At 42.7% G+C, this 72,089-nt stretch overlaps 1 protein-coding gene and 1 long non-coding RNA gene across 6 annotated transcripts; one reads left to right on the top strand and one right to left on the bottom strand.

The window, feature by feature from the left end:
• Positions 1–33,235: 33,235 nt before the first annotated feature.
• Positions 33,236–51,448, bottom strand: LOC124014069 (transcription factor GATA-3-like). Of its 5 annotated transcripts, none has more exons than XM_046328759.1 (6): positions 51,313–51,448; positions 45,034–45,389; positions 43,037–43,570; positions 40,328–40,473; positions 38,206–38,331; positions 33,236–34,762 (listed from the first exon to the last, which is right to left on the bottom strand). In XM_046328759.1, the coding sequence occupies exons 2-6, from the start codon at positions 45,269–45,271 to the stop codon at positions 34,481–34,483; spliced, it is 1,326 nt and encodes a 441-aa protein (XP_046184715.1). In that variant the 5' UTR covers positions 45,272–45,389; positions 51,313–51,448; the 3' UTR covers positions 33,236–34,480. The 5 variants fall into 5 exon arrangements, with proteins under 5 accessions (XP_046184715.1, XP_046184714.1, XP_046184718.1 ...); XM_046328758.1 differs by lacking the exon at positions 51,313–51,448 and adding an exon at positions 45,541–45,935; XM_046328762.1 differs by lacking the exons at positions 40,328–40,473; positions 51,313–51,448 and adding an exon at positions 40,228–40,268 and having other exon boundaries at positions 43,094–43,570; positions 45,034–45,937.
• LOC124014070 lies at positions 48,295–50,077 on the top strand. Its single transcript, XR_006834958.1, has 2 exons — positions 48,295–48,546; positions 49,185–50,077. It is a non-coding gene; the product is annotated as an uncharacterized LOC124014070 (long non-coding RNA).
• Positions 51,449–72,089: the final 20,641 nt, after the last annotated feature.

Genomic DNA, 72,089 nt, shown 5'->3' on the forward strand with positions numbered 1-72,089 from the left:
CACTATGAGGAGAAAGATGACATAACACACTATGAGGAGAAAGATGACATAACACACAATGAGGAGAAAGATGACTTAACACACAATGGGAAAACCTGCAGACACACAATGAGGAGAAAGATGACTTAACACACAATGGGAAACCTGCAGACACACACTATGAGGAGAAAGATGGCATAACACACTATGAGGAGAAATATGGCATAACACACTATGAGGAGAAAGATGACACAACACACAATGAGGAGAAAGATGACTTAACACACAATGGGAAACCTGCAGACACACACTATGAGGAGAAAGATGACATAACACACTATGAGGAGAAAGATGACTTAACACACAATGGGAAACCTGCAGACACACACTATGAGGAGAAAGATGACACAACACACAATGAGGAGAAAGATGACTTAACACACAATGGGAAACCTACAGACACACACTATGAGAGAAAGATGACACAACACACAATGAGGAGAAAGATGACATAACACACAGACACACTATGAGGAGAAAGATGACATAACACACAATGGGAAACCTGCAGACACACACTATGAGGAGAAAGATGACATAACACACAATGAGAGAAAGATGACACACAATGGGAAACCTACAGACACACTATGAGGAGAAAGATGACATAACACACTATGAGGAGAAAGATGACATAACACACAATGGGAAACCTACAGACACACACTGTGAGGAGAAAGATGACATAACACACTATGGGAAACCTACAGACACACTATGAGGAGAAAGATGACATAACACACTATGAGGAGAAAGATGACATAACACACTATGGGAAACCTACAGACACACACTATGAGGAGAAAGATGACTAACACACAATGGGAAACCTACAGACACACACTATGAAGGAGAAAAGATGACATAACACACTATGAGGAGAAAGATGACATAACACACAATGAGGAGAAAGATGACATAACACACTATGAGGAGAAAGATGACATAACACACTATGGGAAACCTACAGACACACACTATGAGGAGAAAGATGACACAACACACAATGAGGAGAATGACATAACACACAATGATGACTTAACACACAATGGGAAACCTGCAGACACACTATGAGGAGAAAGATGACATAACACACTATGAGGAGAAAGATGACATAACACACTATGAGGAAAAGATGACATAACACACTATGAGGAAACACACACACACTATGAGGAGAAAGATGACTTAACACACAATGGGAAACCTACAGACACACACTATGAAGAGGAGAAAGATGACATAACACACTATGAGGAGAAAGATGGCAGGGAGAAAGATGACATAACACACTATGAGGAGAAAGATGACATAACACACTATGGGAAACCTAACAGACACACACACACTATGAGGAGAAAGATGACACAACACACAATGAGTAGAAATATGACTTAACACACAATGGGAAACCTGCAGTCACACACTATGAGGAGAAAGATGACATAACACACTATGAGGAGAAAGATGACATAACACACTATGAGGAGAAAGATGACATAACACACTATGGGAAACCTACAGACACACACTGTGAGGAGAAAGATGACATAACCTACAATGGGAAACCTACAGACACACTATGAGGAGAAAGATGACATAACACACTATGAGGAGAAAGATGATAACACACTATGGGAAACCTACAGACACACACTATGAGGAGAAAGATGACTTAACACACAATGGGAAACCTGCAGACACACACTATGAGGAGAAAGATGGCATAACACACTATGAGGAGAAATGGGAAACCTAACACACTATGAGGAGAAAGATGACAAACACACAATGAGGAGAAAGATGACTTAACACACAATGGGAAACCTGCAGACACACACTATGAGGAGAAAGATTACATAACACACTATGAGGAGAAAGATGACATAACACACAATGGGAAACCTGCAGACACACACTATGAGGAGAAAGATGACACAACACACAATGAGGAGAAAGATGACTTAACACACAATGGGAAACCTGCAGACACACACTATGAGGAGAAAGATGACATAACACACTATGAGGAGAAATATGACATAACACACAATGGGAAACCTACAGACACACTATGAGGAGAAAGATGACATAACACACTATGAGGAGAAATATGACATAACACACAATGGGAAACCTACAGACACACTATGAGGAGAAAGATGACATAACACACTGTGAGGAGAAAGATGACTTAACACACAATGGGAAACCTACAGACACACACTATGAGGAGAAAGATGACCTGACAGACACACACTATGAGGAGAAAGATGACACAACACACAATGAGGAGAAAGATGACTTAACACACAATGGGAAACCTGCAGACACACACTATGAGGAGAAAGATGACATAACACACTATGAGGAGAAATATGACATAACACACTATGAGGAGAAAGATGACATAACACACAATGAGGAGAAAGATGACAACACACAATGGGAAACCTAAGACACACACTATGAGGAGAAAGATGACATAACACACAATGGGAAACCTACAGACACACTATGAGGAGAAAGATGACATAACACACTATGAGGAGAAAGATGACATAACACACAATGAGGAGAAAGATGACTTAACACACAATGGGAAACCTGCAGACACACACAATGAGGAGAAAGATGACTTAACACACAATGGGAAACCTGCAGACACACACTATGAGGAGAAAGATGACATAACACACTATGAGGAGAAATATGGCATAACACACTATGAGGAGAAAGATGACATAACACACAAAACCTGAGGAGAAAAGATGACTAACACACAATGGGAAACCTGCAGACACACACTATGAGGAGAAAGATGACATAACACACTATGAGGAGAAAGATGACATTAACACACAATGGGAAACCTGCAGACACACACTGTGAGGAGAAAGATGACATAACACACAAGGAGAAAAGATGACAAACACACAATGGGAAACCTACAGACACACACTATGAGGAGAAAGATGACATAACACACTATGGGAAACCTACAGACACACACTATGAGGAGAAAGATGACATAACACACAATGAGGAGAAATATGACATACACACTATGGGAAACCTACAGACACACACTATGAGGAGAAAGATGACACACACTATGAGGAGAAAGATGACATAACACACACCTAGACACACACTGAGGAGAAAGATGACTTAACACACAATGGGAAACCTGCAGACACACACTATGAGGAGAAAGATGACATAACACACTATGAGGAAAAGATGGCATAACACACTATGAGGAGAAAGATGACATAACACACTATGAGGAGAAAGATGACATAACACACTATGGGAAACCTACAGACACACACTATGAGGAGAAATATGACACAACACACAATGAGGAGAAAGATGACTTAACACACAATGGGAAACCTGCAGACACACACTATGAGGAGAAAGATGACATAACACACTATGAGGAGAAAGATGACATAACACACTATGAGGAGAAAGATGACATAACACACTATGGGAAACCTACAGACACACACTGTGAGGAGAAAGATGACATAACACACTATGGGAAACCTACAGACACACTATGAGGAGAAAGATGACATAACACACTATGAGGAGAAAGATGGGGGAAACCTACAGACACACACTATGAGGAGAAAGATGACTTAACACACAATGGGAAACCTGCAGACACACACTATGACACACACTATGAGGAGAAAGAGGAGAAAGATGACACAACACACAATGAGAGAAAGATGACTTAACACACAATGGGAAACCTGCAGACACACACTATGAGGAGAAAGATGACATAACACACTATGAGGAGAAAGATGACATAACACACAATGGGAAACCTGCAGAACACACTATGAGAGAAAGATGACACAACACACAATGAGGAGAAAGATGACTTAACACACAATGGGAAACCTGCAGACACACACTATGAGGAGAAAGATGACATAACACACTATGAGAGAAAGATGACATACACACTATGAGGAGAAAGATGACATAACACACTATGAGGAGAAATATGACATAACACAATGGGAAACCTACAGACAGAGGAGAAAGATGACACAACACACAATGAGGAGAAAGATGACTTAACACACAATGGGAAACCTGCAGACACACACTATGAGGAGAAAGATGACAGAACACACTATGAGGAGAAAGATGACATAACACACTATGAGGAGAAAGATGACATAACACACAATGGGAAACCTACAGAAACACTATGAGGAGAAAGATGACATAACACACAATGGGAAACCTGACAGACACACACAATGAGGAGAAAGATGACATAACACACTATGAGGAGAAAGATGACATTAACACACAATGGGAAACCTACAGACACACACTATGAGGAGAAAGATGACATAACACACAATGGGAAACCTGACAAACACACACTATGAGGAGAAAGATGACATAACACACTATGAGGAGAAAATGACATAACACACTATGAGGAGAAAGATGACTTAACACACAATGGGAAACCTGACACACTATGAGGAAACCTGACAGAACACACAATGGGATGAGGAGAAAGATGACTTAACACACAATGGGAAACCTGCAGACACACACTATGAGGAGAAAGATGACAGAACACACTATGAGGAGAAAGATGACTTAACACACAATGGGAAACCTGACAGACACACACTATGAGGAGAAAGATGACATAACACACAATGAGGAGAAAGATGACATAACACACAATGGGAAACCTGCAGACACACACTATGAGGAGAAAGATGACATAACACACTATGAGGAGAAATATGACATAACACACTATGGGAAACCTACAGAACACACTATGAGGAGAAAGATGACACAACACACAATGAGGAGAAAGATGACTTAACACACAATGGGAAACCTGAGACACACACTACAGAAAGATGACAAACACACTATGAGGAAAAGATGACATAACACACTATGAGGAGAAAGATGACATAACACACTATGAGGAGAAATATGACACAACACACTATGGGAAACCTACAGACACACACTATGAGGAGAAAGATGACACAACACACAATGAGGAGAAAGATGACTTAACACACTATGGGAAACCTACAGACACACACTGTGAGGAGAAAGATGACATAACACACTATGGGAAACCTGCAGACACACTATGAGGAGAAAGATGACACAACACACAATGAGGAGAAAGATTACTTAAGACACAATGGGAAACCTGAGACACACACTATGAGGAGAAAGATGACATAACACACTATGGGAAACCTGACAGAACACACTATGAGGAGAAAGATGACATAACACACTATGAGACACACACTGAGAAAGATGACTTAACACACAATGGGAAACCTACAGACACACACTATGAGGAGAAAGATGACATAACACACTATGAGGACACAATGGGAAACCTGCACACACACTATGAGGAGATGACATAACACACTATGATGACAAACACACTATGAGGAAACCTGCAGACACACTATGAAAGATGAGCCTAACAGACACACACTATGAGGAGAAAGATGACATAACACACAATGAGGAGAAACCTGCATGACAACACACTATGAGGAGAAAGATGGCATAACACACAATGGGAAACCTGGAGGAAAAGATGACTTAACACACAATGGGAAACCTACAGACACACACTATGAGGAGAAAGATGACACAACACACAATGAGGAGAAAGATGACATAACACACTATGAGGAGAAAGATGACATAACACACTATGAGGAGAAATATGACATAACACACTATGGGAAACCTACAGACACACACTATGAGGAGAAAGATGACACAACACACAATGAGGAGAAAGATGACATAACACACTATGAGGAGAAAGATGACATAACACACTATGGGAAACCTACAGACACACACTGTGAGGAGAAAGATGACTTAACACACAATGGGAAACCTACAGACACACTATGAGGGAGGAGAAAGATGGCATAACACACTATGAGGAGAAATATGACTTAACACACAATGAAGAGAACGATGACTTAACACACAATGGGAAACCTGCAGACACACACTGAAGAGAAAGATGACACAACACACAATGAGGAGAAAGATGACTTAAGACACAATGGGAAACCTGCAGACACACACTATGAGGAGAAAGATGACATAACACACTATGAGGAGAAATATGACATAACACACTATGGGAAACCTACAGACACACACTATGAGGGAGGAGAAAGATGGCATAACACACTATGAGGAGAAAGATGGCATAACACACTATGAGGACAAAGATGACATAACACACTATGAGGAGAAAGATGACATGACACACTATGGGAAACCTACAGACACACACTATGAGGAGAAAGATGACATAACACACTATGAGGAGAAAACTTACTTAAAACACTATGATGAGACAGCCTACAGGGAGGAGGTCAGTGACCTGGCAGTGTGGTGCCAGGACAACAGCCTCACCATCAACATCTGCAAGACCAAGGAGCTGATTGTGGACTGCAGGAAACGGGGGGGGGGGGGGGGTCTGTAGTGGAGCGGGCCGAGAGCTTTAAGTTCCTCTGTGTCCAAATCACTAAGGACTTAAAATGGTCCACTCAGACGCAAATAGTCGTTGAAAAGACTTGGCGTGTGTCCTCAGATCCTCAAAAAGTTCTACAGCTGCACCACTGAGAGCATCTTGACTGGCTGCATCACTGCTTGGTTTGGCAATAGCACCGCTCTCGATCGCATGGCGCTGCAGAGAGTGGTGCGGACAACCCAGTACATCACTGGGGCTGAGCTCACCGCCATCCAGGACCTATATATCAGGCGGTGTGAAAGGACGTTCCGGAAAATCGTCTAAAGACTCCAGCAACCCAAGTCATAGACAGACTGTTCTCTCTGCTTCCACACAGCAAGCGGTACCGGTGCAAGTCTGACACCAACAGGCTCCTGAATAGCTTCTATCCCCAAGCTATAAGACTAATAAATAGCTAACAGAATAGCTACACGGACTATCTGAGTTGACACTTGCATTTTTTTATTTTTTATTGTCACTGTCTCTATGCACACAGAGGACTCTACACACTCACGCACACTGACACTCAGACACACACATAACATGCACACAAATGTATACGGACTCTACACACAGGCACACACTCACATACAGTGCGATCATAATTTACGCTGCTGCTACTCTGTTTATCATATCTCCTGATGCCTAGTCTCCTTACCACTATACATATCTACCTCTATCCATTCAGCATCCCTGCACATTGTAAATATGGTATTGGAACTGACCCTGGAACTGACCCTGGAACTGACCCTGGAACTGACCCTGGAACTGACCCTGTACAAAGCTTTTTACTTTCTCGTGTTCTTCTTCTTTCTTGTTCTTTTTTATTCCTTGTGTTTTTGTTCTACCTTATGTTCTTTCTTGGGTTACATTGGTATTGATTGGGTATGGAGCTAGCAAGAGAGGCATTTCACTGTACTTGTGCACGTGACATTAAACCTTGAAACACATGCAGAGCAATACACACACACACACACACACAACACAGTCAGGCCCTCCCACACACACATTCAACACACAGACAGATAACACACACACACACCGAGCTATGACCTGGCCCTGCGGGTCTGACAAGTGTTGGAAACGAACAGAGTAACCTGTCGATGCAGGCAGAGGTGCATTCCACTTGGCCACACAGCCACACACACACACGGCCACACACACACACAGCCACACAGCCACACACACACACAACTACACGGCCACACACACACTCACACACACAGCCACACAGCCACACACACACACAATCACACGGCCACACACACAGCCACAAACACACACAGCTCCACGGCCACACACAGCACACAGCCACACAGCCACACACACACAGCCACACGACCACACACACTGAAATGTGTTTTTTTACACAAGCAGACAAATAATGTTAAGGGCTTCAAGATCTGATTACAGTGCACTGCAAATGCACTTGATTAATTCATCAAAATATAAAGGGTTTTGACCAGAACACCAAACATTTCTATGAAGCCTGTTTCCCCTGCGTCTCTCCTACCACTTTGCAGAGCTGTCACAGAACAAAAAATGGCGAAGCAACCAGCCACTCCACCAGCTAGTGCTGCCTGCCTTCAGACATGAACCCGTAATCGGAAATCTAATGTTAGTCTTGTTTGGAGATGAAATCTCCCTCATATTTATCAAACAGAGAACCATGTCTTGGCTTTTTTCTGTTCCCCAGGGCTATGGGGGCGTATCATCAGAAATGACTGGCACATCGGTAGATCTATCTACCGCCGTCACACACACATCTGGCCAACCAAGCCACAGGATACTCCTGCTCCGCCCTGAGAAGGACAAACCGCGCTCAGGTACATTATTGCTTCTGACACATTACGCTGGCTGATAAGATCCCTGGAGCTGATAGCATCACCTTGCCACAGAAGAGGTCAGCTAAACAAGAGGGAAGACTAGCAAAGACTGCCGCTAAGCAACATTTCTAAAACACACTAACGTGACATTCTGGAAGGAGGAGCATTGACTGATTGACTGGTTATATATATATATATATATATATATATATATATATATATATATATATATATATATATATATATATATATATATATATATATTATTATTTTTTTTTTTTTGAAAAACTAAAATAACGTTGTGCTCAGAGGAGGATGATGGGAAATAGATTCTGAGACAGCAATGCTATGGAGTGTATAAAGTGTGTTTTGGCAGGAATCTCATCTCCACAAGCCCCCTTTGTGTGAAAATCAGTGGCACTGACGTGAAAGCCACTATGGCGACGAGCTACAGAACAAACAAAATATATATGATGTAGTATAACAAGTAATTATAAACTGGGTGGTTCGAGGACTGAATGCTGATTGGCTGAAAGCCGTGGTATATCAGACCGTATACCACAGCTACAACAAAACTTATTTATTATATTATTATTATTTTTACTGCTCTAATTACGTTGGTAACCAGTTTATAATAACAATAAGACACCTCAGGGATTTGTGATATATGGCCAATATACCATGGCTAAGGGCTGTGTCCGGACACTCTGCGTTGCATCGTGCATAAGAACAGCCCTTAGCCGTGGTATATTGGCCATATACCACACCCCCTCAGGCCTTATTGCTTAATTATTATTGCTTAATTATACATAAACGTGTACAATCATTTGTCATTACTATTTAACAAGCTCTATTCAGTCACGATAAAATAAAGAATCTCAGCCCCAACACCCACTCCTTCCTGTCAGCGGTGTTGAGTCAGCGGAGTCAGCGGTGTTGAGTCAGCGGTGTTGAGTCAGCGGAGTCAGCGGTGTTGAGTCAGCGGAGTCAGCGGAGTCAGCAGAGTCAGTGGTGCTGAGTCAGCGGAGTCAGCGGTGTTGAGTCAGCGGTGTTGAGTCAGCAGAGTCAGCGGTGTTGAGTCAGCGGTGTTGAGTCAGCGGAGTCAGCAGAGTCAGCGGTGTTGAGTCAGCGGTGTTGAGTCAGCGGAGTCAGCGGTGTTGAGTCAGCGGAGTCAGCGGAGTCAGCAGAGTCAGCGGTGTTGAGTCAGCGGTGTTGAGTCAGCAGAGTCAGCGGTGTTGAGTCAGCGGAGTCAGCGGAGTCAGCAGAGTCAGCGGTGTTGAGTCAGCGGTGTTGAGTCAGCGGTGATGAGTCAGCGGTGTTGAGTCAGTGGAGTCAGCGGTGTTGAGTCAGCGGTGTTGAGTCAGCAGAGTCAGCGGTGTTGAGTCAGCGGTGATGAGTCAGCGGTGTTGAGTCAGCGGAGTCAGCAGTGTTGAGTCAGCGGTGTTGAGTAAGCGGAGTCAGCGGTGTTGAGTCAGCGGAGTCAGCGGTGTTGAGTCAGCGGTGTTGAGTCAGCGGAGTCAGCGGTGTTGAGTCAGCGGTGTTGAGTCAGCGGAGTCAGCAGTGTTGAGTCAGCGGTGTTGAGTAAGCGGAGTCAGCGGTGTTGAGTCAGCGGAGTCAGCGGTGTTGAGTCAGCGGAGTCAGCGGTGTTGAGTCAGCGGAGTCAGCGGTGTTGAGTCAGCGGAGTCAGCGGAGTCAGCAGAGTCAGCGGTGCTGAGTCAGCGGAGTCAGCGGTGTTGAGTGAGCGGTGTTGAGTCAGCAGAGTCAGCAGTGTTGAGTCAGCGGTGATGAGTCAGCGGTGTTGAGTCAGCGGAGTCAGCAGTGTTGAGTCAGCGGTGTTGAGTAAGCGGAGTCAGCGGTGTTGAGTCAGCGGAGTCAGCGGTGTTGAGTCAGCGGTGTTGAGTCAGCGGAGTCAGCGGTGTTGAGTCAGCGGAGTCAGCGGAGTCAGCGGAGTCAGCAGAGTCAGCGGTGCTGAGTCAGCGGAGTCAGCGGTGTTGAGTCAGCGGTGTTGAGTCAGCAGAGTCAGCAGTGTTGAGTCAGCGGTGTTGAGTCAGCGGTGTTGAGTAAGCGGAGTCAGCGGTGTTGAGTCAGCGGAGTCAGCGGTGTTGAGTCAGCGGTGTTGAGTCAGCGGAGTCAGCGGTGTTGAGTCAGCGGTGTTGAGTCAGCGGAGTCAGCAGTGTTGAGTCAGCGGTGTTGAGTAAGCGGAGTCAGCGGTGTTGAGTCAGCGGAGTCAGCGGTGTTGAGTCAGCGGAGTCAGCGGTGTTGAGTCAGCGGAGTCAGCGGTGTTGAGTCAGCGGAGTCAGCGGTGTTGAGTCAGCGGAGTCAGCAGTGTTGTGCTCTACAGCACCAGTTCCAGATACTGTAATTGGTATGTCTCTGTCTCACCTCTCCAATCACACCTGACTGACTCGTCTCAGTGAAGAGACAAGTGAAGAGGTGATGAGTTAAAGTGGCCCGGCTCGCTGCTGTTGTTCATGTCAAATCTTGCCTCATCGGTTACACCACTTATGGAATGTTTCTCGCTGAGTGTAGTGTGTGTGTGTGTGTGTGTGTGTGTGTGTGTGTGTGTGTGTGTGTGTGTGTGTGTGTGTGTGTGTGTGTGTGTGTGTGTGTGTGTGTGTGTGTGTGTGTGTGTGTGTGTGTGTGTGTGTGTGTGTGTGTGTGTGTGTGTGTGTGTGTGTGTGCGCGTGCGTGCGTGCAGATGTTATCGCAGAAATGCTTGTGTTTCTAGATCTAACTGAGCAGTGATATCTAGCAATACAATAACAAAACACACATAATCCGAAAAAGTAAAAAGAGAAAGGAATTAATAAATATCAGAACGAGCCAATGTCAGAATCTGAGGAGCTGGAAGATAGAGTACATTACTTACTAAAGACATTCTAGAGAGTTTGTAGAGAAATGGGTATTGTTGCTTTAAAGCAGGGGTGTCAAACTAATTCCATGAGGGCCTAGTGTCTGCTGGTTTTGGGATTTTCCTTTCAATTAAGACCTAGACAACCAGGTGAGGGGACTTCTTTACTAATCAGTGACCTTTATTCATCAACGACGTCCAAGAGAGGAGCGAAAAACGCAGACACTCGACACTTCATGGAATGAGTTTGACACGTGCTTTGAAGTAAAGAGAACACATTCTATTTTTTTCCCTTCTGATTACAGTTTTTAACAATTGCAGTTGCATTCATATCTTTAAAGAAACCTTGCACTTGCAGAATCATTCGGTCAAATAACTAATCTATCATGAAATACCATAGGAACATTCATTTAGATCACCCACACACAAGATACCGATAGTTTCACTGTGTAGTTGTTCATACAATCACTAAATATTGTCGTACAAAATATGTGATACATGTTTCATTATGCTACGACACGTAAATACATCACTGTAAAAGGACTAGTAGAGAGAATACTACAGACACAGTGGAATCATTGAACAAAATATGAAATATTTTGATGAAATACAACAAAATCACAAAATAGGTTTCTTTGAATCAAAGCAAAAATAATTGGCTACAAAAACAGAAGAAAATAGTTAAAGGTCAACTGCAGTGTTCCTCACCTGGCTTACTGTAAAACATCACTGCAGTGTTCCTCACCTGGCTTACTGTAAAACATCACTGCAGTGCTCCTCACCTGGCTTACTGTAAAACATCACTGCAGTGTTCCTCACCTGGCTTACTGTAAAACATCACTGCAGTGTTCCTCACCTGGCTTACTGTAAAACATCACTGCAGTGTTCATCACCTGGCTTACTGTAAAACATCACTGCAGTGTTCCTCACCTGGCTTACTGTAAAACATCACTGCAGTGTTCCTCACCTGGCTTACTGTAAAACATCACTGCAGTGTTCATCACCTGGCTTACTGTAAAACATCACTGCAGTGTTCCTCGCCTGGCTTACTGTAAAACATCACTGCAGTGTTCCTCACCTGGCTTACTGTAAAACATCACTGCAGTGTTCCTCACCTGGCTTACTGTAAAACATCACTGCAGTGTTCCTCACCTGGCTTACTGTAAAATATCACTGCAGTGTTCCTCACCTGGCTTACTGTAAAACATCACTGCAGTGTTCATCACCTGGCTTACTGTAAAACATCACTGCAGTGTTCCTCACCTGGCTTACTGTAAAACATCACTGCAGTGTTCCTCACCTGGCTTACTGTAAAACATCACTGCAGTGTTCATCACCTGGGATACTGTAAAACATCACTGCAGTGTTCCTCACCTGGCTTACTGTAAAACATCACTGCAGTGTTCCTCGCCTGGCTTACTGTAAAACATCACTGCAGTGTTCCTCACCTGGCTTACTGTAAAAAGCCAAAAAATTGATGAATTCCTATTTCTATATTTCCATCAACCCTGTCTTGTGGATTTGTCCACAGGTTCTCATCCACATCACAATGGATGTTTTCATTAGCCAAACATCTTGGGAAGAATCTTCTGGCGAATCCAGGCCTGACACTGGTCTGCCGTGATGTCATTGCATGCGTCATCCATGGCCTAGAGAAGGGTGGCTTGTTCGTGAGGGCGCCTATCACATACCTCCCACCTCCATGTGGAGAAAAATTCCTCAATCGGGTTAAGGAAAGGAGAGTATGGGGGTAAGCACAGAGTGGTAAATTGTGGATGGGCCTGAAACCATGCTTGCACCATTTGAGCATGGTGGAACCTGACATTATCCCACACAGTGACATAGGTTATGTCATCAGCTCTACAAACCTGATATAGCTAATCAAAAACAGTTACATTCGAACAGCGAATCATGTGGCTGCCTGCAACTCAACATATTGTGTATATAGAGTAGAGAGTTTTAGATGATGTTCGACCAAACATTAGAACGGACAAGATGCGTAATCTAAGCAACTTTGACCCTGGTATGATTGTTGATGCCACACGTGGTGATTCCAGCATCTCAGAAACAGCTGCCTTCCTGGGATTTTTATGCACTACAGTCTCTAGAGTTTACAGAGAATGGAGCGATAAACAAAACACATTCAGTGAGCGGCAGTTCTGTGGGCAAAAACACCTTGTTAATGAGAGAGGTCAGAGGAGAATGTCCAGACTCACTCAAGCTAACAGAAAGGCCACAAACGTTCAAATAACAGCTGTTTAAAACAGTGGTGTGCAGAAGGGCATCTCTTAACGTACAACACCGTGAATAATTCAGGCTGTTGTGGAGGCAAAAGTACTAGATAGGTGTACCTAATAAAGTGGCTGGTGAGTGTACAGTAATGTCAAATCTGAAAACATGGTCTGAAAAAGTGGTATATGGGACCATAGAAACAGTGTCTGATAAAGAATGATGATGAAATATTACATCCATAGATAATGTAGTCCAATTGGTTCATGTTCCATGGTAAATTGGTGTCAATGGATCTCGTTATCCTGAAACTTTCATGATCTAAACAGGGAATATCGTTTGTCAGTTTCCATAAAACTATGCATTAAGAGTAACGCAATAGTTACTTATCATTTTGAGCAGTTGTATCGATTGATAGTTAGATCATTGTAATGAAATGAATAGACAGGCATCTCAGATGTAATGTGTGAATTGCATTTTGAATTGGTAATAATTTGATGTCAAGTTGTGTCATTTTGAACAGGTGATTTTAGTTCAATGAACAAATGATCTCAGCTTTATGTGTATTGTGTCCAAGCAATTGGAAAAAGTGTTAGAGTTTTGAAAAATGTGCATTTTGATCATTGGTTGTGAGTTTTGTGTCTAGAGTTGTGAAAAATGACATCAAGGTTCCGAAATGAGTGTCAAAGTGATTGTAAAAAACTGTAATGGTAATTATAGATGTGATTCAAATCCTCTTGGCGGATGTATTAGCGCTCTACAGACATGGTCCCTATAGAAACTAGGCTGTCTACCGTCATCTGTATGAAAATGATCCAAATATACACGGGCCAAAAATCTGTCCCCATACACTGCACAGTGTGTGTGTGTGTGTGTGTGTGTGTGTGTGTGTGTGTGTGTGTGTGTGTGTGTGTGTGTGTGTGTGTGTGTGTGTGTGTGTGTGTGTGTGTGTGTGTGTGTGTGTGTGTGTGTGTGTGTGTGTGTGTGTGTGTGTGTGTGTGTGTGTGTGCGCGCGCCAGAGGACCTATAGAATGTGTATGTGAATGGATTGTCTGTGTGTGTGAGCGTGCATGTGCCTAAAACTGGAAGGGAATAGGTCATGCTAATGGTGCATTTACCCTCCAGCTAATGGGAAGCACATCAACCAATGACTCCTATTTTAGCATTCCAGTACGTACCAGTAGCTTACTCTGCTCTCAGAGTCCCTTTTCCCTCCAGCACACCTGTCTTCTCCTCGCCAGGTGTTTTGTGTGTGTGTGTGTGTGTGTGTGTGTGTGTGTGTGTGTGTGTGTGTGTGTGTGTGTGTGTGTGTGTGTGTGTGTGTGTGTGTGTGTGTGTGTGTGTGTGTGTGTGTGTGTGTGTGTGTGTGTGTGTGTGTGTGTGTGTGTGCGCGCGTGCGTGCGTGCGTGCGTGCGTGCGTGCGTGCGTGTGTGTGTGTGTGTGTGTGTGTGTGTGTGTGTGTGTGTGTGTGTGTGTGTGTGTGTGTGTGTGTGTGTGTGTGTGTGTGTGTGTGTGTGTGTGTCTATTCTTCCCTTTATCTTGCAAGTCACAAAGGGCCCGTATTCCTCCTTTTCTTTATGTTCCCTTATTCCCAACGCAGCAATGCAGATTGAATCAGGTTTGGTTTGCTTTGCTAAATATGAACAAGCGTCCCTCTATAGTGTCACTTCCCCTGCTGGTAACCTAAATCTGAGTCACAGACCACCAAACCCACTACCACCAACCACCACCTGCACTCCTCTCACCTGACCCTTGACCCCTCCCCTTTTACACCTGTCTCCACATCGACAGCGAACAGGTAGCAGGTTGAGTGATTGTGGTCATCATTGTGGTAGAGATTTAACTACCGGCTGGTGTTCAGTGCCCGGCGACCCCCCATGATCCCAAAGCCTCAGTCCCCAGCTCCAACCTGCACTGTGAATGGGGCCTTAAATGGAACCATTATCCAGTTGCACAACCTCCAACTACAGGGTCCCAGAGGGGCTCCCCTAAGGGCTAGAGGGGGTGTCCATTATGGGTCCTCAGCCAGTGTGGAGGGTTGAGGGGGAGGCGTCCATTACGGCTCTGGGGGACCTAATGCCAGATGCTACAGGACCTGTCCCTCCTATCACATCAATTCCACCTTTCATCCCTGGTCCCGCTAACCCTCACTAGCTCAAACCTCTTCGGTCACTCTTACACAGAACCGGTCAAGCAGAGAGAGATCAGTTGAAGAGGAGCGGGAGCGGGGAGGAGGGACCCCCCAATGCTACTGGCCAGTCAGCTGTCCAGGCTGGGCCTCTAACTCACCTGTCCAGGTAGATACTCCATCTCTCACAGGTACCCTTACAATGGCTGAAATGACATTCCGAGATACGATGCTGAGTTCAACCAGAGAGGCATATCAGGCCACAGGAATGTAAGACTAGATCACTGGGATGTCCCTGAGACAATTAATGAATCACTCTGTCATCCCATCTAACTGTGCCTTCTGCCTACCTATGTGATTTCTGACTGACAGAGCTTTAGAATAAGCTAGAATGTCCCTTGTTGATTTTACATCCTCAATACGATCATGACTCTCTTCCTGGAAGCAACAGGAATTACCCCAAGTCAAGGAGGTGTGGAAAATTCCACTATGTTTTTAGCTGTTGGTGTGTAGTTAACGTGTGTGCACGTAGACGCACACAGGCCCTGTTGCAAGGCTCAGACAGGCTGTTCACTCATACAACCATCCATGCGCACACACACGCACATACACAAACACAAACACATACTCATCCCACCCACACACACATACACACACATCCCACCCCTGCACACACAGGCCTATTGTGAAGCCACAGAACAGAGACAACAAGCTGCTCAAAAACACCCAGGGGACACACAATTTACTAGTCAATCAATTTTACTCCCTGCAAAGAGACTGAGACCTGCCACACACACTCACTTCAACAGACATTATTCACACACATAGAAACACAAGCATTTCTGCGATAACATCTGCACGCACACACACACACACACACACACACACACACACACACACACACACACACACACACACACACACACACACACACACACACACACACACACACACACACACACACGCACGCACACACACACACACACACACACACACACACACACACACACACACACACACACACACACACACACACACACACACACACACACACACACACACACACACACACACACACACACACACACACACAGGCATATAAACACAGATGCAAAAACACACTTTAAACACACAAAGACACACTTTTAAAAAACACACATGCATGGTAAACACACAAACACACAAGCCACACACGTACACATTAACGTATGGAGCTGTGAGTAGCATGGCCCCCAGGGGACAGGCCAGCCAGCGTAGATATAGGATTACTAGGATTGACGTTTCAGTCTTTCCATGGTGGATGTTAAAATCCAATGAGGGGCCCCTAAGTGGATGCACTCACATGGAGAACCTGCTCTGGGGCCACTAATTAAATCCAAACAGCCTCTGACATTGATTTGAGAGACCATTACAGTCCCCACATGGCCATAAGACTCCCATAACGTTCCACTGCCACTTTGACATAGTAGAGTAGAGTAGGATACTACTATTTCAATGGAGGAGACACAACACCTTGAAAAAAAACTTTCAGCCAACAACATCAAGGAATGGGTGAGGGGAATGAAGAACACGTTTATGACATGTTTTATTTTATTTTATTTAAAGTCTGACACAGATGCCCTAACCCCACAACCCTAGTCAAATCTAGGCCTATAGGCACGGCAGCTGTATTTCCATTGGAAAGGGTAGTGGGTTCAATCCCCGGGACCACCCATACGTAGAATGTATGCACACATGACTGTAAGTCGCTTTGGATAAAAGCGTCTGCTAAATGGCATATATTATTATATTATTATTATTATATTATATATTATATTATATTATAAAGGCATGATAGACAAGCAATAACAGGAGAGTCAATGGTGAGCAATGAGGCCCAGTCACAGAGGTCCACCCATTATCATGAAGCATGCTAACCATCCATTAGAGCACATCTCCACCTGTATTTAAAGAGGAGGGCGGAGACTAAATAGACAGTCTTCCTAGAAGTGGAGTCACAGAGGTTCACAAGGTGGGGACTGCGGATTGAGTATCGTTTCACGGGGAAAAAACTGTAACTACCTGGGTATATCCGGGATCAGGAGGGGTGGGCGTGAGATGGCGCAAGATACGTGTTAACACTAGAGATAGTTGGTGGATTCCATAGAATTACCATGAGTGAGAGAGAGAGAGAGAGAGAGAGAGAGAGAGAGAGAGAGAGAGAGAGAGAGAGAGAGAGAGAGAGAGAGAGAGAGAGAGAGAGAGAGAAGAGAGAGAGAGAGAGAGAGAGAGAGAGAGAGAGAGAGAGAGAGAGAGAGAGAGAGAGAGAGAGAGAGAGAGAAAGAGAGAGAGAAAGAGAGAGAGAGAGAGAGAGAGAGAGAGAGAGAGAGAGAGAGAGAGAGAGAGAGAGAGAGAGAGAGAGAGAGATGGACAAAGTATCAGACTCTATAGTCTCCATAGCTTTCTCATCACTCAGAAGTAAATCAAAAGTAAGTGACTCCGGGGTTCCCGAGAGGCGCAGCGGTCTAAGGCACTGCATCTCAGTGCAAGAGACGTCACTGTATTCCCTGGTTCAAATCCAGGCAGCATCACATCTGGCCCTGATTGGTAGTGCCATAGGGCGGCGCACGATTGGCCCAGGTTTGGCTGGGATAGGCCATCATTGTAAAAAGAATTTGTTCTTAACTGACTTGCCTAGTTAAATAAAGGATCAATAAAAGCCCATTTCCTGTTGCATGGATGATCTTAAAAATGAGAAATCATCTGCCATTTGATCAGAATTGTGGCAAAATGACACTAATGCTAAGATGTTTTTTACCTCGCTTGGCCACAGCAGGCATTTCATTACCAGATTCAATTCCAGGGCATTACAACAACAGTGGGAATGAGGGACAAAGGGAGGGAAGAGGGAGAGAGGGAGAAACGGTAGCACTGGAGGAAAAGCACCTTCCATAGTTTCCGTCTGAGGGCTATAATTACCTGTGTACTGACAGCCCCCTGTTAAACAATGTCACAGGAATGATTGCTCTTTAAACCACTGTTCCCCGAAAAAGAAAAAAAAGCCCTTATGGGTTCTGGTCAAAGTAGTGCACTATATAGGGAATGTGATGCCATTTGGGAAGCATCCTGAGTATAGAGAGAGGGAAATCTAGGTACTCTACCTGTCCTGTAGAACATTTGCTAATAAGCCATAAATATCCCCCCACCCCACCCCCTTTCAGCAGAGCATCGCTGCCTGCAAGGCATCTTGGTCCGGGTGATGGAGAGTTCAGTTTCCCTGCCTGTCTGCCAGTGAGCTGAACCTTCGCTGTGCTGTTGAAGCATATAGCCTACAAGACCAACAGCATGGAATACCTGTGTGAAAGAGAAAATAGGAAACTGGGAAGCCAGTAGCTAGTTTGCTGGGAGCGTTTGAGAAAGTACTAATGCAAACGTTGTGTTACTGTTGGGTGTTGACTCACAGACTCCTATTGTCCATCTCATTGGAAATTCACCTTCAGGTGTGATGTCATGAGCAAATATCAAAGCACTCATGGAACTGGTCTTTATGCAAATCTGCGTCAAGGAAACTGTAAAATGAAACGCTCGACCCATTCTCTCCCAGCCTCCAAGTTAAAGAAAACAAACATGTTTCAAACAATCCCCTTCCTCCCCGCAGCTAATAAACTGACTCTTGCCAAACATGTAGCCCAACTATAACGGGCTGTTTCACACGAACAATTATGAAGCTCTCTGTTTCAGAAAAACATGGTAGTCATACCTTTCAATAGATGGCAACATTTCAAACGAAATACCTTACTACACAGAATGCCTTTTGTCTTAGTAAGTGGACACAAGGCCTAAAGACACGCAGAAAAAGGAGTTGAGAATCTTTAGCCGTTCAGATAAAGGAAGGAAAGGGGATACCTAGTCAGTCGTACAACTGAAATGTGTCTTTTGCATCTCTGATGCAGAGAGGTGCGGGGGGCTGCCTTAATCAACATCCACGTCACCGGCGCCCAGGGAGCAGTTGTGGATGCTTAACTGCCTTGCTCAAGGGCAAAACGGTTACTGGCCCAACGCTCTTAACCGCTAGGCTACCTGCCGCCATCATCACACAGTGTATCCAAACAATGGGACAACGGGGCATCCCCTACGTTTGAGGACAGGTCTGTTTGGGTTGGACTGGGAGTGCTGTGTCTGCATTCTCCCCCTCCGTAACACCACTCAACTCTAACAGCTGCTTAATCCCCATGTGCACAAAATACTGACAATAGCAAACGGCCTGCCGTCACCGCCAGACGAAGCCAGTGAGCGGAGAGAGCTGCAAAAACCTCTGGGCTGTCCGACTATATTTACCCAGCGGTTTTTTGGTATGTGGGACTTTTTCAGTTTTGCTTCTCAAGGCCAAAAATTACAGGAACAATTTCATCAGTATGGAATTTTTTAAAAGTGAAAGAGAAAGAAAGAGAGAGAAAGAACGAGAGAGAGAGAGAGAGAGAGAGAGAGAGAGAGAGAGAGAGAGAGAGAGAGAGAGAGAGAGAGAGAGAGAGAGAGAGATTTAGAAAGAGAGAGGGAGGGAGGGAGGGAGGGAGGGAGGGAGGGAGGGAGGGAGGGAGGGAGGGAGGGAGGGGGAGGGAGGGAGGGAGGGAGGGAGGGAGGGAGGGAGGGAGGGAGGGAGGGAGGGAGGGAGGGAGGGAGGGAGGGAGGGAGGGAGGGAGGGAGGTGACGGTTTAAAGAGGAGGAGAAGTAAACGATAGAGAGCGATGGAGAAGGAGACAAAGGGTGCGAGATAAGAAAAGGCCAAAGACATCTCTGGGAAATTCTGTGGGAGCATTTTCTAGCTTTTTCCTCATCCACCTTTCTCTCTCTCTCTCTCTCTCTTTCCCTCATCCACCTTTCTCTCTCTCTCTCTTTCCCTCATCCACCTTTCTCTCTCTATCTCTCTTTCCCTCATCCACCTTTCTCTCTCTCTCTCTCTCTTTCCCTCAGGCTGTTCTAAGCAGCTCTCCCCTGCATGTCCGGACAGGCTCGAGTCAATCCCAAGTGAAACTTGTCACCTGAAACCGCCCCCCACCCCCCTCACTCTGCCTGTTCCACTTCAGCTTTCCTGCCCCCAGGCACACCTCAGCCTCCACCTGGCTCGTAGAGTAAGAGCTAAGAGTGGGAGAAACCACCGAAGTGTTCCGCCACATTGTACAACTGAACATAAACAAGAAACATTTCAGGTTTTAATAAGGTCAGTTATTAGCTTCCTAAGCTTAAGGCGATAGGTTACGTCATCTCCCATGGTTTGAGGGTGGTGCTGTCCCAGGACGAGCTAGAAATAATGAATTGAGATCCCTTCAAGAGTGGGAAGAGGGAAAAGTTATTTGGTTTTATGGCGGAGCTCAGGGAAGAATGATTGAGGATATTTGGGGATAAAGCCGTGACAGATCATCCTTAATGGCTTGGCCACAGGAGCGTTAATGTAAAGGCAATGTGATTGCCTTTCAGACATTGAACAACAAAAACAAAAAAGAAAGAGAGGGAGAACCAAAGAGGAGGAATGGAAGAAAGGGAACAATAGAAGGAAAAAGCTCATTTATCCTGTTATGGCGGGATGTGTACGGGACAGAGTGCCAGGGCAGTGGAGAGCAACAGAGCCACAAGGGAGACTTGAGCCCAAACTGCACCCAACAAAGGGCCCCTCTCTCCCCCTCTCCTCCTCCCCTGACTGTTCCCCTATCCACCCTCAGGCCTGCCAACACCAGCAGCGCCCATCCTTCTCAAAGCAGCCAAAATATAACAACAACCAACACCAGCAACGAAAACAACAAACGACTTACACATTTGACAGTAAACTAGTCAGGGAGGCCTAATTCCTCTTCCAAAGGGTGATTGTTTTGGTGAAAATAAGCTTTCCCCCTATCCCTCTCCCCTTACCCTCCATCCTCACCCTATCCCAACCTGTTTATCCACTGTGAACTGTACTGTTTCTGACTGCCATTAGACCGAGGCACCTGCTGCTTCCTGGTTCACTGCTAGCGATTGGGAGTCTTTTAAATAAACAAAAGCTCTCTCGATTGGCTCGGGTGTTGACAGGAGTGCATTCCCGCTTTTCAACCGCTCCTCTCTTACACAACCCAGGGTGCAAATCTAAATCTGGAGAAATACTACAGTTAAGTGGTCTTCTAGTGTCCATGTCTAGTTTCCTTGAGTAGACCTATGAGAGCGCAGTCAGGGGTCAAGAAGCTAAAGATAGAGGGTACAGCCTTGTGCTGTGATGTAGATTATAGGTCAAAGTCTGGTATAGGTCGCTCCTTGACGTTTAGGGAAGCACTTTAGCAAATTAGAGCCTAAAGTCTTTCCTCTCTGAGTTCAACCCCCAAATTGCCACTAACTTCCTATGGAGAGGGTCACTGCAGTGTCCCAGCCAAGCACTTTGGATAGTTCATTTACCTCCACTCTGTCAAATCACTCACTACGTTGATAAATACCCAACCCACCTGATCTCTGGTACTTCACCGCCTATAACAAGGTACTGAGGCCAAATTGCATTGGACCATGTACCCTGTTTTTTATGGCGGATGATTGTTTGTTTATAGTACCCTTTCCTTAGTATTAGTTGTAGGATTATGTCCCACCCTTCATTACTGTCCATATCTCCATAGCAACAGTCACTCCCCTCTCTCCCCCTAGTACATCACTGTACTGTTGCCCACTGCCCACCTGAGCTCAGCAGGTAAGTCAAGAGATGTGGCTCCTTTAACAACTGGTCCAGGATCAGAGGTTACTGAATACCTCTAATGGAACGTTACAATTCAAGTAAAGGAGATCTGATCTGAGGACAGCCTTAACCCATCGCAAGGGAGCTGCTGCAGGCAGCTGTAGCAGGCAGCGGTCAACCCAGGCCACCATTACCTCAGGAAAGAGCTTTTTCTATGAAAGCACGAGCAGTCTCTGGGAGGGGGGGGGCTTTTTGGGCAGGACACATTCAGACAGCAAGTCCACTAAGCAACCCCGACAAAACTGTTCTAGAACAAACACAGAGACTCACAAAGCTCAATATGTACACAAACACACACTTCCTTGGCTAATATTGAAGAAACACAATGTACAGTATCAATATATCTATACGTGTGTGTGTGTGTGTGTGTGTGTGTGTGTGTGTGTGTGTGTGTGTGTGTGTGTGTGTGTGTGTGTGTGTGTGTGTGTGTGTGTGTGTGTGTGTGTGTGTGTGTGTGTGTGTGTGTGTGTGTGTGTGTGTGTGTGTGTGTGGGTGGGTGGGGGTAGGGAAGGAGGGAGGTATGAGGGTTGCACTAATGTGTTTAGTCACTTCCCTGATCACTCCTGTGACTTCCTCAGGTGCTGTAGTGTAGATAACTACTCAAGACCCCAGCATGGTAGTAAACCAAGGTCCACAGCAGGATTACCATATTTATTTAATAAGGCTTGTCTGATTGGCTGCTGGGAGTCAATGACATGTGGCATCTCAGACTGAGTTGGAACTATCGCAGAGTTCTATGTAAACAGCCGCAGGCTCTGGACAGTCAATGAACACACACAGAGGTTACCCTGTTAGTTACAATTTCTGTTGGGAGTATATACACACATGCACACAGATAGCAAGAAAGTCTGGATTTAATGTCTGCTCTGAAAGGCCAGTTTATTGAAAAACACACTGATTACCTCATCATATATTAACATAAGACCAAACTATATGATCAACTTAAAATAGCTAAGATATAATACATTGACTACACACAAGTTAATACACATCCACCTGTGCACACAAAAATCCAGTCTAATTTATCTAGCCTTCGTTCACTCACAGAGTACGTGGTAATTAATGCATACCTAAATGTTGATAAAGAGAGGCGTTGCCAGACACTCCACACACATCAAACACCCCCTCCCAGGTTGGCCGTCCCATGCCAAGATCCTATCCCTATCAAACACAACTTAATGGGTGTCCCTGAACAACACTGCCAACCAACACACAACCAATTAAGAAAACATCAACATCAATGTCTGTTTGCTCTGTCTGCCTGTGAGGTTGTGACTGGCTTGAAGGTGTCATGTGACTGGCTTGAAGGTGTCATGTGACTGGCTTGAAGGTGTCATGTGACTGGCTTGAAGGTGTCATGTGACTGGCTTGAAGTTGTCATACGGGTGAACGTTGAATACACCACAATATGAAGGACCTGGTTTATGTTGGGAAATTCTGGAGGCGGGCCCATGCAAGTGATGTTTGTGGTTTTTACAGGTGAGGATGTGTTTGAGGAAGGCTCTGAGAGACGGGTGTCCTTTGGGGTATATTATGCCGGTACTGTGAGGAATAGCTAGATGGGCTATGCTATCCTACAAAGGCATTGTCAACATGGAGGGAGTTGAGCTGGAAGGATGAGTTCATAAATGGCACTTTAGGTGCCAATGCTAATAGGAAGATTCATCAGGATTTGTGATGTATGTCATGGGATTAAATGGATCTAACGTGTGTGGGGGGAAGGGGCTATTGTTGTCAGGGGTTTGCTAGTGTGTGTGGTTTTACAGCTGTTGTGTATTCCTGTTTGAGATGTTCTCAGGGACAATGGAACTCATGTTCCTCTTTTCTGGCCTGTTTGGAGCCGTAGGCAATCCTCTCCACCTGACAGAGATGAGATGGACAGAGAGAAAGAGAGAGAGAGAGAGAGAGAGAGAGAGAGAGAGAGAGAGAGAGAGAGAGAGAGAGAGAGAGAGAGAGAGAGAGAGAGAGAGAGAGAGAGCACTGGAGGAAGTTAGACACATCTCACCTCAACCCACATTCTGTTTTTCCTCCCCTCACCTCTCCAGTCGTCACTCACTCCCCCTAGCACACCTGTCAAAGACCAGGGTGCATTCCTCTTAGGTGCTCACCAGGTGAACTTGTGAACTTTAACACGATGCCACCTCCAGTGTTCCACAAGACGCCGTTCCCCTCAAGCTACGCTCTCTCTCTCTCTCTCTCTCTCTCTCTCTCTCTCTCTCTCTCTCTCTCTCTCTCTCTCTCTCTCTCTCTCTCTCTCTGTCTGTCACTCACATGTGGGGCTGCTGCTCCTCCATCTTCAACCCTAGTCTACAGCCAGGTCTCAACTTCAACAGCCTGGGCTAGCTTCTGTCCTCCTCTGGTTACATTGACCTCAATACAAAACCTAGGAGGTTTGTAGGCCTCACCCCCTTTCATAGACATACATGGTAATTATGACAACTTCTAGAGGACGTCCTCCAACCAATCAAAGCTTTTGCAGTATGAACTGACATGTGGTCCATCCAATCATAGAATTAGGATCAGAGAATGAACCTAGTGTGTTGTATTGGGATTGTGTCACAGAACACTGTGGGGGTTCTATGTGTTGAGAAGCTTGCTGACATTTTTGGATAGAGATTAAGAGTGATAGTTGAGCATATATATTTTTCAATTCAAATTAGTTTTTTCAAATTACAGGAGTCGGAAAAGACATATTATCAATTGTTTTCTTGGTTTTAGAACTTTATTTTTGTGTCCAGTTAGTGCAATTTATTAAAAAATGTTAACAGTTAGCCCTGCTAACTTCAGTAGTAAGCTAGCTACCAGCGTGAGTGTGCAGTTTTCTCCACCAGAATGGTAGAATGGCCAACGCTGCCGGAAATGTTGTTGATTTTTGTTGAAGAACCCCTTTCATCCTCTGGGGTACACGGAAAAGGTACGAATTTAAACAGAGGGTCGACCTCTGCCTGAGATCAGTTTCATGAAGAAGGATGAAAAGGTGAGGGTATTCAATGCCAATTGGTATCAAAAGTATAGCTGGTTCACAGGGAGCCTTTCATCAAGCTGCCTGTATTTGGGGCAAAAGGTAGCCTAGTGTTTAGAGAATTGGGCCAGTAAACGAAAGGTTGCTGGATTGAATCCCTGACCCAACAAGGTAAGAATCTGTCATTCTGCCCCTGAACAAGGCAGTTAACCCACTGTTCCCCAGGAAGGCTGTTATTGGAAATAAGAATTTGATCTTAACTAACATGCCTGGTTAAATAAAATCAAATATTGCTGGCCTTGCCCGTTTTTTGGAAAGCCTGAGCCTTGGTCGAAAGGTGGGTACAGTGACCTGAAAAACATTGATCGTTCAGCTAAACAGCAAAACAAAAGCAGGGAGCATATAAATACCCACATATCGAACTTTCAACTGTCTTTTCCGAATGATTTGATAGATTCCATCGTATCATCCATTCAAATTTAGATTAAAGAGAGAGGTTGACGCAGCGCATTTTTTTTTTGCGTGCGCTCAAGGAGGCTTTCCACTTTCCTCCGGTATTTATTTAGCAAAGATGACAACACACAATCACTCCGGACAGACCCAAGCAAAAACACACCTAAACAATAGAAATCTGACATGCTGTATGGGATGAAAATGAGACTATTTTTTCAATCTGATCAACTGTAGGCTACTAATAATAACAGCCTCATAAGGTTACATCCTGTGCGCCCTGTCCATCTACTCAGGGTAAACTAATTGTTATTGTCATGTATTTATAGTCCATGTATGTATCAGCAGAAAATGTGAATGTGATCAAATTTAGTCTATATTCAAAATGGGGCTGGCTACACGTTTTTAATCCAAAATGATTCACCGGAATTAATCAGTCAACATAATAGTGATGACAGATGTGAGTAAATGTTTTGTAAGGCCTACAGTTGCATAGGCCTGCATGACGCAAACATGCATAAAGCAAGCTCAGCTCTGTGAGTTCTGTTGTCTATGTTTCTGGGTAGAGGAAATCCCTCTCCTAATCCAGTCTAAATATAATTTATATGAATAAATATAAGTTAGCTGCAGGTTGACAGGGGTTTCATCATACCTTATAGGGTCCAGAGTTTTCCTAGTTAGGTTAACATATAAGGAAAAACTCCAGGTCCTAAGGTGCCGACATTCTGCTTGCAGTTGTCAGTTATCGTCAGGTATGTAGATCATCAGGGCTTTCTTCAGGAACGTTTCTTGGGCTACCTTGATGTGTCAAGTGGGCGAGACACTCCGTCTGTGTTTGACTTCATAGAGAAACTCGTTGCTCAAACCTACGGTGGCGCAGCTGTGATGGAATGTATCTGCTATTTGTATTCACAGCTAGGGTCCTCCTGTTCCCAGATTAAGAGGTGATGACCACTCCCCTCCACTACCATTGTCAACTCTCTCATGACATGAACCGAAGCCATGTCTCGTGTGTCCGCTCATCCACTGGCACATTGAATGTTTCCTCTCCAAGCACTGAGTTCCCCTGTCCATTTTCTCTCATTACTGTATGTAAAGTCAATCACATACACAAACACACATCAATAATTGTACTCCTTGCTTGGACTAACTCATTGTTAGCTCTTTTGTTTAACTGTGTGGTGTGTTGTGTTATTGTTTTTTTGTCTTCCCAGTCAAATCCTGTCCTGCACTGGTCAAGCCTCTGAACACCTCAACTCATGCCTCATACCCTCATTCAATCCCTGCTGTGATCTCTTTCCAACACGGTGGAAGTAGCCCTCTCCTTCCCATTCCCCATAATATTGTACTATAAATGTCTTTATTAAACGCTTTAGGTTGAAATAATATTTGAAACACGCTTTGTTGTCTCCGTGCGTTCCGCGGTTGTACCGTGGGTCTGCCATCTTCCTCTGTTTTTTTACGTCACCAGCCTCCACTGCCTTGCACACACACCCACACGTACACACATAGCCTCACACACACACCCACACACACACACACACCCTTACACACACCAACATCTAGAGCTTTTTACTTAGGTAGGTTGGCGTTTCTCTCATCGAGCAGGCAAGCTGACTCACTGCAGTCATCAGTTGTGTGTGGGATGATGAGGGTTTGGGCATGTTGTCTGCTAGGCCGGCCAAGGGAGCCTGAAGGCACCTCACAAAAGGAGATAATTATCTTTTATATGCAATGTTGTGACGGGAGATTATGGTTCAAATTTACGATTGTTAAGAAGACAATGAAGCACATGGCAGCCCTTTACAAAGCAGTGAGGGGGACTTGAACAAAGCTTGTAGGAGTGAGAGAACTCCCACAGTAAGACATGCAGTCATCACATGTCTTGGCTAGAGTGAAAACAATCGTTTTGGAGGGGCTACCTCGAACAATCTTTACAAGACATGTGAACTCACTGCCACCTGCATTATCAGTTTGTTACAAACAAGTATCCTCACGCATGTTTTCTTCGCTATTCATAAATCACATTCCGTTGGAGTGATCGGGAGGTGACATGGTTGAACTGATGCCAGTGTGATGGGGTGAAGAAACATTTTTAAACCAAAGCCTTTAGGTTTTCCCTGAGGTCATGCCTTGGTGATGTGGGCAACACAACGGTATGATGTGAGGAACCATCAAAAACAGTACCTGACTCAATGTAGCCTATTGAATAACTTGGTTCCCATAGGAATTTCAGGGTTGGCAGTGGCACTTGATATTACAGAACAGAATAGGTCTACATAGCAGTAACACAATTCCAATATCTGCATATCTACCATCTACTGCTGGCATCAACAAAAAACGTGTTATTGTATGGCTTTCATAGGCCTACAGCTAGCCTTTAGGCCTACATCCATGTTCATGGGCATGGCCTAAACTAGATTGATGTATAGGAAAACTATTTGTTTACTTTCATCTGGTAGTAGATAATTCAGCAACTATACAACATCTACGCTGTTATACTATAATTTCTTAACTCTGTATTTGAATTAATTCAATTGACCTCAAATGTGCTGAAATATGCAGTTCAATCGCAGGAAAAGCCAGCCAGCTGAGGCCTTTTGTGCCTTTTACACCGGCCGTGCACGTGCATGGAACCAGCTCCCGAAAACTCAAGGTGCCATTCTGTCTTCTCCCTACAGTTCTCGGTCAATAACTTCGCCCACGACTGCATCATGTGAACTACAATCCCTGTGCTGTGTTTTAAAGGTTTCGAAACTTCAATAACCTTCGCTTGCGATATGGCTTTCGAAAACGTTATCTTCAATCCTTCAAATAAAAAAAGAAACACCGACTGTAGCGGTTTTGCACAGATCCATACAGCTATGGGTGCAGCTAATAGTTTATTACTCACTTTAGGAATGTTAATTGCCAGCTCGTTCAAAAATTGAGCTTGTTTAAGTAGTGAGGCTGAAACAACCGACTGCTGACGAAGGTCGAGGAGTGATGTCGGGGGAGGTGCATCTGCTGCCGCTGAAAGTTGCACATTCATGTGGTTTTCCAACAGCAAGGCTCAGTGTAACATGGCAGTGTTGTGTTGTTTATAACAGTAATAAACGTATCTCCAACCCCCATATCACACACTCACACCCTGTAAGTATATGTGTGTACACTGTACTATAAATTGGGGAGCCTCAAATATCACATTAATTTGTACATATCCATGGTATATTCGACAATGCAGGCAATGGCTGCAAGTTGCACCTGGTGAGGAGCAACTGCAGAAAAGTTGACTGCAGTAGAAACTTCATGACCTTTGATCACGTGGTCGTTGTAAAGTTCATGCAGTTGACATGTAGGCACAAGTCAGACACTTGTCATCCCCATAATGCAACACACTTTGAAAGACGGTGGGAAATGATGGTGCGCTTCCTGGTGCTAGGGGGAGGGGAGGGGGCGAGCCTTGATTGGTTGCCAATCCATACCTCATTTATAGGGCGCCAATGTTGGCACAGTTTCTCCCTCTCTTGAAAAAAAGAGTTGCTACGACCCAGTCCAGGTATGACCCGGGGGGCTACTCGGGAGGAGCTTACAAAGACTGGGTACCCAGATCTGTCTAATGAGAGTAGAAGACTACCAACTGGTAGTATGTTTCAGACCTTCAGAACTACAGGAATGGGGTAGACTGCTACTTACCTGCCTGTCTGTCAGCCATTAGTACACAAGATTGTTGTTGTGAGGCATTCTTAAGAGCAGCTGGAGCTGTATTGCACTACACTGTGAAGTGTTTGCTAGGTAGTTTATACTAGCTTTTCTGTCGGCTGCTGAACTCTGAGCACCTTGTATTAAGTAAAACACCGAACATCAGCTGAAAGAATATCCAGTGCCTTCCTACCGTGAGACAAGTTACATTCTCTCACCATTGTTTTTTTTTAAATCTAGCCAATTCAGGAAAAGTTTGACTGAGAATTCAAAAGTACACATGAATAGTATTGCACATGGATAAATGCAGTGTGTAACAGGTTGACACACCCATAGGTTCAGGTAAACAGCATGCATCGAGCAATAATAGGTTAAAAACGAAATATCAAGCCTATAATGGAGCACTGGAGGCTGCTGAGGGGAGGATGGCTCATGATAATGGCCGTAACGGAGCGAATGGAATGGCATCAGACACCTGGGAACCATGTGTCTGATGTATTTGATACCATTTCACTTGTTCGGCTCCGGCCATTACCACGAGCTCGTCCTCCCCAAATAAGGTGCCACCAAAGTCCTGTGATTATGGAGTCAAATTAAGAATGATGCAAAAGGTTTGCCCTGGTGGAAAAACAGCTGAAACACCAATAGCATAACTGCAAGACCACATGCCATTTGGCTAAACAAAAAGCCGGTAGGCTATAAAAGACAAAACATGCCAACTGTATGATTTGAAACTGCTAAAGAAAACCCCTATACTGAAAACAGGTTATACCACAATATACACAGTACAAAAATATGAGAGAGAGGTTTAGAACCACTAACACCAACTAGTGTAAATATAATGTCACTCAATACCCACACACACAAACACACACACACTAACTCACTCAGTCATTCACTCAGTACACACACACACCTCACCCAGAGCTTCCTCTGACTTCCAGTGGACCCCGGTTCACCCTCTGCGTACCCCATAGATGGTCACACCTGGATGGAGAGCACTGGAGCATGGCAAGGGGCACAACATATGTCAGATTCATCCCTAAGAGGAGCTCATTAGTGAACATCAACACCTGCCACGACACATCTGCCTCTGTACCTAATCTACCGGAAAGTCATCCCTAACTGCACAGAGAGAGAGGGAGAGAGAAAGAGGGAGAGAGAGAGAGAGAGAGAGAGAGAGAGAGAGAGAGAGAGAGAGAGAGAGAGAGAGAGAGAGAGAGAGAGAGAGAGAGAGAGAGAGAGGGGGGGGGAGAGGGAGGGAGGGCGAGAGAGAGAGAGAGAGAGAGAGAGAGAGAGAGAGAGAGAGAGAGAGAGAGAGAGAGAGAGAGGGGGGGGGCGAGAGAGAGAGAGAGAGAGAGAGAGAGAGAGAGAGAGAGAGAGAGAGAGAGAGAGAGAGAGAGAGAGAGAGAGAGAGAAAGAAAGAGAGAGAGAGAGAGAGAGAGAGAGAGAGAGAGAGAGAGAGAGAGAGAGAGAGAGAGAGAGAGAGAGAGAGAGAGAGAGAGAGAGAGAGAGAGAGAGAGAGAGAGAGAGAGAGAGAGAGAGAGAGAGAGAGAGATGAGTAGGAAAGATGAAGAGAGATAAAGGGAGTAATAAGAGAGTGCTAGAGGAGGAAAATAAATGAGGGAGGAAAAGGAGAGTTGTGGCCTATAAGACAGAAGAACCATCATGTGATAGAGTGGAGGATAGGAAAGAGAGGGGTGGGAGTAAATCTGTTTATATTACTACCCTGTGTCTGTCAGTGGACTTTCAGTCACCCTTGGCAGACACTCATAGCACGGCGCCAAGGTGAAAGGTTGGCCAGGGTACATGGGGTCCCGCCACAGGCCAAGGGTTCACCTCAATCCCCTTATTAATACACACATACACACACAGAAACACACACACACAATTCCCATCCTCATCCTACATTCCCTCCTTCAATTTCGCTGTTAAAACACAGGAGCAAATCTCCTGATTGGACACAGTGGCTCAGAAACAAATTGTGGCCAATGACTGGTAGACTTCTGTTTGACCTCGTTGAAATGTAGTCAAAGAAAAGGTCAGTACAGGGTGTGGAGCTGGACTAAAGACTGGAACGTGTGTTTGTATTCTCTGAATTGCCACTGCGTATGTCTGTTTGCATAACATGTCTGTTTTTACGAATGAGTTGATCCAGGGAGAGGATCTACCTCTAGATGATCCCATTGATGCTATTTGGTTTGACTTCCAAGTCAGAAAAAAATGTTTATGTGTGACTTACAATATATCATTACTATTTGAACATTTTGACAGTGACCGAGGACTACAGTACTCAGTATTAGATAGTGGTAAGTGGAATCCAGTTGGGTGAGTATAATGCTAGCAAGCTTGGCTGGAAGGATGCTAAATCCTGTCTTAAAAGGTCAAACACGGAACAGATGGTGTGCTGTTTGAATTACGTTGAACTTCAAATCGAACCCAATGCCCTCTTCAATAGAAATCATATGATTTTCATACTTTTTTAAATAAAGAAAATAATGATTTTGAAGGCCATTAACCCTATTTAAGAATAAGGGCATGTTTTTGCTCTGGATATTCAATGTACCTAAACCGATACTATAACATCCTTGTTCCTCAATCACATAGCTCTCGTTCCCTCTGGCAGAGTACAGTGGGATTAAAGTCAATACAGTAGCAGCTACTAATAACACTGTTGAGATGATGGCTTCTTCTTACCATGGTTCATGCACTCTCAATTCCTTGTTTGTCAATCAATGTAGTCTTCTTTTTCCCCATAAGGCACTGTATGTACAGTATATTAATATGTGTATTTGAATATGCTTTACACTTGATGGGGAAGGAGGGGGATGTAGAGGAACTTCAGCCACAATGCGGTCAATTCTGCGTTCGAAACCGACGCTGAGTTCCTCTTCAAAATTCCAATTCAAAAACAGTCATCGTTTTCAAAAGAAAGGGAGGAAATTATTTATTGCTCTTCAGCACCTACAGGTATGCGGCGGACTAGCGGAATTGCTTGTGACAAAATAACATCTGACTGATGTTGCTGTGTAGGCTACACATGGGTTTGGTGTGTTGATGATAAAATGTACTGAAATAGTTGTTCCCACCAAATGTATTGTTTAAGTCTCTGTGATTGATGTGTTTTCTATTGCTGTATCATGGCTGTGTCTGGTAATATTGACATCATGTAGTCGACTTCCATAAAAGGACATGGGCGCTAAGAAACTACAAATGTGTCATGTAAGAATTTGAGAATTCTTATTCTACATGAGGATCTGAATTCCCCAGATTGGATATTCAATGATTTAAATGAATTCCCTAAATTGTCTGAGACCACTAATCACCCTCACCAATCAGCTCCATACTGTAGAACTGTGGAATTCTGAAGGCACATTCTAACTTCACATGCTCTCTCCAGAAACATGACTAATTCCTAATAACGAGCGGATACCTACAGGAGAATTTCTGCCAAGCTTTCTGTTCCATTATGACCCGATTTAAAGTGCAGGTCAGTTGTGATGGTGAGAATGACTGTGAGAGTTAGCCTGCCTGTCTAGCCATAAAACGGCATGTGAGCCCTCCTACAGCCACAGTGTCACTGTTTATTTCTGCACTTCCTGTTTGTCCTTCACCACAAGAGCTGTCAGTTGCTGCTGTGAATGCTGGGTAAAAATGGCCGGGGGTGTTGCAGACAAGGTCTGGGTGGGGTGACGATGTGTCAAACATCACACGATAACATCGCACCAGAGAACAAAATAAGTATCGCAACCACAGGCTAACATGTCAACAGAGATTAAACTAGTTTATTCTTTTCAAAGAAAAATAATTACGAAACAAAAAAGCAGTCATTTTTTACACTAGTGATTATTATTCAACTTTTACAACCATTCAGTCTGCATAACATAAAGAAATAATTCTACATCTTTGTTTCTTTCGTATTTTTGGTACTCTGAATTATACATACAAATAACAAATACAGGAACTTTTTTCACAATGCATATAATCTGTGGGCCGGAAGAAAGTCTTTCAGGTGATCCAATGTGGCAGTGTGTGTTTGTGTGTGTATGTGAAAGTATGACATGTGAATATGTGTGTGTATGTGCTAGCATGTGAACACAAACCAACAGCCCGAGACCTATAGCACATCCAAAAAAGAGACGCCTGCAGTCAGAACAATAGACTCTCTAGAAGCTTAATGCGTCAAACATGTTTTCCAGCAGGCGAAAGTGAAGGCCTGTCCTTTTCTCTGTCCTTTCCTCTCCTCCCTCTCATCCCTCTCTCCAGGAAGCAGAGGCGTCCTCTCTTCCTCTACTCTCCAGGAAGCAGAGGCGTCCTCTCTTCCTCTACTCTCCAGCGGCAGTGTCTCTTCTTGCCTTGACTCGTACCCTTCTGTCGTTAGCTGCCCAGGGGCATTTTACTTAATTAAAAAGTCTTCATTAAATGTACTGTATTTCATACAATTTGTACAAATATATTCAAAGTTCATCTCCTCTCGTCTTCTCACGGCTCAGGGGTAGGGGGGGGGCTGTCATACAGGTGTGTGAAGTAGGGTGGGTAGGTTTGTTTATCATCTTTGCTTTTCCATGAAAAATTGCATTTTTGCACACAAATGGAATTCCGGATTGGGGGTTATCAGCTGGGAGGATACAGTCAGTGAGTGGGTGAAGCTTCAGGATTTTTTTCTCCCAGGCCGGAGAACAACAACGGTCTTCCCAGGAGTCGGAAAACCACAGTCAGTGAGTCAGTCTGCCAGGCTTTGAGGATCCCAGTAGATACACTTGATAAAGATTAAAAAAGAGACAACTGAACAAATGCAAGGACCCATAAAGCCTGTCTCCCTCACACCGAGGTCAGATCATAGGAGGCTTGGTGATGGAGCAGAGCGGTTGGTTATGGGTAGCAGGGAGCAGTTTGGTTGTCTTTCAGCTTGGGATTCAGGTAAGCGAAGAGAACTGGGGGTAAGAGGATGGTGGGGGGGTAGTTGTTGATTGAGGGGTTTTGGGAGGTGGGTGGTACCGTTGGGCTCTTCTAGCCCATGGCAGAGACCATACTGGAGTGGGGGTGAGGGGCGAAGGAGGAGGGGTGCATGGGCGTGGGGGTGGACAGCATGTGGCCGGAGTGTGAGAAGGGGGGGAAGGAGGACATGTGGCGGGACAGAGCGGCGGGGCTGAACGAGCTGCTCTTCTCCATCAGGCTCTTGGAGAAGTCGTCCATGCTGTCGTGGGACTTTTTGCTCTTCTTCGACTTGCTGGACATCTTCCTGTTCCTGGTCTGAATGCCCTCCTTCTTCATGGTGAGAGGTCGGTTGATCTGGGGGACATGGGGTTAATGCACCAGGGTTAAAACAAGCAAGTTATTCAATATTCATATTTCATAGGTAAGTGACGTTAAGGAGTTACTTAGTTGAAGGAGCAGAAATAGGAATGTGAGTCAGTGTAGAACTGAGCTGAAATATCAAAGAGCAGCATTCGTGCTTTTTGATGGACTTTGATGAAAAAACGCTGACAAACAAAGAAAGTAAATACAAATCCAAGCATTGAGTTCGGTTTATCACTCGTATCTTGGAAATCACATTCGAATTGTGTCAATGCGTTTGGACCAACAAACAAAAAACAAAACAAATAAAATTGGAGAGGGGCGACACAAATAGGTTTCTAATTTCAAAAGAGATCGAGCTCAGGGTTTGGGGGACACTGTGATATGTAATGGAGGCCCATTATAGAATAAATGTGTCTGTCCCATTGTTAGCGGGGGGGGGGAGTAGTGTGTGTGTGTGTGTGTGTGTGTGTGTGTGTGTGTGTGTGTGTGTGTGTGTGTGTGTGTGTGTGTGTGTGTGTGTGTGTGTGTGTGTGTGTGTGTGTGTGTGTGTGTGTGTGTGTGTGTGTGTGTGTGTGTGTGTGTGTGTGTGTGTGTGTGTGTGTGTGTGTGTCAGGGTGAGTCCACTTTTGGCTGGATTTAAATGCTGATTCCCTTAAGCTGGGCTGGATCTTAGGCTACTGCCATGCCAGGGAGAGGGAGACAGAGGGAAAGACATAGAGAGAGTTAGATAGATGGAACGAGTGAAAGGGTGAGAGAGAGAGAGAGAGAGAGAGAGAGAGAGAGAGAGAGAGAGAGAGAGAGAGAGAGAGAGAGAGAGAGAGAGAGAGAGAGAGAGAGAGAGAGAGAGAGAGAGAGAGAGAGAGAGAGAGAGAGAGAGAGAGAGAGAGAGAGAGAGAGAGAGAGAGAGAGAGAGAGAGAGAGAGAGAGAGAGAGAGAGAGAGAGAGAGAGAGAGAGAGAGAGAGAGAGAGAGAGAGAGAGAGAGAGAAAGAAAGAGAGAAAGAGAGAGAGAGAGAGAGAGAGAGAGAGAGAGAGAGAGAGAGAGAGAGAGAGAGAGAGAGAGAGAGAGAGAGAGAGAGAGAGAGAGAGAGAGAGAGAGAGAGAAATAGAAATAGAGCCTGGCAGCCACCGTCCTAACCAGCCAACCAATGAGACACATGGCCATGACGACTATCGTCGCCGGCCAAGTCCGCCCCTCAACCCTCCATCGCAGCCTTCTGCATGGGCATCTGCTGGCCAAAATGGCCCGAGCTGCCATATTCCTGCACAGGTTTTAGCTGGGAATGAGAGCCGGATGATGGAATTCCAGCTCAGGGCAGGATTATGAAGGAGAGGTGGATGAGGCCAGCTGCCTCCCTGATCTTTAGGACGGCTTCCCCGAGAAATGGGAACAGGGATCACACCGCCTCACTTCTGCCACTTTCTCTGAGACGTTAATGGCATTTTTCGCTGACTATATTTGAGGACAGAGTGGCCCAGATGATTAGCAAAGGGCAAAGAGCTACGGCGCCTGAGTGATGTGGTTTCACTGTCTCTACACGACGTCGGGGAAAAGCGAAGGGCTTCTTTGTGTTTCTAGCTGCTAGCTAGGCGTTGAAATGCAGCCCACCCAACTAAAGCTGGCCAGGCAGGCTATGCTCTTTGATGCTCAAATGTATGCCATGCATCTCACATAGGAAGCCTGGGCCTTTCGGGCTTCCGCCCCATTGCATCAAACAAAACACAACACACTCAGAGCTTTACTCAGTGACCACCACAGAGCATTCAATACATAACCTCATATCCTCTCCCCATACCTATAGTAACCTGAAAACAACCACAAACCTTATGCAATGGTCTGAGATTGACCACACTGCAAACATCCTGACTCACACATCAGTGAACGTTGAGGAACATTGATTCACATTGTCAAGGAGGGGAAAAACTGATTTGGGTGTCAACACTGTCTGTCACATCTTTGTGGCAACAAAAACAATTCACAAGAATCCAATAAATATGTCCATACACGTTTACTGTAGCCTACAGGCTTATCAAACTGGAAAGACCATCAAGGTCTCTGAGGTTAGCGTTAGGTTGCTGTCACCTGCAGCCACCGTGGCCACTGTGCAGGTTAGGAGTCATTGAGCACGAGGGGAGAGAGGCTTCATATAATGTTCCATGTAAAATGTGGAATTTGTTTCAAAGTGAGTAGTCCCCCAACAGAAATCTGAATTAACCAAAACAAACAAATGTTGCAATTAATTAATTCATTTCAAAAGATAATATGTAACTGGGAATTATTATTATTCTCCCTGACAACCTGAGTAAAAATTGTTTTCTTCAGTTTTATAGAATCTACCAAAACCAACATAGGGAAAATATTTCATAGGGAGCACTTGAGTGACAAGCGAGTGTAGTAGGATAGGCATTTATACACCCTTAGCGCTACACCCTTAGCGCTACACCCTTAGCGCGAGGATAAGGGATACCCTATCAGACAAACTCTGGAGGGTTTTTGTGGGGCAAGCTCTCTCATGTGAAGGTTGAATAGGCTATAAGTAAAGTTTCACAATAATAATATTATTATGTTCAGCTAGTTAAATTACGCGGCAGATCTTCGTCTTGCTGCAGTGTGTGTGTGTGTGTGTGTGTGTGTGTGTGTGTGTGTGTGTGTGTGTGTGTGTGTGTGTGTGTGTGTGTGTGTGTGTGTGTGTGTGTGTGTGTGTGTGTGTGTGTGTGTGTGTGTGTGTGTGTGTGTGTGTGTGTGTGTGTGAGAGAGAGAGAGAGAGAGAGAGAGAGAGAGAGAGAGAGAGAGAGAGAGAGAGAGAGAGAGAGAGAGAGAGAGAGAGAGAGAGAGAGAGAGAGAGAGAGAGAGAGAGAGAGAGAGAGAGAGAGAGAGAGAGAGAGAGAGAGAGAGAGAGAGAGAGAGAGAGAGAGAGAGATAACTGGTCCTGGGGGTCCTCAGATTGAGGAAGTGAAATTATGTGATGAGACAGTAACCAGCACGCCCCAAAACGAATCAGGCGGATTGGTGGTCAGAGGGGGACTCCAAGTCCCTGGCGCGGATGTAACCAAAAGGCCTGAAATAAGATCGGTCTGAAAATTAATCGAATTTTAATTAAGCTCTTAATATTCAAAAGCCAAGCTGTAAGCACGCGGCTTAATTCGTCTCTCTCATATAGTCATATATTCGTACATGTGACTTACTGCGAATAAATCATATGAATTATATTTCTTATCGCTTGTGCCCCCACAATTCTCGATAGGGACGACTGCGATAAATATTTCAAGAACTAGAGAAATTACAAATAAGCTTTGAATGTACAGAAAAAAGGGAGGAGAGAATAAATGAAAAGAAAGAAAAATGAGGAAGAAAAGAAAGGATATGAAAGACGACACATGCTTAGATAAGTTAGTAGATATCTTACTATAATGTAAAGGCTGTTGTTTTGCTTACATTGTGCAGTTTGTAGTATAGACCGCAAGCGTTACACACGGGGTCCCCGTTTGCGTTTCTCCGCCACAGTGTTGTCGTGCTCGTTTGACAGTTTGCACATGATGTTCCTGCCCGTCTTGCTGCAGACTGGTGAAAAGGAGATTTTAAAAAATGCATATCAGTCATAAGGCCTTTTCCTAGGTTATCAAACCAAATGTTGCATTTATAATGCTATTATAATACATTACTAACATATAGCTTTCTGCAAAGTTCTGTCTATCAACTTTCTGCAACTAGTTTTAAAATAAAGACAACATTCCAAAACAGCGCTACTTTGACTCGAGACTAAAAATAGCATCATGCGCACATGCGCATCTCAAGAGTAAATATTTACAGATGACATAAAAGCAGTGGCATGAAATGGGACCTAATTAAATCTGATTACATTTCCCCGTTAAAGCGACTAAGTGCTTAAGTAACAGCAAGATAGTGTCTGCTCCTTCTGTTTAAATATGAAACTCAACAGTTTATACAAATAAACTACAATTCGTTTTACGGTGAGAGCATGATGGCGGACAGAATTATGTATTTTTAAAACAAATCTCCAGCCTCCAATGGGAGGAAAATATATGTTAAATCATCAATGTGTGCATAGCAAGATCAAATAATCATTATTCTGTTGTTTTTACATAGCCAATCATGTTGAGCTGTCAAGGGGGATTCACAATTTGACATGGCTAATGAATAAAATGGACAAAATTATATGCTTGTGGATGAAGATGGTAAACTTGATATATCGCAATATAAGCTTGAATATCGCCATACCGACCACATTGCCTATTAGCCAATTACAGAAAATTGTTTTTCAAAATTGGGACGGGATAATGCCCTGATTTACATTAGAGATACGTTTCGACTTGCATGGGGAGAGGACTCTACATTCTCATGGGTTGAAATGCCTGCCTCAGACGCCAGTTAGCTGACCGGCCTGACATTGATGTTATAATCTATAAAACCAATCGATAGACGAGATGGCCGAATAGGACACAGTACCCGTTAACACCGAATGGGCTAAACAAAAGGCACTACACTATCTTTCGGAGTGATTTCCAATTATCTACATCTGGTGGTCTAATAACCCATGTTCATGCGTGACTTAAATAATGTAATTGCTTTACACACCAATCTTGAGTTCCATTAACGCGAAAATAAACTGCTTGTGTACTAGAAAATGGAGCTCACTGTATCCATCTCCTCACAGACTTCTTCTTCAGACTTCCCTCTCTCTTTTCTCTTTTCATTTTCTTACTATTTTCCCTCAGTATTTGAACATTCTGCAGAGATTCCCTGAGTTCTGAGAAGAACAATCTTGAGTCGTGACTCCTGCGTGCCCTGGGCCGCTCCTTGCGCTGATTCGGTCCCCGGTCCCCTTCATGTTTAGACTGGGGAAGCGGGCTATGTTGTTAAAAGCGACTTATCTGCGCTGCTCAGATATCCGGCAGCTTTTTCCTGGGAAGTCGGGTTTTCACATTAGAGAGAGAAGGGGGATATAGGCTAGAGCAGAAGCTGGCAGGCTGCTAAACGAGCAGTCCACGCGAGGCGTCCCCTGCCTAGAAAGTGTTCGCTTTTATCTAACCATGCAGGGAGATAGGGGAACTGCTCTATAGAGCTCTATAGCTTTCTGGTGTTCAAAAGTTCAGGGGGTTCCTCTCCAAATACTGCAGGGTGCATGGTAGCCCATATCTCTCATCTAAACCATAGAAACGTCCAATTCTATGTATGCAATTTACAGTATGTCAACTGCAGATATTATTTCTATGCGGGCAGTGAGGACTTTGATGGAATATTTTCGATTTGCCTCAATGCAGAATACGAGGAATATATTTTCTCCTATGTTTGTCCCTCTAAGAAATATCAAACAGTAGGGCAATTGAAGCGGGAAAAATAATAATTGATGAAGCAAATCATTTTAAAAAAATGCAAAACAATAGTAATAATAAATCTGCAGTTTGCTATTACTGTATATCTAAAAGAATTCGAGACCTGCACTTGGCGAGTCAATTTCCTGCAGCTAACACTTCTTCCTGGGTAGAGAAAGAGAGAAAGACGGAAGTGTCATCAATACAAAGTGGCAGGGACATACCAGTCGTCGCTTGGGTTTGATGAGGGGCCGATTCTGCCCGTTCATCTTGTGATAGAGTCCGCAGGCGTTACACAAATAGTGACCAGTGCCATCCCGCCTCCAGAGCGGGGTCGACGTAGCTCCACAGTTAACGCACTCTCTACCTTCTGAAAGCAGAAACGATACACAACATGGAGAGAGCGCCGAGATCAGTTCGCCCCTTTTAAACTAAACATAGCATCTCACATCTGAAACACTTGATCCCTCAGGTCAAGAGGGAGAAAGGCTGTTATAAACATCGTAGAAAATGTCATCACACAAAATAATGAATTATAATAGTAGCATAACATTCATAGGACACAATAATAATAATACAAAGTATACCAAGTATACCAGTAAACATACTACTACTACTACTACTGCTACTACTAGTACTATTAATAATAGTAATAATAATACAGTGGGCCTATAACAATGCATTGAATATTCGAAGTGCAAAAAAGCCCAGCCTCTGTTAGGCTACAACAGATATCAACATTTGACCATGGAGTTAGTAGGCCTTTTCCAATTCATAGTGTTTCCAAAATGACCTCATACAATACGTCTGACATCATACAAACATCTGACTATCATTGAATAAAGCAGGTCTATTATGGTCGATTACTGTCACAGTGAGGTCACACATCATTTCATCAAATACATAATATATTAATACAAACTGAATACAAACCTATCTTTAGAAAAGGGCGTGCATAATCTATGGACTCAATCATGTTTTTGTTATTCAAATGTGCCCTCTTCTTTCTCCCACACACACAACCTCTCATTTCACAGTGGTGTATATTAATAATTATATGTTATTGTAAAACAGGCGAATTCATTCATATGTAGGCCTGTTTATTTGATTGGAATGACCACTGTCTTTCCAAACCAGCATTTGGGTTTGACTGGCACTTCTCTAGTGACACCGACAGGTGAGAGGCGCGTTAACAGTTTCATTAAGGGGGTCTCCTGATCCCCAGGCATATGTGGCCTCGCCACTGAAACTGAAACAACCGAGCTGCACGGCAGGATTATTTGAAAGCATAGACGCGTATAGAGAGGAGGCCTTGCGCTGTGCCGTGCCTGTGTGCCTCTCCTCACCCGCACTTCCCCGTTCGACTGCAAAAATCGCTCCACTTCTTCAGAGACTTATATGCGTCACTTCTGGTTCTGCCTTGTTAGATGTGATAGACATTCCATATACCTCAGCAGACACCGAGGACGTTGTGAATCAATAGTGGTTTTATAGTGGAGCCTGGCTAACGCAGCTAAACAAATGTACCCACTCCACAATAGGGCTCTGAGAAATAGGCTACTACAGGATTTTGAATTGCGCAAGGCGTGTTCCGGGGTTTATGTTTAGAAGACCACAGAGTCGACCTTTCTCCAATACTTATTTTCAACTATACATTTGCAATGTAGACACATTCTATTATATGACCTCATTAATAGATAACCTCTTTAAGATTCATTTTAGAGGATGTATCTTTACGCATATTACAGCACACACATACTTAATCCACAAATTAAAATGATTTATTATTTTGTAGTAATAAGTGAATATTATTCAGCATTGAATAAGCCTGATGATATGCATCGTCTAATCCACTGTTTTCTATATTTCTCCAAATGCTATGTGGCACTGATATTAATCTCATTACAGTTAACTGGTTTCTAGCAGAGCCTGAATAACCTTTTATTTTAATTACCCCCACTTGCTTGGATAACATTCCGCCTCGCCAGTCGTGCCCCTCTGCCACGCAGAGTGCTCATTCGTGATTACCCCCTCTCAATGCAGCCCCGCATCCGGACTCTATCAAAGTTATTACTGGCTCTGCGTAAACAATACAACTGTCGCGTGCACCAGTCTGACAGTAATGGGATTATCTTAAACATATAAACTGGCGCGAGACAGCCATTCCGGCATGGAGGCCGCGGTCACAGATTTAGCCTCTCTCTCTTTCCCTGTGTGAAACATAGAACAACTGAAAACAGATCTGGTTCAGGCACAGCTTAAAACTATTCTGAACTCATCTGATTTAAGGGTACTAAGGCTGTTTAATCGTTCACAGGACTCATTTCCTTTGCTTTGGAAAGTGGAAAATCGTTCAATCTCATGTGGGCAAATGCACTTTGAATGATTTAATTTGCTTTCTATTAAAAGCAATGTGTTCTAACAAATAAGGGTGTTGATTGAATGCGATTAAAGATGTTTGTGTAGCCTAATAACATATAGAAACGTTATAACGTCCCCAATTAAAAGTGTTACTCAGTCAAATTGATGTAGCGATAGAAACCTGGACTATCCATGCAAGATTTGTTTATTATTATTTAGAATGTATTATTATTGTTGTTGTTGTTATTGCTATTATTATTCATTTGCATTATTGTTACCGCCAAGTGCTTTCCTTGGCACTGCTAATGTATTTTCCCCTCAAACGAATCTTGTGCACGAGCCCCTTTGAGACGCATTTGACTTTCTATGGTCCTGCAAGGGCTAGAGAAAGGCCTTGGCTGTCACTCAAAGCTACATGGCATGCCAATATCCCCAAATAAGAGTTTTTTTGTGTGAAGAACGAAAATAGGTCCTGATTCTGAAACGGGTACATTGGGATTACACCTGGATGTCATCAATGCCATATATTCTAAGGTGAAATCAAATGGTAATATAATAAAATGCACGCCTACCTGAACATGACCTCGTTTTTGGTCTTGTTTTGGAACCATAACTAGAAGATGACCCACCTATCAGGCTACTTGGTGGGAAGAGGCCTGGGCCGTATTCGGGGACATAGGATGGGTATGTGGCGATGGGGTGATGATGGTGTGCGGAGGATTGCGCTCCGATTGATGCCATGCTCCGGCTGTGAGATTCCAGTTTCATGCTCTCGGCCAGGGACACCTGGTACTTTATGCACTCTTTCTCCTCCTGTTGCCGACTGTTGCTGCTTGAGCCCGGAGTGGAGATGCCTGGGTCCGGGGACACGTCTTTCGGAGGAGTGGGGGGAAAGGTGAAGAGGTGCGGGCTGGAGTGGCCCCCGGACAGGGAGGAGGAGGACGCCGAAGGGTAGACAGAGAGACCTGCCGGGGAACCGTGGTGCAGTGAGCTCTTCTGGAAAGGACTCAGGTTCCATGGGGAAGTGCTGTGGTGCTGCATCGCTTTGCTTCCGTCCAGCCACGGCAGAGAGCCGTGCAGTAGAGAGGGGCGACACACCTGACTACCTGTAATAGAAAATAGGATGATAGAACGGTGTCAGTATTTTTCTCGGTGAAGAAAATTACAATAAGCCTACATTCAATTAGCCTACTCTCACGATTTGATCACTTTCCCTTATGATCATTTTGTTGACTTTAAACAATATCTCACATGTATGCTGGTTTAAGTTTGACATCGCCATGTAGGTCTAGGCCTGCTATGAAAATTACACAATAATATAATTTCGTGACAAATTAAAGGTGCACCTCAGTCACTGTCAATTAAAAACGTTTAGTCACACGTTCTATTGAAACAAAACATTATAAATATGACAAGGTCTTGTTTATATGAGTGAATTCAGATGTGCTTTACCAGTGGATAAACTGAAACTACAATGACTTAGACTTTTGATTATTTCCATTAAGAAAGCCGATCGTGGAAAACATTCTTTTTTAAACATACGCGATTTGAGTAAAACCTCACTCGCGATTTAATCTTCGGGGACACAAGATTAAACTGCACACCAGGCCTACACACCTGACAACATATGCTCTGACCCAAATTGCCCCTCTTGACTCCAGCCTGCTGTATTTTTGTTGGTCTAGCCGAAACCCAGGGCCTGTATGACTGTGTCAGAGCAGCAGTTAGAGTAGCACGCCAGTGTCAGTGCAGAGGGTTTGAACAGTGGTGTTTTAGCTACAGAAACCGGGTCATGATTCACTATTCCGTTCAGGAAGTCATGTCAATAAATTAAACCAATTGCTCTTCCGCAGTTATTTTTCCTCCAAGAATATCTATAATTAAATGATAACTCATAGTTTACCTGCCATGAAATGTACACGGTTGTGTGGTGAAGTATGATAGTCTGAAATGACCAAATATATCGCATGGGGCCTTTCCAAATTCTCTCTGTAGGTCTACACATTCAATCGTTAGGTAACATATTTTAATGATATTAACCATGATACAAAAATACATGTCATACTTGACAATAGTAGCGTGTTGTTCATCTGTAATTCACGTTAATTGATTTAATATAAACATTTGTCATTGATTTCAAATTGCTCGACTGCTATTTAGCACCTTCCCTTCTTATATCTGATGTCGCTGTGCTAAAATAGCACTGAGCATAGAAGTAGAACAATGAAACAGAGTGGTCTAACTCACTGTTATAACACAGATCTATACTCACAACGGGAAACATATGAAACCAAAGGCACACCACCAGAGAGGTAAGCCACACATAACAGAGGACTGCATGGTTTCATATGGCCCTCGCATTTTTTTAATTAGCAGGATCCGCTGAGGCTTAAACCTATTAGACAAATACTTCGGTTCAGACATTTTAAAATGCACAACCATCTGAAGACGAATTAGTCTTATGTTAGCTCTATCTGAGTTCAAACTGACCACACCACAATGAAATAAGAGGTCGATGTCTCTTAATTCAATAGTAGCCTAAAACGACGCGTAATGAAGCAGTACTTACTATGTGGAGGAGGTGGATACCTCTGGACGGCTCTGACTGAGTTCCCATAGTATGGAGATACGTGGTTGCCCTGTGAGTCGATATTAAACAGTACATCCACATCGTCGGCGAGGGGATACTGCGAGGGGTCCATGTACGAGTGGCCGAGGCCCGGGTGGTGCGAGCCGGGATGCTGTTCGTTTAGCACCGATGGGTGGTGATGGCTCATCCATCGGGGTTGGTCAGCGGATACTTCCATAGCTTTTTAGCAAACGTTCTTATACACCGGAGTGAACCGATTCAAGTCAAGTAAGAAAAAAATCTGTCCGAATTCCTGCTTTGTTTAATCCACAGTTTTCTTCGTTAACTTCGTTCACCTGGAGATGAAAAATAAAAATGTATTTAAAAATGACGTTGTTCCCCCTATGCTGTTATTTTCAGTCTATTCAAATGTGATTATTTGGCAGGGATTCACATTAATGTGAATTTGCCCATATAATAAATCAAATAAAATTGTTCAAAACATACATTCAAAAAATAATGTTTCACTTGAATGTTGTCATAAATAGGTCCAAGGTCGTATCCAGTCCCACTCAAAAGTTCCTCAACTTTTCCCTGACAAAGTTTCTATATTATAAAGCCGATTCAACAAGTTGCAGTGGTATATGTTTAGACGCAGCCTTGTTTGCAGTAGGTGGCTTAGTGCAAACTGACTAGCACCGAACTCACAGATCAAATCTCTGTTTGTGCGCAGCGGCAACCCTCTCCGCTTACTTCGCTTCCCCCTCTCTCTCTCTCTCTCTCTCTAGCTCTCTTACCCACTCTCTCTAGCTCTCTCTGAACTCTCTCCGTCCCAGTGTGTGTATGTCTCTCTCTCTCTCGCTCTCTCTGTTTTTTTTTTTACAGTGAAGGCATTCTTTCAGGATGGCGCCAGGCAGCTCAATGCTTGCAGACAGCTGGGGCGCGACGCAACTTAAGGAGGGTCTGTCAGTGTCATCAGTGGGGGAGGGGCCTGCCCTGCTCGCCCTAATTGAATATTGTGGGCCAGGAGAGATGACCAAGAACTGCTGCAAGGATTTTTCTTTCACAGACCCTGCAAGAGTCTCACCAATAGTAAATACATTTAATTTCATATTCAGATTATTTTTCTTGAAAGCAAATACCGGTACACAAACGCCTTCATGCCCATCATACACAATGCATTGTGCATTATAACTCAATTATAACCCATAATAAAGTCATTTTTTATAACGAAATATGGACATATAGACTGTACTAAATATGTAAATATGAACATCTTAAATGCACATCTCATTGAGACAACGTTGAAAACAACACATCTATTTAAATATTTATTATTTTCTATTCTAAAGTAGACTGCTTTTTAATGCAGTATCTGAATCAATTAATCCTGCTGGCCACAATAATATTTCCGGGCTTGTCATTAAAAATATATATCAATAGAAAGAGACAGCAAGTGAAGCCTGCTCAATAACGAGGAACCAGTGGCAACCTGGCAGGTTGTGGGACGCCCATTTCCTTAAAATTGTGACAGTGCGTCCTCTCGCGGTGACAGGCGCGTTATTATAATGGCAGGCTACGACTTAACTCCCCAAATTGGGCTGATTTCCTCGCTTCACAGAGCCGGGGCGGGCGAGGACGCCAGAGCGGCTGAACTGCAGTCTGAAAACACTCCACTGCATTACTGCCTGGCTCCTCAGCTGGCTTTAACAGACTGAGCGAGAGAGAGCATTCTCCCAGTGTATTAGACCTCTAGTCTCTCCCCCAACACACAGACAGACAAGCAGCAAATGCCCTGACATGTCATTATTAATTAAAAAAGACTGCATTAAATGTGACTGGATGCAGTCATTGGTTCTATAGTGTATGATCTTGAATTGACTAATTCAATAAATTCATACTGACACCATAGACCAGATCATCTAATTACTCCATATGCCAATGTCAGGTATGAATGCTGCAGCGTACTCTCGCCTTGTTGCACTTGATTGCACAGTAATAGGTGGGAGGGGGAGGGCTGCCCCGTGGGGAGGTATTTTGTATCTAATTCCCAGTTTGGCTACCCCATACTCTCCGATTGGCAGCATGTCATTGTATAATAGGGGGCTGTTCTTTTAGGTGCTGCACAAAGTACTGACACAGGCAGCCTCTGCGACGCCACTGGACGTGACGTCATCTCCAGAGTAAACAGCCAGGAAATGAACCCTCTCAGCAAGCAGAGCAGAGCGCGTAGGCTGTTCTGGAGAGGAAATGCGCGCGCCCTTTTCCAGTGAGTAAAATTATAATAATTTATAAGCACAATTCTGTAACCAGGTATGCTGGGCGTTAATTACGCATTAAAAAAGAAATCGTATAGTGAGTTGTATGCACACAGACATTACAAGGGGAGAAAAAGAAGATTATATTAATAGCCTTGCATTGGCATAAAAATCGATACCATATCATTTTCCAAAGAGCACTATCACGAATGCAAACTGACACGAAGGAAATTATACATAAAATAAAAAAATCAGGGTCTCCATGGGAGCACTTGATATTCAGAGCATGACCACAACAATAACTGCCACATCCATCTTATGCAATGAGGTAGGCCTATTTTACAGAATAGGATAGCTACATTTGTGATATTTGTAGATGGCCTTTTAGTCTTTTGGAGGTTGTGCATTTTACCACAGCCGTTCTCAGTCGGGTGCATGGAGTTAATGTGTGAGAAACATAAATATTGCTGATTTGGCAAAGCACGCTTTTGTCCCTCTCCAGGATACCCAGAGAGCATGTCTCACTCAAGCGAACCTGAGACTGAACCTGGATGGAAACTGCTGTACCGCCTCACATCGAACAATCTCACCGCCATTGTCGAGCTGTCAACGGACTCGTGTAATTATCCTCTTGAAAAGTATCGCGCTCCATTATCCACCAAGTAGGCTATGCGTTATAGGTGCTCCGAGGCAACACATGACAGTAAATGTAAAAATCCTGATACTGTTTTTTTGTTTCTTGTCTGGATGCCTGGAAGCTTACAGAGTGGGACATCTCTCAAGACGTGATTTCCCAAGCTTCAGTGTCAAGAGGGAAGGAGAGTGGAATAAAAACTGGTCCCCTTTAAAAGTTGTCATTTGTAAATCCCCACCACTGTCACAGCAGAAGGGGGTGGGGGACGTGTGTGTGTGTGTGTGTGTGTGTGTGTGTGTGTGTGTGTGTGTGTGTGTGTGTGTGTGTGTGTGTGTGTGTGTGTGTGTGTGTGTGTGTGTGTGTGTGTGTGTGTGCGTGCGTGCGTGCGTGCGTGCGTGCGTGTCTGTCTGTGTGTGCGTGATAAAATAACCAAAACAAACCAAATAAAAAGCAGATGTCTAGTCTACTACACGGCGTCTGATTCATAAATGTTGGTGGTAGTATGATGGCTGGTAGTTTTGCCTGGTGGCGGGCACAGCAGAAGACTGGGGAGATCATTTGTGAGCGATTATGTCAGGGAACGCTGATTAAAATCAGAAGACGCCACACATTTCACCGAGGGTGAGAATTTAAGAAAGCGCCGGATTATTTCATTGTCAGAGTGAGATGAACTTTATAGATAGCACCTCTTTGTTTACTGTGTCCACATTTTCCCCCCTATGCCCCCCCCCCCCCCCCCCCCCCAGGCTAACTGTAATTATGACAAATGTATTTCCCAAGGTTGTAGTTATTAGGTGGTAGTTATAGTCTTATAATAATAATACATATTATTATAATAACAACAATAATAGTAGTAATAATAGTTATAATAATCATAATAACACTACTACTAGGCCTACACTACTACTGCTACTACCACTACTACTAATAATAATAATAATAATAATAATAATAATAATATGCATATTGATAATACCATATAGGCTATTCAATTTATTACTATAAATTGTATCTATTACATTTAAATATATTTTTGGTTGATCATATATGTGTGTCCAACCATTGAAGCATCATCATTAAAACAGGGAGATAAGCACATTCCAAAGCAAGCTTCCCTGACGCTCTTTGCACTGTAACCCAGTTTTGGGGCAGATGAAAAACAGGGAAGGCCCAGAAATTAAATTTAATTAAAGTGCCGGCATCTGGCTTAGGAGACTTTTGATGGGTTTAGATTTTACAGTTTCATTCTAATGTTGCAGGTAAAGCTGTCCAAACAGCCGCGAGGCGCGGATCCAGGGTGAACCAGAGGACACCGCCTCGGGCAGCGGGCCTCGCCCGGCACTCTCTCTACCCGCTGGAGCTACTTCACTCCAGTCACCACTGGAATACATTATTATCATCTTGATGAAGACGGAGACATTTTTTTTTTAAAGCGAAGGAGAGAGAAACGCAGTCGGACTTTCATGTGTGTGTTACAGGATAATTTAAATGTAATCAACGAACAGCTATTTATTATTATTACTATTAATAATGATAATAATAATAATAATAACAATGCTTTTCATATATGCTGATTTTTTATTTTTTAAATACACCGAAAACAGGCATTTTCAAATCATTCAAAACGATATCATGCATGACAAAATGTTAAACCTCGAGTTGGGGCGTGTGGCATATAGCCCATAAATATAGGCTACAGGTATAAGATGACTAATGCCACAATATTCTCTGATCTTTTCAAGAACAACGCTTCTTGTTGTACTCAATTAACTATGTGAACCAGTTCAGATTCTTAGAACCAAAACGAGGGCGTGAAATTATTCTCGGTGTGGATGAAACTTGAAAAATGAGGTGTATTTCTTAGAATGATTCAAATGAGAAACGTTTTTGGAACATTTTACCTCGAGTACAGATTATGTTTTCGGTAATGCTTCAGCTCCAGTAACAAGAAAAAGATATGAAGGTACTCTGTCAATTGAGTTAGAGAGATGCTTATCCGTGTGATCGCTGTTCACCTCCTCTCTCTAACGGCGGCATCGCCAGGCCCACACCGCCTCCATTTGGACGCTACTGTTTTCGGTTACTCTGCTTTAAACAACATCAAATGTAGTGCTCTTATGGCGTATTTTACCAAATAAATCCATTGACAGTTGTTGAATTTGTTCAACCCTTTTTTTTTTACATAACAACGTGTTATTGCTAATTAGCATACATATCAAACACGTCTAAATAAATCCGACAGGTAGCTAACATCATTTGAGAACTTCATAAACACACAAACAAAGAACATTTCAAGCCACACTCAGTGTGCTGTCCATCTCTGTCGTGGTCTGATTTGGAGATTGGAGGCAGATTGTATCCTTATTTAAAAGGTAACCCACCTCGTGATTATGTGAGTGGCCAGCCTCCCTATCTCCAAAACACAGCTGTTGGGGAAGCATTCAGCATAAATCAATAGAACGGCGCGCGATTTCCCAGCCCGTTCTGAGCTCTGTATGCAAATAACCGCTCGAGCTCTGCCCATGATAGCGCGACTGTGATGCCCTTAATTTCGTATCCTATTCATTCTATGTAACAGCTCATCTCCAAATCAAGCCATATCGACCACAGACGTGATGGAAAAGGGGGAATGCAGCCTCAGCAAATCCAACTCCTTTCTTTTATGACCCATTGGCGAGGTAAATCAGATCAATTTCATGGGTTAAAGGGATTCTGCCTGTCACCAACTCAGGTGGTAATAGATAATTAAAATCCTTCATCTCTGTATTTCGGGAGGCGCGAGGTAGGTAAAACACTCTCAGAATCTAGTGCGTTAACTGCAATAAATTCCAAAGCAATTTGGAAACGTGAAAAACGAAAAAAGGAACGATTTGTTAAAACGATTATTGAAGACCACCTAAAGCCTATTTACAGTATGTCTATTTTTATTTTCGAAAACTACTTTAGACTGAATATCCCCTAACCAAACGCCTGTCACAAACACAGCCAAACACATATAGGCTACAGTAAAAACATAAGAGGCAACAATGGCGTCGCGTGTGTCTTTTTAACCACTTTTCTGTTTGACAGACATGCAGAAAAGCTCTACACATGTTTAGAAAACGGAGCTGTTTAACCGGCCTCTGCAATTCACTAAACAAAAAGCATGTGTGCCTTTTTCCTAAAGATGCACTACAAAAACGCTATATTCGAAAATGGTTTTTAAAGTCATGGAACAAACTTGCTCATCAATTCATTTCTGGACATACGCCTGGCTGGACAGAAAACACAGAGGGAGGCTGGAAGGGACTAACTAGTATGTACCTTTAAGAGCTAGACTTTGTGTTCTTCGCTGAAGGACAGCCAGACAGACAGACTTGCTTTGTAGAAATCTAAATATTTACTGACCTGTGGAATAGAGGTTCGCGGTCGTTTTTTTCTGATCGGCTGCAGATGTGAGGAAAGAGTGACATGGAGATCGAAGCGCCGATGGCATTTAGAGAGAGCGAGATGCGTAGGGGAAAAACCGAGGCGCGCGCGCCCTCAGCCCAGAGTCACTCACTCACACACACACACACACACGCACACACACTCCTACAGGCCAACCAAAGCATCTGTACATTCAGATCAGAGCTCTTCCGGGTCGGTGGAGTCTAAGGAGGAAAAACATAGTTAGTCTAACCGATTGCCCATAGACCACTATTAGGACATTTTTCCACTTTATGAGTTCAGAGAGGTGGACTGCTGTTTATGGCGCATGTAGCTGTTGTAGTATTTGGTCGGCTCGTATTTTTAGCATCGGTAACACTGTCAAAGTAGCCCATAGCTTAGCCTTGTAAGCTAACTAATCATGGGATGGTATAGTGGGCGTTAGAAATCACGGAGCACGGCATGTTTTAAATGGCTTATTATTTCTATCTGTGTCTAGTATGCGTGAATTTCGAAAAATAAAAAATCGTATTTGATTGCAACTCCCAGTAATCAACATGTTCGTGTCATCAACCATTTCAATATATGTGTAAAGAGGTACTAAAGTAAGCGCGTCCACACACATATATACACAAACACACTTCTGAATATTATTTTGTTAGGATGACCTAGGCTCAGTAAGCCTATATTTTACTATAGCATAGGCCCATACTACTATAGGCATCGTCACCAATGGATATTAGGATTATGATATTCATGATGAAGCTAATGGACATTGTTTCTTTTAAAATATTCATTCAGAAATAAAGTACCTTCGTTAATCTATTCATTTCGATCTTCTAACACTGATATTTAACACATTTTCTAAAATAAAGTTGCAGAAGTGCACATCCATAATATTTGTAGCCTACTGAATTTCCCCATTAAATGTGTCAAATGGTGTAAAAAAATGTCATTCAGGCCTATAGATGTACAGTATCTTAATAATATAATTTAAACTATTAATAAAAGGCCTACATCTTTTTTGTGAAAACTAAAAAATGGCATAGGCTATCCACCAACATACACCCACATATCTGTTTACACAGATACCATGTTTGAAATAGACACCAAATAAAACTGATCCATCTTCCGTCTACCTCCTCTAAAATAGAGAGAATGAAGAAAGAGAGAGAAAGTAAGAGAGAGCGAGAACGAGAAAGAGAGAGAAAGAGAGAGAGCGCGAGACAATTCTGCTGATGCTGGAGGCTTGATATCTCACGTTGCGACTTGACTCTGAAGGAAAATGTAAACTGATCACACCAAAATCTATCTTTGGAGAAGAAATTCAATTAAGGTAATAAATGAAAGATAATTGGCACAAGAGTCGATGTATAAACTTACGAAAGCAACCAGCCAAAAATGAGTCTTCGAAAACAATGAATAATTCAATGTTTTCAGGGCAACAAGAGCTTTCATTTATAGAATTAGTATGTCAATATTTTAATAGAATTACAAAATAACACATCCAGATGTAAATTATTTAATATGCTTGCATTGTACGTAAATAAAGTGCTTATTAAAAAATAAATGGCTTCAAATTTCAATATAAAGGTGTTGGTAATTATGTTTCGATGATAAATGATGTCTTCGATATAGTAAAAACAAAGGTCAAATCGCTGTATATTCCGCAGATGATTATGACTTATTGTAAGTGCAATACAAATATTATTAACGTTTGAAGAAATAACATCTCTGAAGAATTAATTAGCTTCATTCATTGTAGGGATATAATTAAATGTGACAGGAAAAAAATGAATCCCCCTTTCTCCTATCAACCATTTGCAAACAGAACAGAAATATTTGACACGCAAAATAAATTAAGCCTTCTAAATTAAGCATCCATGATCATGTTTGTGGGCTGTTTCTCCGATTTTCTGAGGCACACAGCTTCACGAGGCTCCATTTTGATTCTGGGGACATTGTTGGTCGAGTGATGTCTGTGAGCGCGAGCACGGCCAAGTCCAAAGTCACTCTCCTCTTCTCTCCCGCGTGCACTCTAGTAATGGCATGAAATCGGGTGATTAATGTTGAATTTGACGTGAGCTCCTGCGTGCCAGCGTGTGCTGACAACAGCTGAGCGTAAACCTTCCGGTATAATGCAAGTAGGGTACACATTCGTGTTTTTGCGAATTGTTTATTTATTTATGCCCCTTTTTGGTATTTATAACGATGAATCTTATCAGCAGATAGAATGAGGGATTATAATATCATGTTCATAACCTGATTAATGTTGGCAGCATAGAACAAGCTGGCCTGTTTAAACACTTGCAGCCTACATGTCGTCCAAGTTCATTGTTTGGATACCTTTTCAGCTAGATTTTCATTTGCGCGTTGCCACTGGAATGTATCATGCTTTTGCAATCAACTATTACATTTAGTGATTATATATGCACATATTGGTCTTATCTGCATTGGGCTACACATCGCATTGTTGTGTTATTGCCGTTGTTGAACCTACACATAATAGCATTTATGTATAGCCTACTAAACCCAGATAAGGCTAATGTCCATACCTGATCAGTCTAAATAGATACACTCAAAGCTATCCCAATTAAAGGCACCTTGTAACTTAGGGTTTCAGCCAACCATAGCCAATTGCTGCTTATGTGCAAATGTCAAGGGTGACCTTAATGTGAGACAAAACGCCTCCTAAATCCATAGGCCACGGTGTTTCATGCATTTCCTTATTTATTTTCTCCATGTGTTTTATTATTCTCCTCCTGTGCGCCTTCCAAATGTAAACCAGTGTTGTTGTTCTTTTTAATATACGGCGGATTCTTCTTCCCTGCGATTTTATTTTAAAATATTAGGCCGAGGTGGGGAGAATTATAAACGACTCCTCTCTTATCTGCTCCCTTCACGTATCCAGGATCACAGAAGCTGATTAAGAAAGAAGTCACAGCCAACGCCGGATTCATAATGATTTGGAATAATGAATCCTTATCTCTCCTCTGCAGATTACCAGCCTTTCAGCTCGCCATGTTTTGTTACATTGGATAATTTATTGCATCTAATACATCACAATGAATCTGATGGGGGAAAGTGATGGCCAATGTTAGGAGAGGAGCTGCTTTTTTATCCCGGGGCAATGAAATGCCTTTACGATTTTTAATTGGTAAAATATAAGGGGGATCTGATAAAAAAAAATAGAACTGCAGAGGTATAATCTTGCCTCCTAGTGTTCCAGCGCCACTCTGCAGCATAATTAGTGTGTCAGTTTCAACCTGGAATTAACAGCATCGACCTGCCATCGCAGCTCTAGCCAGTGGAGCCAGCGAGATCCTAATTTTGCATGATTTATTTTTCACCAAGAAGAGATAATTAATCATAAACAGTGAAAACAGTGCAGTAAAGTGGAGATAACAAAATATTTGCATCTAAAAAGATTCGATGAAGCTAATTTGTTTTCACACAGCCCCCCGCCCTCTCTCTCACGAATCTCCCCCACAACCACCTCCCTCCCTCCACCTCTCCATCTAACCACCTCCGAGAGATTTTTAATTTTCTATGATTAATCCTAGGCGAAATATCATTCATCATTATAAGTTGGAAAACGGGGCATGTAGCAGGGTGTAAACATTGAATATGTTGGGACTGTAATTGCTGGATGGGGATTATCTTGGGCACGGTGGTGTCATTGTTCTTGGGTAGTATGCCACCCTATTGAAATTATGACGGTGGGGTGGGGGGTGGGGTGCATGGGCAAAGTTGGCTGTACACAGTGTATAGGACTAGCTATAGTAGCTAGCAGCTAATTTTCTAATAAGAATATGATGGTAGCCTAATACGTAACTATAATAATGATAACTAGCAATTGACCGTGGTTTGGGTTATCTTTGTTGAATTCAAATAATAATAATAATCATGTGAAAGAAATTTGTTTTGTAGCCATTTGGCACTTTGCCCGCATCGGATATCTGGATGGTGCATGTTTTAACCGGAACGCTCACTGCCTAGCCAGGACACATTTGCATCATATTTGCAGCTGTAATTAGCTGATGAGCATCTCTCTCTCTCTCTTTCTCTCTCTCTCTCTCTCTCTCTCTCTCTCTCTCTCTCTCTCTCTCTCTCTCTCTCTCTCTCTCTCTCTCTCTCTCTCTCTCTCTCTCTCTCTCTCTCTCTCGCTCATTTAATTTATATTCTCATTACGCGTTTGTATTTTTCCGGGCCTCTGAATGTCTCTCTGATCCCTCATTTTCTAATGTCCTGGCAAAGCCCCCCAGATGTTTATCAATCTTATATTCAGACAGACCGCCATCGCAAACAAACCCATCCGCCATAGGGGATGGATGGGCAGCCTGACACTCAAGCAGACAGGCAGGCACCCGGGCCCTGGCTAATAACGCGGCAGTAATCCTGCATGGATCTACCCAGGCCAAATCGAAGGGCTGCAACGGTGAGGTGTTTGGGGACAAAGCGAACAAAATTAAGCGTATTATTGCATAGAACGCTATGGGAAATCACCTCACGCATTGTGTGAGAAAATTGTATTTTAAATGTTGTGTTTGTTTTGAAATAAGAAGGGTGTTGTGAATGAAAGAGATGAACAGAGATGAGAAAGAGGGAGGCGAGGTGGGTAGATAATATAGATGGGTGGATTAGTTAATGAGATTGAGGACAGGGGAGTTGGAGACAAACAGTCTGTTAGGAGGAATATTCCCGCGAGGGAACGAGCACAATGCAAAACGGCCCTTTATCTGCAGGGGAATGTACTCATCCTTTAATAAGGGCTCGTTTATTAAAAGCCGGTCGCTTAACCTCCTCGCGCAAAATGGCTTTTCATTCTGAGCATCCTTCCCATCCCGACCCCCCACATTGACGCCGCCGGATCCTCCTGCTCCAATACAGAGAGCCACATATCTTGATGTAGATCACCTGTTTATTGTAACAACCAAAACAATGCGTTATAGGATTTCACTGGCCCCCAGTTCCTCTATGATATACCAATATTTATCCACAGGATGATAAGGAAACGCAAGGATTGCAAGACAACCTCGGGATTCCTCCGCGTCAGGAGCCTTTGTCTATACCATCTCAACGATTACAAATATTTCCATCCCGTTTCCTATTTATTCTTCCATTCTCCCTTTTTAAAAACGTACCCTTTGCTTAATTGTGGGAGATTCGTTTAAGCGTTATTACGGGGCTACCTACGCCGCTTAGTCAATGGCTGTTTGTGTGGTTCTGAGGAGTCTGAAAGAGAAGACAGAGGGAGAGAGAGGGAGAAAAAAATAATGAATGAAAGACTGACTTTCCCCTCACAATCCATGGAACAAATAGCTAACATTTAACGTTTACACCCTGCATGGCGACTCACTGGCGCTCCAGGGCCGAGCGAGCCAGGCTAAAGTGTCCCGAAAGCCTTTGGAGGGTGTAAGTCCCCAGCTATCGGGTTCTCCAGATCCCCCGCGCGCACACGGCTTCGGTTTCAGGCCGGACTTGTCCGCGTTCTGCTTTGCTGCCGCGCGCCTTTAAATGACTGTCAAATAGGAAAATATCAAATAGCATGAGGTCAAGCCAATTTGGGAACGTTTTTTTTTCTTCAGCCCCCCTCGCTCTGCTTATCACTCTGCCCTCATTCTTACTGGCTGGGTACTGTGTGCATGGCACGGTGGAATGCGGGTAGTCGAACAGTAGGCTTGGGAGGAGAGCATTCACTCAGTGTGCTAGACTCATAACCTTTCCATTTGTGAATATGAGCCATGCAGAAGAAGAACAAGCTGTTATGTCCCCCATTTCAGGTAAAGGTGAGCGGCATCATTGGTAAATATAACTACTCGCGATGTATCTGATATTCGATATATCGAAATGGAGAACCGGTATAAGAGCATTATATCTCTCATTATCTTAACTACTTAGGCTACACATTGCATTTGGAAATGTACACATGTGATTAGGATCTACATTGCTCTGTCCACAATAGCCTTCTGGAGAAGCACTGCATGACGCACTGGAATACAACATGATGAACAACCCCTTTAATCTGGAGAGAAATGTGTCTAATCTAAAATATCCATTGCATTTAATCTGGGTAATTGAATACATCCATCGCCTTAAATAATTAAAATATAAACTCGACCACCATTAAATGCTCTAAGAAAATGGAATCGTTTTTAAACCTAAAGTTCCTCTTCTTTAGCCTATTGGTTTATTAAAGCACCAATTCATTATCAAGCTCCTAAAAATATAAAAAGGTCGGTGGCACCTTTGCCTCTCTAAATATATGCTGCTTTTCATAACACAATTTTGTAATAGAAAAAAAAGAGTGAGATTTGTGAGTTGGTTTTTGATTGACACTGTCCCCGGGATCATGTTTAATCCCTGCTTCACTCTAGCCTTTTCATAACTCATTTCTCTCCGCGAGATGGGGACTCAGATGGTTACCAGGGCGACGGCGATAGCGGCTAAGCCATTTCCATGTCTGTGAGGGAGACCACTATTCCGCATGCATAGCCCATTTGCAACAGAGGTCGTCACAAAGTCATCCACAACCCAACGCACATTTATGATGACACTTTCTTCCCCCCACGTCTCCCTTTCTCTCTTCAGAGGGGAACCGGTGCACGCGCGCACCAACATCAGCATCTGATGAAGTCCCCGAGAAGGGTGAAGATGAACTGGCCTTTCTGATCAAAGCACCCTCTAATGCTCGAGGCTGGCCCCGCATAGGTAGGTGCCTTTATGCACCTACCTCCCCCTTCGCCCCTCCCAATACCGCTGCAGAGAGAAATTCCTAGACTTTCAATCAAAAATACTGCATAGAGTGTGCGCGCACACACACACCCGCAGTCGGTATTTTGACATTTTAAATCGACTTTCTACTTCCCCTCTGGAATTATGCACTCTGCAGGATTCTGGGGTTACTGCTTAAATAGAACAAGCTATAGGCTCCAGCGAGTGCTGCGGTGTCATGCAGGAGAGCATGATAATGCGCGCTACCCGTCTCGCAGGGAAGATTTTACGCATCGTGTAGCCTAATGTTGCAGGCGATGATTAAGTCGATGTATTTATTTATCGATGTAATCAGCAGACAGAAGTCCAATGGGAACCTCGCCAATGCTGTAAAGGCTGAACAGGAACGCCACAGTTCATCTTGTTCCCCTCTTCTCTCTTCCCAATCAACTCATCATATCACCTGCCTGCTAGTTCACCTGGCCTTCCTCTTAGCTGACACCATCCCTGAATGGACGTCCTCTGATGTAGCCTTCCCCCAAAGTCTTATAAGAGAAAATGTAACAGTTTTATATGCTAGCGTCACTATTCTATGTCAAGTGCACGCTTTGGAGAAATCAGTGGCCAACCTGAAAAAGTTAAGATAACTCACATATACGTAAAGACCATTAACACCCAAAAGCGCATTTATGATCTGTTCAAATGAAGAAAACAAACGTTATTGCAAATCATTAAGCTTTGAGCGAATAAACTACGAGGACATGTTCATATGCCCTTGGTTAAATAGTAATGGGTTAATAAAGTATCTCTCTCCTGCACATTCTTGAAGAAAGTTTGCATGTCGCCTATGAGGGAGCTTATATTAAACCACACACATCCGGCAGCTTTTATTGGATATGCAAACATTACTTAACTAGCAAATATTGTAATTGCAGATGGTGCTTTAGGCTGGGTATAAAAAAACGCGAAATAATTGAATGCATTTAAAATAGATATTCCAAATGCAACTGCCCCGGTTTCACATCACTTCTAATTGCTTTTGAAAGCCTGTCTTTAAAACAATTGGTGAAGTGGAAGTACACAGACGATACGCCCAAGTGTGGTTTACAGTACCACTCCACACTGCGGATAAAACACAAACTGACGGAATATTTTAAATAACTGTTGTTGAACAATTTTGTGGTGCACATTTTTGCGATCTCTAAAAAGCAAAGAAGCTTTAGATAAGTGAAAAGCAGACCTACGTTGTTAGTGTATCAACATTGACATTTTCAGACATAAAAATCAATCAAACAAATCTTCACATAGATCAGAGAGATTATAGACAGATTCATCCCTGTTGGATGTAGTTTCTGTTTTTATTAGGCTATCCAATAGATCCAAACTACTTATTTCTTATTACAGTAGGGTAGTGTGCAAATATTGGATTCCTACAGGGGGCGTGTTGTTGTCTAAAAATGCTACAGAATATTATACAGACGTGAAGGAAATGGCATGTAAACTAATTAGTCATATTTGTGAATGTGTCTGCGTATTAGCTTTGTGTAGAAATGTTGAGCTACAACTACAGGTTACCAACGGATAATGGCTTCTGCTACTGAAATAGACCATTGTCCCTCTAAATAAAAGACCAATACTGTCTCATTTGAATTTAGTAAAACAATCAAAAAGTCAAGAGTGCAGTAAGAGAATTAACGACATTTATCGACAAAGCAAAGTCATATTCAGTTTATCTATCTCGCCCAAATAAAAGTATATAATTTCAATAAAAAGGCAATAAAATTACGTTTAAGTATTATATTTGAATTTACCTAATGGGCTTTTTAAGTGCAATAATTCTGTAAAGTGTGTTACGTAGGCTTATTAGACATTTCAATCGGTTTCAGAAATGCCATGCCAGTTGTAGAGTAATAAGATTTCATAACTAGAAATATTCCGTGAGATTGAATTTAGGGCTATTTAAAACATCATTATACATTCAAAACGTCCTTCTGATATTTTCACAGAACAAACCGTATTTCATGATTCATGGGATAGGGCAAGACAGCCATAGCCTTTCAGTCATATTCTTCAAAACTCAAGGGGTATATTTCAGTGAATTAAAAAATCAGAGGAATGAGAGAGGTATCAACTCGAAGAGAAGATATTCTATTATTGAATATTGACTCAAGAGGTCTACTCATTACCACATTGCTCTGCTCTTATCTTCTCTAATTTCAATCAGAATTGCCTTGTATTTCTTCCAATGAAAACAACAGGTGTTCAATAAAACAGAATATTAGCTTTTTTTGTCTGAGGCTGGGACAGGATGAGAAGTGAACTTTAAAGCCGAGCCAGCATCATATAGCTCTGTAGTTAGAGTTGAGGATTAAGTCTGCCTTTAGGCGGGACTGCTAACCCAAACTGCTGTTGTCAACGGGGCCAGGTATAGGACCTGAATGGCATACTGATCTGTTCTTTAAAATAAAGGCCTATAACCACAACCACTATCACTACTTTTACTATTACTACGACTTCTGCTGTCATTATTGCAATTGGAATACTGCAAGAGCGTAGGTGAGAGGAGGGACAGGTAAAGTGCCTGTAAAAATGTACCCGATACATGAGAGAGACTACATCTAACACGATAACATTCTCTGTTGGTGCTTACCTCATCTACTACCTCATCCTATGATTTCCACCAGCACAGCACTCACCACCACACTTTGCAATGAGGGAGACTAACACTTTTATGAGAGGGATGAAAGCCTGATATCTTAGTGAGAGGAGACCTGGGAACCAGAGAAAGTGAACAAGAGAGAGAGAGGGGACAGATTAAGACTGGAACAATGTAGATATATCCCCCAAAACCTTATTCCTTTTCTTAACCAGAAATGTCAATTTTCTGTTCTAACTTTATGGAGTAGTTTCCACTCATATAAAATACCAGGAACAAACTGTGATAAGAAAGCCTGATAAAGTGTTTCTTTAAATCTGCTAAAACGCCATCATTGATGATGAGAAGCCCTGCAATGGCCCTTGGTTCCGAGTGCCAGTGCTGTGCCTTAATCACCTACTGTACCCAACTCATGTGGAAAACATTTCTAATCACTCCTCTTACGTACAAGGCCAAACTGCTACCTTCTGTCTGGACCCGGTCAAAGTGGTCCCTTTGAAATAACCAAACAAACATCAGAAAAATAAAAGGCAACCATTCTCCTTTGATTTCTGTTATCCTATTGCAAAAATCTCACAGCTTTCAGGCCTGGTTTTGTCCGAATCTTTTTGTGATTACGTAATAACCAGTAGAACAGAGGGGCATTAGAACCACATGTGAATGGGGTATGGACAGGGGTTACTATGGGGACATGATGTCATGCCATGGGGGTGATGTTACTGTGCTAAAATCATGAATGGGGAACGACTGAACAACAGACACATATAAAGCACATACTGTGCATCAAAACAGCAACAAAGAGAACAGAAAGTCTGCCTGTCCTTTCTCAGGTGTAGAGGTAAGGCACCTTCCCCAAACGAATACCATTTCTCTTCTCAAAGTTGGATAAACAAGAAACCCTACAGACATCCACCACTTGAATGCCACTCAACCTACTTACCAGATGCAGATTCATTTAGATTTTAACCCCTGAATGCTTTACTGCATCATTTATAAGTAATGAACATATAAAAAGTGTTTCTGTCTAAAGTATCAAATTGTCACTCAGCACAGCCCAAGTGAAGATATGCTAAAAGGTTTTTCTGTGTGTCTCGGGTAGACTGGGAGATACAGAGCAGATGATGTTTTATTAGCTGTTCGCGGAGACTTCATTGTGAGATGAACGTTAGCAATGTTCAATCGGCGCAAGACGGAACAGATTTCATTGTGTTGAGAAATGTCAATGCAACGACAGTGTCATTTCTACAGGGCAGAGTGGGTTGAGAAGGAGGGCTGTGTGCTCGCATGTCTGGTGAGAGGAGAGGAGGGTCAGTCTGTTCTGGGTTTCAACACAAAATCTAAATAATATTCAGGTGCTTATACATTTGAGTAAATATGTTTCAAATATGTTTTTACTATCTATTATTTATTACAATAAATAATACAAAATAGGAAGAAAATAAATAAATATATATTTGATATATTTCTGTTTACCAGCTCAAAAACTTCACACACAGACACATGTACACACGATAAAATAGGAACCTATCAAAGATCTATAATAGGAACCTATCAAAGATCTATAATAGGAACCTATCAAAGATCTATAATAGGAACCTATCAAAGATCTATAATAGGAACCTATCAAAGATCTATAATAGGAACCTATCAAAGATCTATAATAGGAACCTATCAAAGATCTATAATAGGAACCTATCAAAGATCTATAATAGGAACCTATCAAAGATCTATAATAGGAACCTATCAAAGATCTATAATAGGAACCTATCAAAGATCTATAATAGGAACCTAAAGATCTATAATAGAACCTATCAAAGATCTATAATAGGAACCTATCAAAGATCTATAATAGATCCTATCAAAGATCTATAATAGGAACCTATCAAAGATCTATAATAGGAACCTATCAAAGATCTATAATAGGAACCTATCAAAGATCTATAATAGGAACCTATCAAAGATCTATAATAGGAACCTATCAAAGATCTATAATAGGAACCTATCAAAGATCTATAATAGGAACCTATCAAAGATCTATAATAGGAACCTATCAAATCTATAATAGGAACCTATCAAATATCTATAATAGGAACCTATCAAAGATCTATAATAGGAACCTATCAAAGATCTAAAATAAAGATCTATAATAGAACCTATCAAAGATCTATAATAGGAACCTATCAAAGATCTATAATAGGAACCTATCAAAGATCTATAATAGGAACCTATCAAAGATCTATAATAGGATCCTATCAAAGATCTATAATAGAACGAACAAATATCTAAATTATGAACATATCAAATATCTAAATTAGAATCCTATCAAAGATCTAAAATAGGAACCTATCAAATATCTAAAATAGAAACCTATCAAAGATCTATAATAGGATCCTATCAAAGATCTATAATAGGAACCTATCAAAGATCTAAAATAGGAACCTATCAAAGATCTATAATAGGAACCTATCAAAGATCTAAAATAGGAACCTATCAAAGATCTATAATAGGAACCTATCAAAGATCTATAATAGGATCCTATCAAAGATCTATAATAGGAACGTATCAAATATCTAAATTATGAACCTATCAAATATCTAAATTAGAATCCTATCAAAGATCTAAAATAGGAACCTATCAAATATCTAAATTAGAATCCTATCAAAGATCTATAATAGGAACCTATCAAATATCTAAATTAGAATCCTATCAAAGATCTATAATAGGAACCTATCAAATATCTAAATTAGAATCCTATCAAAGATCTATAATAGGAACCTATCAAATATCTAAAATAAGAACCTATCAAAGATCTAAAATAGCAACATGTGAAAGGCACAAAGTAAACAAACAAGCAAATGTAATATGACAAACATACAGGAATATAAGAAGAGCACAAGCAGGTGTGTGATGTGACATGTGTGTGGGTACAGGTGTTACAGGTGATACAGATGACAGAGGTGACAAGTATAAGTGTGTGAGGGGGGGTGACAGGTGTGTGTTATAGAGCACGTCTGGATAGCCTATCACAGTGTACCGTGAGGTCTGATAGCAGGACTGGTGGTGCGAGGGGTGCGAGGGGTCCCATGGGCACGGCTGGGACCGTCTGCTCCAGATTTGGATACAGCAATAGATCACGTACAAGATCAACCCCTCAAGCTTAGTGCTACATCACCCACAGTTGTTATGACACCACCATGACACAATGCCTTACAAACTTAATTACACTTGAAGACGGAAGTTTGCATACACCTTAGCCAAATACATTTAAACTCAGTTTTTCACAATTCCTGACATGTAATCCTAGTAAAAATCATAGTCTTAGGTCAGTTAGGATCACACCTTCATTTTAAGAATGTGAAATGTCAGAATAATAGTAGAGAGAATTATTTATTTCAGCTTTTATTTCTTTCATCATATTCCCAGTGGGTCAGAATTTTACATACACTCAATTAGTATTTGGTAGCATTACCTTTAAATTGTTTAACTTGGGTCAAACGTGTCAGGTAGCCTTCCACAAGCGTCCCACAATAAGTTGGGTGAATTTTGGCCCATTCCTCCTGACAGAGCAGGTGTAACTGAGTCAGGTTTGTAGGCCTCCTTGCTTGCACACACTTTTTCATTTCTGCCTGCAAATTTTCTATGGGATTGAGGTCATGGCTTTGTGATGGCCACTCCAATACCTTGACTTTGTTGTCCTTAAGCCATTTTGCCACGACTTTGGAAGTATGCTTTGGGTCATTGTCCATTTGGAAGACCCATTTGCGACCAAGCTTTAACTTCCTGACTGATGTCTTGAGATGTTGCTTCAATATATCCACATAATTGTCCTTCCTCATGACGGCATCTATTTTGTGAAGTGCACCAGTCCCTCCTGCAGCAAAGCACCCCCACAACATGACGCTGCCATCCCCGTGCTTCACGGTTGGGATGGTGGTCTTTGGCTTGCAAGACTCCCACTCGTTCCTCCAAACATAACGATGGTCATTATGGCCAAACAGTTCTATTTTTGTTTTATCAGACCAGAGGACAGTTCTCTAAAAAGTACAATCTTTGTCCCCATGTGCAGTTGCAAACCGTAGTCTGTCTTTTTTTATGGCAGTTTTGGAGCAGTGGCTTCTTCCTTGTTGAGCGGCCTTTCAGGTTATGTCGATATAGGACTCGTTTTCCTGTGAATATAGATACTTTTGTACCTGTTTTCTCCATCATCTCCACAAGGTCCTTTGCCGTTGTTCTGGGATTGATTTGCACTTTTCACACCAAAGTACATTCATCTCTAGGAGACAGAACGCTTCTCCTTCCGGAGCGGTATGATGGCTACGTGGTCCCATGGTGTTAATACTAGCATACTATTGTTTGTACAGATGAATGTGGTACCTTCAGGCATTTGGAAATTGCTTCCAAGAATGAACAGGACTTGTAGAGGTCTACAATTAATTTTCTGAGGTCTTGGCTGATTTAGTTGGATTTTCCCATGATGTCAAGCAAAGAGGCACAGAGTGTGAAGGTAGGCCTTGAAATACATCCACAGGTACACTTCCAATTGACTCAAATGATGTCAATTAGCCTATCAGAAGCTTCTAAAGCCATGACATTTTTTTCTGGAATTTTCCAAGCTGTTCAAAGGCACAGTCAACTTAGTGCATGTAAACTTCTGAAACACTGGAATTGTGATACAGTGAAATAATCTGTCTGTCAACAATTGTTGGAAAAATTACTTGTGTCATGCACAAAGTAGATGTCCTAACCGACTTGCCACAACTATAGTTTATTAAGAAGAAATGTGTGGAGTGGTTGAAAAACAAGTTTTAATGATTCCAACCTAAGTGTATGTAGGCTTCCGACTTCAACTGTATATGAGATCAAATTGACAACGGTTAAAACACATATGGCACTTTATCGTTAGCAATTTGTGAAAATACATTTTTCTACAATTGCTGTGGATGTAACAAACGATGTCATGACATCATATGATTGTGGTAGTCAAAACTTAAGTCTGCTCTTGTATGTGCAGCATCCCCTGTGTGGTTGCTGAGTAACCACAGGTGATTGACAGGTCAGGTACAGTCGGAGCCCTTGTCCCAGAGATGTGATGGACAGCTGCCGTAGCCGTAGCACTGACTCCCGGTGACCCCTCAAGTGACGGGTTGGCTCAGATGACTGGTCGGCTCTTTTTATGTCTTATCTGAGCGACGTCGTCCTGCCAGACCACCTTTACCCCCCCCCCCTCTTCCTCCCGCTCTTTTCCCCCTCCCTCATGTCCTGTCAGCTTTCTAACAGGCGCTCCCAGATAACGGTCCGTCCAGCATGGGGGGCAGGGGGGTCGGCCTGTTCAGGAAGCAACTCAGTGACCCTTTGGGACCAGAGGTTAGAGGTCAGGCTGGGTGGCAGAGCAGGGCAGTCTGGGCCGGTGGAGGTGGTGGAGGACATCAATAGAGGAGTTGTTCTGAAGTGTAAAAAAGGGAAAGGCTAGTCTCACTGGGGTCAGTAGCCTCATATTCACCAGGACAGGGCCACATGCTGCCTCTCCTCCTACACCTCTTTTCTGTCCCTTCTTTCCTAAAAACCTTCTGTCTTTATCTCAATAATAGCTTGTCTTTCCGTATCATCTACTACAATCATCTACTACAATCATCTAATACAATCACCTACTACAATCACCTACTACAATCATCTACTACTATCATGTACCAATATCATCTGCTAACATCACCTACCACTATCACATACGACTGTCACCAACTACTGTCATCTACGACTCTCATCTACTACGATTACCTACTACTATCACATTCTACTATCATCTACTACTATCATGTACCAATATCATCTGCTAACATCACCTACCACTATCACATACGACTGTCACCAACTACTGTCATCTACTACTCTCATCTACTACTCTCATCTACTACTCTCATCTACTACTATCATCTACTACTATCATCTGCTACTATCATCTACTACTATCATCTGCTACTATCATCTACTACTCTCATCTACTACTCTCATCTACTACTCTCATCTACTACTATCATCTACTTCTATCATCTGCTACTATCATCTACTACTGTCATCTACTACTGTCATCTACTACTCTCATCTACTACTCTCATCTACTACTATCATCTACTACTATCACATTATACTATCATCTACTACTATCATCTACTACTATCACATTCTACTATCATCTACTACTGTCATCTGCTACTATCATCTACTACTATCACCTACTACTATCACCTTCATCTATTACCTACTACTATCATCTACTACTATCACCTACTACTATCATCTACTACTATCATCTACTACTATCATCTATTTCCATCACCTACTACTATCATCTACTACTATCATCTACTACTTTCACCTACTACTATCATATACTATTATCACCTACTACTATCACCTACCATTTTCATGTACAACTATCACCTACTATTATCATCTAATATCACCTACTTATATCAGGTAGTACTATCACTTACCACTGTCATCTCCTACTTTCATCTACAAATATTATCTACAACTATCATCTGCTTCTATCACCTGCTACAATCACCTACAACTTTCATCTACTACTATCACCTACTACTATCATCTACTACTATCACCTACATCTATCACCTTCTACTATCTACTACTATCACCTACATCTATTACCTACTTCTATCACCTACTAGTGTCATCTACTGCTATCACCTACATCTATCACCTACTATGATCATCTACTACTAGCATCTACTACTATCACCTACATCTAACACCTACTACTATCATCTACCACTATCATCTACTACTATCACCTACTACCATCACCTACTACTATCACCTACATCTATCATCTACTACTATCACCTGCTACTATTACCTACTACTATCATCTACTACTATCACCTACATCTATCATCTACTACTATCACCTGCTACTATTACCTACTACTATCACCTACTACTATCATCTACTACTATCACCTACATCTATCATCTACTACTACTATTACCTACTACTATCACCTACTACTATCATCTACTACTATCATCTACTACTATTACCTACTACTATCACCTACTACTATCATCTACTACTATCATCTACTACTATCATCTACTACTATCATCTACTACTATTACCTACTACTATTACCCACTACTATTACCTACTACTATTACCCACTACTATTACCCACTGCTATTACCTACTACTATCATCTACTACTATCATCTACTACTATTACCTACTAATATAATCTACTACTATCATCTACTACTATCATCTACTACTATCATCTACTACTATTACCTACTAATATAATCTACTACTATCATCTACTACTATCATCTACTAATATAATCTACTACTATCATCTACTACTATCATCTACTAATATAATCTACTACTATCATCTACTACTATCATCTACTACTATCATCTACTACTATTACCTACTAATATCATCTACTACTATCATCTACTACTATTACCTACTAATATAATCTACTACTATCATCTACTACTATCATCTACTACTATCATCTACTACTATCATCTACTACTATCATCTACTACTATTACCTACTAATATAATCTACTACTATCATCTACTACTATCATCTACTACTATCATCTACTACTATTACCTACTAATATAATCTACTACTATCATCTACTACTATCATCTACTACTATCATCTACTACTATTACCTACTAATATAATCTACTACCATCATCTACTACTATCATCTACTACTATCATCTACTACTATCATCTACTACTATCATCTACTACTATTACCTACTAATATAATCTACTACTATCATCTACTACTATCATCTACTACTATCATCTACTACTATTACCTACTACTATTACCCACTACTATTACCTACTACTATTACCCACTACTATTACCTACTACTATTACCCACTGCTATTACCTACTACTATCATCTACTACTATCATCTACTACTATTACCTACTAATATAATCTACTACTATCATCTACTACTATCATCTACTACTATCATCTACTACTATTACCTACTAATATAATCTACTACTATCATCTACTACTATCATCTACTACTATCATCTACTACTATTACCTACTAATATAATCTACTACTATCATCTACTACTATCATCTACTACTATCATCTACTACTATCATCTACTACTATTACCTACTACTATTACCCACTACTATTACCTACTACTATTACCCACTACTATTACCTACTACTATTACCCACTGCTATTACCTACTACTATCATCTACTACTATCATCTACTACTATTACCCACTGCTATTACCTACTACTATCATCTACTACTATCATCTACTACTATTACCTACTAATATAATCTACTACTATCATCTACTACTATCATCTACTACTATCATCTACTACTATTACCTACTAATATCATCTACTACTATATCTACTACTATCATCTACTACACTCTCTACTGTTAACCCCCCCTCTTTTTTTCTCAAATCAATTCATCACTAAGCATGAAATATATTGTATTGTGCTCATCTGAATGCCAGTCTGTACCCCCTGCACCAGAACACACACTGTTCACTTACACACACACATTCTATACACACACATGCACAGACATGCATAATTCACACACACACTGTAACTCAATGGCACAGGTGATTATGTTCTGCATGAGCGCATGCAACAGGTGTCTGAATAAGGTGAATGAAGATAGGATTCTGTGAATAAGAGAGAGGAGGAGAGAGATGGAGGCAGTAATGGACAGAAGAAAAGACAGGAGAAGAGAGAGGTGCGGTGTTGTGTCGATTAGTGGTTTAGAGGGGCAGGATACAGCACTGAGAGAATCAAACACTTCCTGACATTAAAGAGAAAGAAACAAGGAGACTTCCTCCCTCATATGCAGGTGGACTGATCAGGGAGGAACAAAAGACCAGGGAGACTAAACATGGAGCTCAAGAAAGTCCAAGGTTGAGTGTTTGCGTGTGTGTGTGGCTCCTCGCCCTCTCCAGAGGGGGTAACACACACCACTGCTGTGTGGCGGGGGGTGAGAGGCTCAGTGGCGCTACCATGGTGCCCAGGCTGACTCCGGTCAGGAGGTTAAGTGCTGGAGTCACACACACACACACACACACACACACACACACACACACACACACACACACACACACACACACACACACACACACACACACACACACACACACACACACACACACACACACACACACACACACACACACACACACACACACACACACACACACACACACACACACACACACACACACGTGTACACATTAAACACTGGAACCATTGACGGGAGTCTACAGACAAGGGGCCACCAAAGCGGGTCCCCTGACACACACACACATGCACACACACATGAACGCATTCGCTCAGTCAATCTCTCACCCACTCAATAAAGCATGCACACACACACAACAAACACACACACACTGTCAACAGGAGCTCAAAGTGGAGCGCGGTACCCCAGAGTCTGACCACACAGGGCGGTGGGATTACCGTAGCACCCTGAAACACACACACCAGGTAGCCCAGAGAGTGCCTGTGTGTGTCACACTCAATTTGTCTTGGCCCTCAGGGGGATTCACTATGTGAGAGACAGAAAGACGTAATATCATATACTGAGATCCAGACATACACATATCTCAAAATGGCTATGCATATACTACTATACGCTGTAAAAATACATCCTGGATTTGTTTTACAGTGTACAATTACACCTACACTACTCCATTTCTGGGCTGTAGTAGAGAGCTGGGTTGTAGTATTGTATAGAGCTATAGTACTGTAGAATAGAGCGGGGCTATAATGTACTGTAGCTGGGCTGTAGTATTGTAATACTGTGTCTGGGCTGTAGTATAAAGCTGTAGTATTGCAGTACTGTATCTGGTCTGTAGTAGAGATGGGCAGGGTTGTTGTATAAAGCTGTAGTATTGTAGTACTGTATCTGGTCTGTAGAAGAGCCGGGCAGGGCTGTAGTATAAAGCTGTAGTATTGTAGTACTATATCTGGTCTGTAGTAGAGCCAGGCAGGGCTGTAGCATACAGCTGTAGTATTGTAGTACTGTATCTGGTCTGTAGTAGAGCCAGGCAGGGCTGTAGTATAAAGCTGTAGTATTGTAGTACTGTATCTGGTCTGTAGAAGAGCCAGGCAGGGCTGTAGTATAACGCTGTAGTATTGTAGTACTGTATCTGGTCTGTAGTAGAGCCAGGCAGGGTTGTAATATAAAGCTGTAGTATTGTGGTACTGTATCTGGTCTGTAGTAGATGTAACAGCGTTCTTCGTTTGTAGAAAGAGAGTCGGACCGAAATGCAGCGTGGTGGTTACTCATGACTTTAATGGAAAAAGTGACACATGAAATAACTATTACAAAATACAAAACAACAAACGGAACGTGAAATCTAATTACAGCCTATCTGGTGAAACTACACAGAGACAGGAACAATCACCCACGACATACACAGCGAAACCCCGGCTACCTAAATACGGTTCCCAAGCAGAGACAACGAGAATCACCTGACTCTGATTGAGAACCGCCTCAGGCAGCCAAGCCTATACAACACCCCTACTCAACCGCAATCCCAATAATACAAAACCCCAATATGAAAATACAATAACATAAACCCATGTCACACCCTGGCCTGACCAAATAATATAACGAAAACACAAAATACAATGACCAAGGCGTGACAGTAGAGCCAGGCAGGGCTGTAATATAAAGCTGTAGTATTGTAGTACTGTATCTGGTCTGTAGTAGAGCCAGGCAGGGCTGTAGCATACAGCTGTAGTATTGAAGTACTGTATCTGGTCTGTAGTAGAGCCAGGCAGGGCTGTAGTATAAAGCTGTAGTATTGTAGTACTGTATCTGGTCTGTAGTAGAGCCAGGCAGGGTTGAGGTATAACGCTGTTGTATTGTAGTACTGTATCTGGTCTGTAGTAGAGCCAGGCAGGGCTGTAGTATAAAGCTGTAGTATTGTAGTACTGTATCTGGTCTGTAGTAGAGCCAGGCAGGGCTGTAGTACAAAGCTGTAGAATTGTAGTACTGTATCTGGTCTGTAGTAGAGCCAGGCAGGGCTGTAGTATACAGCTGTAGTATTGTAGTACTGTATCTGGTCTGTAGTAGAGCCAGGCAGGGCTGTAATATAAAGCTGTAGTATTGTAGTACTGTAGCATGTGTCTTTGTGTCTTTGTGTCTGAGGTAAACCCCTGCTACTGCAGAGCCTTTGTTTCTCAGTGATCGGCTCTAATGCTGCAGCACTAATTGTTTAACACAGAAACACGTCTTTTCTCCCTTGAATGTTTTGGTTTTTATTGTCGCCGATGCATTTATTACAAAACCTTTGTGGA

Source organism: Oncorhynchus gorbuscha, linkage group LG25 (assembly GCF_021184085.1).
Source record: "Oncorhynchus gorbuscha isolate QuinsamMale2020 ecotype Even-year linkage group LG25, OgorEven_v1.0, whole genome shotgun sequence".
NCBI classification, from domain to species: domain Eukaryota; kingdom Metazoa; phylum Chordata; class Actinopteri; order Salmoniformes; family Salmonidae; genus Oncorhynchus; species Oncorhynchus gorbuscha.

Excerpts from the sequence above, each read along its gene's own strand:
- LOC124014069 (XM_046328759.1), bottom strand. The coding sequence starts at position 45,271 with ATGGAAGTATCCGCTGACCAACCCCGATGGATGAGCCATCACCACCCA. Across the intron at positions 40,474-43,036 it reads AAAAACGAGGTCATGTTCAG|AAGGTAGAGAGTGCGTTAAC; the intron begins GTAGGCGTGCAT and ends TTCTGCTTTCAG. Across the intron at positions 38,332-40,327 it reads TCAAACCCAAGCGACGACTG|TCTGCAGCAAGACGGGCAGG; the intron begins GTATGTCCCTGC and ends CCTTTTCACCAG.